Here is a 71,754-nt window from a genome sequence, read left to right on the forward strand (position 1 = left end):
ACTCCTTCCTCCTCTGCCCTCTCACCTCCTAAGGTGCTGACTCCACAGCACACAGCCCTCTGTGCAGCTGTGCACACCCTGGGCCTCTGGAGGCTCTGGTTGTCTGTCACCCTGGCTGTGTCTTAGTTGGTACAGATGTGTGGAGTGGGGTGAGTGTGGGTAGCTAGGAATTGGACCCCATTTTTCCCAGTGGAGGGGGTTTAGAGTATTATTGTTGTTCAGTCTCTCAATTGTGTCCGACTCTTTGCGACCTCCATGGACTGTAGCATACCATGCTTCCCTGTCCTTCACCATCTCCCGGAGCTTGCTCAAATGCATGTCCATTAAGTCAGTGATGCCATCTAACCATTTCATCCCCTGTCACCCCCTTCTCCTCCTGCCTTCAATCTTCCCCATCATCAGGGTCTTTTCTAATGAGTCGGCTTGTTTTTAAGTTAAAAGGAGGTCAATAATTCCCAGTGGGTGGGAGTCTTGAAGCAGCGACTTTGGGTCCCTGGGCCCCATCCGGTGCTCAGCCCCACCTGAGATTGGCTCCAGAATTTTTGCAGGTTCACTAAACACCCACTGCCTAGAGGGCTTCTTAGAGGAAGTTGTGATGACTTCCATCCCAATTACTTTCTGGACATCGAAGTAGGAGCTGGCAGAGAACCCCAGGGTCTTGAAGACACCTGTCTGCAGTGTTGGTGGGGGGCAGTGATGTGGCCCTCCCGCCTCAGTGATCAAAAGTGCAGGTCCTGCCTCTGCAGGGAGAAGAGTGTGGCCCCTGCAGCCTTAAAGGTGATGTTAGCCTGGATTTTTTTTCCCTGATCAGGAAGGCAAAAATTAGTGAATATCCTTATTCACTAAAGGGGAAGTTTCTTTTCATTCTTTTTCCCAGCGGGGTTACTTCAAAGGGTGGAAATTCCTTCTGCCAGAGTGAAAGGAATTGCATCCGTGACTGCTGCACACAGAAGTATGATTCTATGGCTTAGTATGATTCTATCAGTGGCTTTCTCTGCTGCTTCCTGCTTCTCTGAGACTCATGAATAAGATGGTCTGTATGAATGTATAAGTATGTATATCTTATTCCCAGGTGCTTCTGGTTCCCATCAGCCCCCTGCTGTCAATCATAGAGAAAATCTCGTCCCTTCTCCACAATCACAATGTACTTTTTTAACCTCAATATTAAGATAAAGGAAAACAAAACAAAACAATACCTTCTCCCCTCCTCACTAATCAAGAGATCCTAATTAACCCAAATTTATCTAGAGCTCAGAAGAGGCCTACCAGATTTCCCTCCTCACCCACCCGACCCTGGGTGGGGTCCCTGGTGGGGTCCCTCCCACTGTCTTCCCGCCCTCACCTGAGCTAGACCTTAGGGAGTGGACCATCCCTGGAAAACTAGAGTTTGGGCCCCACCCCAGTGCCAAATATCCCATCAGATAACTCTTAAAAGGCTCTTGCCAGCTCCTCGATGTCTTTCTTTAATAGTTTGCGCCAGGGACTCCCCTGGTAGTCCACTGGTTGAGACTCCTGGCTTCCACTGCAGAGAGAGTGGGTTCTATACTTGGTCTGGGAACTAAGGTTCCACCTGCCATTCAGCGCAGGCAAAAACATTTTTTTTTTTTAAAAGTTGTGTGCCTGTGTGCATGTGCAGCATGTTGCCTGGGTATGAGCATGCGTGTCCATGTGCACGCTGGCATTGGCACCAGCAGCCGTTTGTATAACTGTGGTGAGGAAGTCACCCCAAACCTTCTTCCTCTCATGTTCTCAGCCACAAAGCCTCAAAGCCCAGCATAGTAGCTTCACCAGGGCCAGAGGGGCCAGGCAAGAGGAGCTTTGGGGGAGGGGAGGGGAAGGACACCCACTGCTGCCCCTCACTCCTGTACTGGGATGAAGTCATGTGATCTTCACCCAGTGGCAGGTGGGATGAATGGGGCAGGCTCCCAGGAGGTGGTCCCTATCATGGGAAAATCTTAAGAAGGACTAAAAAATTCATATTTAAGGCAAGATGAAAAATTTCAGGATAAAATTGTTCTGTGTCCATTTGAATCTCCTCCCTCCCCTCTAGAGTGCATTGTGCATCTGCAGTATGTGTTAACCAACCTCTCTGCTCAGCCTTAAAGGTGAATTTTCCTTCTTCTGGCCCCAGTCATATAACTCCTTAGAAGATTAACACAACTTATGACCTTATTAATGTCACAGCTGTATTATTTGTATTCTGCCTATTTTACAAGATTATTGTTTCTTGCATTGCCAAATGTGTGACTGAGCCTCTGGTAAAAAATTAATGTTGACTTGAAATGATTGACCTGATGTATAGTCTATAAGATCCTTGATTGTAATAGTGTGACTCTAGATATGGGAAGAAGTGATAGAAAGGAACCATTTCCTGGAGCTGACATTCTTGTAAGACAGATGGTCCAGAGGATTAAGGCTACTGTTACCAGGACTGGGTGAGTAATAGCACTTGAATGACCAGGAATAGACATTCCTAGTGACCTGTGACAAAATGGCCATAAAATGCTTCCTAAATCCTGGTCAAAATTAAGATAAAAAGGGAGAGGACTGTGAAATAAAAAATGTCACCCACTGTTCAGTTCTACAAGAATCAAGTAGCTAGCCACCATAGTCACTGGCCTACAATCCACCCTGGAAGGAATTTAGGTCGAACATCAGTATGAGACACTGTGATCTATAAAGCTGGACCTCAGATAGCAAGAGTTTCTCAAGAGAAATTTTTATGATCCCAGTTTCTTGCATCTTCCCATACCTAGAAAAGCACTCAAACCGTTAACTAAGGGATCTATTCCTCATGAAGAGCAGAAACATTCCACCAAAACTATGTGCTTGGTTGCGTGAACCCCTGAAGTCACATACATACTGGCCTCCTCCCTTACCTCTTCAGAGCAGTTTCATAGCTTCTGGAAAGATTGTCGATCGGGTCATATTCCTCCTTGTTGCTGTTTACTCTCTCAGTTGTATCCAACTTTTTTGACCCCATGAACTGTGGCCTGCCAAGTTCCTCTGTACATGGGATTTTCCAGGCAAGAATACTGAGGTGGGTTGCCATTTCCTTCTCTAGGGGATCTTCCTGACTCTGGGATCGAACCTGCACCTCCTGCATTGGCAGGTGGATTCTTTACCGCTGAGCTCAAATAAAAAACTCCATTTCTTTCTTAGATTGACTAATGATTCATTTTTCATCAAGAAAAGCAAGCATGCATAGACCTCCCCAGGCTTCCCTGATAGCTTAGTGAAATCCCAGAGTAAGAAAGAGAGGCAGATCTGGGATCCACGTCTGGGTTCACAGTCACATGTGGTCCTGCCTCCAGTCCAGTGGTCCCACCATTGTGGTCTGTCCCCTTAGGGATGAACCATGAGGAATATGGAAAGCAGAACCCAAGAAATCTGGTTTCTAGTTCTAGTTCTGCCACCATATAACAGATGAGTCTTGTCCCTGATCTGAGTTTCTGGTGAGCTGATGGGGGTTGAAAATAGGGTGTTTTCCTCACTCACCACTTTCTCTAACCAGAGCAGCCTGGTGAGAATCAAGGGCCGACTCAAGATCTCACTTGAAAATAAGATTGGAAAGATTGGAAACAACTCACATGGTCATGTTGAAGATGCTGGTTAATGAACCAAGGGGTAGACAGAAGAGGGAATACTATACAGCTGGGAAAAATGAGGATGCTCTCAAAATAATGATAAAGAAAAATATCCAATATATCCTAAGTAAAAATAGTAAGATACAGAACAACATATTATATCCTTTTTTTTTTTTTTTTTTGAGCACTTTCTATCACTATCTGTGTCAGGTTGTTTTTTTTTTTAAATTTTATTTTATTTTTAAACTTTACATAATTGTATTAGTTTTGCCAAACATCAAAATGAATCTGCCACAGGTATACATGTGTTCCCCACCCTGAACCCTCCTCCCTCCTCCCTCCCCATACCATCCCTCTGGGTCGTCCCAGTGCACTAGCCAAGAGAGTGGGAGAAATAGAAAATAAATCTGCATGTACTTGCTTTGTATCATGGAGCACAGGAAGGTGCAGTGGAGCAGCCACTACCTGGCACTGATGAGAGGGCAGCTGAGGGGAGAGGGCATGGACCACACGTGGAAGCGAGGTTTCTCAATATGTGGCTTTTTAGAGCATTTTGATTTTGAAACATGTAAGTAAATTATCTTTAAGAAAAGAAAATTTCAGTTTGAAAAATAGACCAAGTGGAGAAGGAAGGTCAGAAGAGGGATGGTTGGCAAATGGTCTGCATGTTCCCTGCAGCCTTGATGGACAGGCTGGGGGAGGAGCTGAGAGATGCCTGCATGGGCCTGTCTCCAAAGGCAGAGGGGAGGGAGGTGCCTTGGGTCCAGGGGTCTGGGGAGGGTGAGCTGTGGCCCTGAAGCCCACCTGTTGGATCCCCAGGGCTTCCCCCAGCCCTTTAGCAGAAACAGTTGATAGAGAAGCCCTGTGGTGCCCTAGCCTCGGGACCTTCTCTTGCTCCTTGCCTGGCCTGGGCTCCCTGTTTCCCGGGACAGCTGCCCTACCCTTGCTCCTCTGGCCTCCTCCAAGCAGGGTTTTCCAGCTGACGCTCCCTCAGACTGTGGTCTGAGCCACATCCAGAACAGAGCCTGTGGCACAGATGTTCCCATTCTCTGGCTCTGACCAGCTTCTTGGAAAAATCACAGAGTCAGCGTTTCTCAGTTCTCCTGTGAGTGGAGAGAAGAGGGACCCCTCTCTCCTGCAGTCTCAGGCGCCTGGCTGTCCACCCTGGTTGGGGGCGGCAGTACTGGCTGCCAATGCATGTGGTCCTTGTCTGTGTGGCTGTCTCCTCTCAAAGGTCCCCGTAGAGAGGCTGGTGGGTGGAAAGAGGACAGTTATGTTCCATTAGCCCTCCCGAGAGTCTCCACACTTTCTCTGACATTTTCTGGCTGGCTTTCCAACAGAAAGTGGTCTGGTTGTTGCAGAACCTCTGGTGGGTTCAGCCAGAGCAGGACACACAAGAGCCAGGAGATGATTCCTGGACCTGAGAAAAGTGGGAAGGGGCTCCGCATTTCCTGAGGATCTACTACCTGCTGAGCTTTGCAGGGAGACAGACCTGTATTCAAATCCAGGCTCTGTCAGGGAGTAACTGACTTTGTTTAAATTACATAATGTACTCTCTGAGCCTTAGTTTCATCATCTATAAAATGGGGATGACAATAATAATCTCCCTAAAAAAGAGGAGAGTGAAAAAGTTGGCTTAAACCTCAACATTAAGAAAACTAAGATCATGGCATCTGGTCCCATCACTTCATGGGAAATAGACGGGGAAACAGTGGAAACAGTGTCAGACTTTATTTTTCTTGGCTCCAAAATCACTGCAGATGGTGATTGCAGCCATGAAATTAAAAGACACTTACTCCTTGGAAGGAAAGTTATGACCAACCTAGATAGCACATTCAACAGCAGAGACATTACTTTGCCAACAAAGGTCCATTTAGTCAAGGCTATGGTTTTTCCAGTAGTCATGTATGGATGTGAGAGTTGGACTGTGAAGAAAGCTGAGCACCGAAGAATTGATGCTTTTGAACTGTGGTGTTGGAGAAGACTCTTGCTAGTCCTTTGGACTGCAAGGAGATCCAAGCAGTCCATTCTAAGGAGATCGGTCATGGGTGTTCTTTGGAAAGAATGATGCTAAAGCTGAAACTCCAGGACTTTGGCCACCTCATGCGAAGAGTTGACTCATTGGAAAAGACTCTGATGCTGGGAGGGATTGGGGGCAGGAGGAGAAGGGGACGATGGAGGATGAGATGGCTGGATGGCATCACTGATTCAATGGACATGAGTTTGAGTGAACTCCGGGAGTTGGTGATGGACAGGGAGGCCTGGAGTGCTGCAATTCATGGGGTCACAAAGAGTCAGACATGACTGAGCGACTGAACTGAACTGAACTGAAGATAAAATGAATAAATATAACAAGTCACCAAATCAGATGGTTAGTATGAAAAAATATTGGTTACTCTTTTCCTTTGGGTATAAATTGCAAGGTGAATGAGTGCCAAGCAGAATTTAAGATCTTAAACCCCCATGACTGGGTTCAAATCCCAGCTCTGCCACTTAAACCTGTGTGATCTTGGCCAGTTGACCTTTCTGTGCCTGTGAAAATGGGGACAGTGAGGACATAGTTCAGGGGCTGCTGGGAAGAACAAATGAATCAGAGCAGAGCTTGATATGCAGTGAGCACGACACGTGTGACCTCTTGTAACTGTTGTGTCCACAGCAGCCCCACTGCAGCACAAGTCCTAGGGGCCCCTTTCTCAGCCGACAGAACCTATGAGCTGTAATCTGAGGTCTTTTCTGGAGCCAGGCTCGGAGGGTGAGGACTCATCGCAGTTGGTCTTTTCAGGGTCTGCATCTAACCAAGGGTGGGGAGGTGGGGTAGGGAGCTCAATTCAAGCCCATGCTCTCACCTCCACTCCAACCAGCGTGTTTCCATAAATCCCCCCAGTGTTTTGTCTGGAGGGAGAGTAAGCTTCCTCAGGCCACAAAGCTCTCCAAAACAATTCATCTGGACAACCAGGCTGCTCATGGGGTGGGGTCCCTCAGGGCTCCTCCCCTCCCTACATTGACCCTAAGAAGCCTTAAGGCCAATGACACGCTGTTAGCATGGCTGCCAAGGGAAATCACTCCCCTGGTCCCAGCTGCAGCCTGTCTGCCCCTCAGGCTCCTGGCTGCCCACTGCTGCCCGCAGCATGCCATCCCTCAGGCCACCAGGTGACCTCAGTGGTCCATGTCCATGCTGAGCTGGGGCCAGCTGCGCACCAGCCCAGACCACTGCCCCCAGTTACACTCTTGTTACTAGTCTAGGACCACCCTTTATGCAAATCCCTTAAAACAAAAAGAGCTTGTTCTTTCTTTTGCTTTGGGCAGAAGGAAGCACTACCGGAATATTCTATTCCTTGAACCTGTCAGAGGCCAACACAGTCCAAGATCCTTCCATCATCTTTTATTCTCTGCCCACCTCCCATAGAACTGTGATACCCCAGCTTTCTCCTCCACCCACCCCAAACTCAGTTTAAGCTTTGTTCTAGTGTAAACCAGACTTGATCAAATACAGGCACATAAACACACCATTTTCTGTATCTTTAAGCAAATAGGGCAGCACAAGCACCCATCCATTGGTAGAAAGTCATAACTTTGTATTGAAACATGACTGACATGTCATGGGTAGATTATTATGGCCCTATTTGGATGGTTGGATCACAGGTGAGTCTTTCTTCAAGCCGCCTTTCACCAGGCCCCCCTCTGTGCCCAGCCCCTCACATCATTGTCTTTGACCCTAACACTAACCTGGAAGGGTTATTATTATCCCTTGTCTACACATCAGGAATCAGAATGTCAGCGGGGCTAGAGTACAGGACCTCCCAGCCCGGGAACCACTGAGCGGGCCTGGCCTCCAGCCTCTGCCAGCCAGGTCCTGCCGTTCCTGAGGCTGCATCTCAGGCCAGGCTCCTGTGGCTTCCAAACAGCAGGGGAGCCTCAGCCTGGTCGCTGTCTTCCAGCCTTTCCTTCCCTTAGAGGACATAGAGGGGATTCTTATTGCAAATCCACGCCTCGTTACATAGACTCCAGTGAGTCCAGGTGCAGTTAGACCAAACCACTAGGCCCTACCAGCTCCCCTGTGGCCTGAGCTCTTCCTCCAGACGGCGGGTCCTGGGTGGGGGTCCATCAGGCAGAATAATTCCAGCCTTCACTGAGGACCCCCGGGGGGCAGAGCTGGGACTGACTGGCAGGGCAGAGTCTGCACCCCTCTCCCTCTGTCCCAGCCCCAAATCTCAGGGAATGGGAATCCTGGCTCCTCTCCTTTCAAGGAAGCCTGATCCTTTGGAAGGAACTTGGGCTGGGAGTCAGAGAGCCTGGGGTCACCTTCCAGACCAGGCTTCACCACTGCTCTGGCTGCACTGAGCCTCAGCTCACAGGTGAGTGAGGGCACCTAGAGGGTCCTGGAGCTTTCCCCTATTCATATGAAAGACCCAGCCCCTCACATCTCCTGCCAAAATGACTCTCAGGCTGATTCCGCCTGCAAGTCAGTCTTAGAGAGAGATGGTCCAAGGGCTCTCCCTGGTGGCCACTCACAGCCAGACAGGCAGCCCCACCCAGCAGTTTCCAAGGTTCATAAAAATCGTAACTGAGGAGGTCAGGACCCTGACCCTGGGAGACAGGGCAGGAGAGAACCCTGAGAATTCAAGCTGCCCGCCCTCTCACGCCTGGCTCCCGGGTGTCAGTGGTGGGAATGGGAACCACCGTCAGTGTAAAACTGAAAAGCACTGGCATTGCTGTCAGATGGGACTAGATTTCAATCCCTTGAGTTCTTAACTTCAGCCCTGTAGCGCGCTGTTTAGGACTCGTCGTGCAGGGCTGTGTCTTCTCTCTGCATGAATAGGCAGCTAAGGTAGATGGTGGGGTGAGGCTGGACCAGTGAGAAGAGCCCCCTGTGGTGCTCAGCCCTTAGGCCAATGGCTCATCCGTGGCTGCACATCTCAATGGCCTGATGTGGGCAGTGCTTCTCAAAGTGTGGTCCCTGGACCACCAGCAAGGCATCAACAGGAAATGTTGGGGAATGCAGATTCCTAGGTTCCCCCTCCAAGACCTGCTGAATCAGAAACTTTGGACAGGGCCCAGCAGCCCCCAGGTGATGCCAACCTGGTGCAGTGAGAGAACTCTGTGCTCACGTACCAGGGGATGCTGTGAAGACACCTTATGCGATTTGAATGTCTTATGCGTCGGAATCACCTCTGGAGGTCAATATACTAACCAGGGCCTGCCACACCCTGACTCCCCCCACCCCAGTGATTCTTGACCTTGTAGCAGAGGGCAGTGGCTCTCCTAGACTAGCCTGTCTTCTACAGAATAGTCATCAGTTATTGGCACTTGGTGGCTGCTCGAGCTATGACAGGCATGGTGCTGTGGGCTCTGTATGGATCATCTCACAAGAACCCTATGAGTTGTTAGAGTCTCTAGCTTCACAAATGGAGAAATTGAGGCACAGAGAGGTTGAGTAACTCAGCCTAGGTTACACAGCTACTAAATGGCAGGATTCCAAACTGGTTATCTCAGACTCCAGAGTCCACCACATTTTTTTCTCCATTTTACAAACGAGAGAAATGAGGTACTGAAGGTCACCAGGGGACACCCATCACTCCTTCTGCACCTTTGCCTGAAAGCTCCCCAGTATATCAAGACGGGCTGAATCGACTTCTGAGCTGGGTGTCGCCCCTAGGAAATAATGCCTCTCTCCTGGGCATAGACACAGCTGGAAAAGGGAGGGGGAGCCAGGGGTATTAATTAAGTCACCAGGACTACTCCTGGACCCACAGGATTCAAGATGTTAAGGAAATTGACACTCACCCCCATCCCAGCTCAATTGTTCATTGCCCTCTCAGTGATGGGCAGTGTCCACTGACACCCAGCTCAGAGAGAAGAAATAAAAAGACAGGAGGATCCGGAGGAGTAGAGAGCATATGTGGTGGTGGTTTAGTTGCTAAGTTGTGTTCTACTTTTGCAACCCCATGGACTGTAGCCTTCCAGGCTCCTCTGTGCATGGGATTCTCCAGGCAAGAATACTGGAGTGGGTTGCCATCTCCTTCTCCAGAGCATCTTCCTGACCCAGGAATCAAATCCCGGTCTCCTGCACTGCAGATAAATTCTTTACCAACTGAGCTACAAGGGAAGTTGAGAGCATATGGAGCCATTTTAATGCTAAAAATGCACTTTTCAAAAGGAAAAGAGTTGCTGTCCTGTGCTACATTCCACCAGGCAGGCAGCCCTCACTGCTCTCGAATTCTCCTGGAGATGTGGTGGAGCTCCAAGGCTGCTCTGGTGTCTTCTACCGAGTTGTCCTGTAGACACAGGACTGAGAGGGGACAGGGGGCTGAATCCAGGCACCATGCAACCCGGGCCTTCCTGCTCACATCCTGAGTCCAGGGCTGCAGTGGGTCAGGGGTGAGTCTCCCAGGCCCCTCAGACCCTGGACTCGGCAGGTGTCTGGAGCAGGCCAGGCTTCACCCATGAGCCCGGAGCCCAGGCAGGGCCAGGCAAGGAATCCAGGTCCTGAGGGCAGGTGTGCCCTCCAGGGGCTCCCATCTGCTGGGTGGGGGCGGGGCGCTGCAGGCTTGGCCTCAGACCCAGAGGGGCTGGAGCAGTTCCCACAGGAGCCCAGGGCCCAGGGAACGGGGACAGAGATGTTTCTAGAGTGCTCCTTGCTCAGCATGTTGAGAACAGGGCTCTTCAGTGAATCCAGGAGCTGATACTTTGTCCTGGGTCCCTGGTGCCACAAGCCCTGCATAGGGACCTCTGGTATTTTGGAGATACACAAACTCAGGTCCATCCCCTGCCTCCTGCACATTCTGGCTTCCCAGACAAGCCCCCCAACTCCTCAGACTGGGGCTTGGGCTCTCCCCTCCCCAGGCCCCCCTCTCCTGCCTCCTTCACTAAGACACACCCACATCCTCCACTCAGATCTGGTGTCCTGTCTGCCCCCACCCTCCATCCCTGCTCAGGATGCCTGCCCTCCCCTCTGTGGACACTCCCCACAGATGTGCTAATAATGGTCAGGTCATGGGCCTCCTCCTCTTCAACCAAAAGCTTCTCAAGGATGAACCGGACCTTGTTTACCTGGATCCTCAGCCTCTGATCCAGAGCAGATAATTCATAAACATCCACTGAACTGGAAGGGCCTACATGTGGCTATAACTCCTAATGTCCAGCCTGCCTCCCTAGGCCCTTCCATCCAAATGAGCTCCCAGCCACCAGCACACACTTGCCCCCACTTGGGGCTTTGAGGGGTCTGCTCATCCAATGACTCTGAGCTCAAGATCCCTCCCTCTCTTTTTGGAATGCTCCTCATTGCATACTGTAACTTTCCTATCTGGGGGGAAATCCCAGAGTCTTCTCTGTGAGTAAATGTTAGTCCCCTGGTTACATCTCATCAATACTTTCCCATTGAGTCCCAAATACTCAATGGTACCCAAGGCTGTGAATGCCTGTCCCTGCCAGATTCTGCACTGCACCCTGTGCCCCTCCCTGTTTCTCTCTCTCTTTCTCTCCCATAAACATTGCTCAGACCCCCTGCATCTGACAGGATCCAGACTGTGTGCTCTTTATAAGAATCTAATGCCTGATTATCTGAAGTGGAGCTGAGGTAGGGATGCTAACACTGGAGAGTGGCTGTCACTGTCTTCCATCACCCCCAGTGGCACTGTCTGTTTGTAAGAAAACAAGCTCAGGGCTCCCACTGCTTCTGCATTATAGTGAGTTGTATAATTATTTCATTATGTATCACAGTGCAATAATTATAGAAATAGAGTACACAATAAATGCAATGTGCTTCAATCATCCCGAAACCACCGCCTTCCCTCCTGTATGTGGAAAAATCATCTTCCACATAACAGGTCACTGGTGCCAAAAAGTTTAGGGGCCGATGCTCCAGAGGACTCTCTTGTCTATCTGGGGACCGCTGGCATTTGGGAGATCCACAAGGGGAGCCCTGCATATGAGCCCAGAACTCTGCTCACCCATACGTGAGGGAAAGGTGGTGTAGGAATCACCTGACTTACTCCTCCAAGGCCACTTTCTGCCCTGAGCTCTGTGGATCCACTGATGTCCTGGGATGGGTTAGGAGGTCTATAGAGCCCTGATAGTGAGTGCAACATTTCCAGGGTTATGTCCATGCATATTTCTGGGATAGTCATATTCTCAAAGAGACTTTTGTGTCAGAAAAGGTTAAAAGTTTCCAAGGGGCTCTCTCATACCTTCCGAAGAAGTAGAGTCTCCTAATATTGCTGAACCAAACCAAGTAAGTGAGGGAGTGTGAATCTGAGAATCTCTCTGTGCTTTCCATCTGGAATAGTGACTTCCCTTGGCTTCAGGAGAAGTTCATTCAGAAAAACCTTGTAGCCTCTCTCGGCATTTAATTTCCCCAGATTGTCTCCTTCTCAAACCATAGCATCAGAGCATCAGAGTGGAGAGACCACTTTAGGATTTCAGTTCAGCTCTCTACCTTATAACCCAGCCTGATCTCGTCACTAACTTTGTTCATAGTAATGCTTCTTAAGGCCCACTTGTCTTCATGATCCAGCATGTCCAGCTCTAGGTGAGTGACCACACCATCGTGTCTATCTGTGTCATTAAGACCTTTTTTCGTATAGTTCTTCTGTGTATTCTTGCCACCTCTTCTTAATCTCTTCAGCTTATGTTAGGTCTTACCATTTCTGTCCTTTATTGTGCCCATCCTTACATGAAATGCTCCCTTGATCTCTCCAATTTTCTTGAAAGAAATCTCTAGTCTTTGCATTCTGTTGTTTTCCTCTGTTTCTTCGCATTGTGCATTTAAGAAGACCTTTTTATTTCTCCTTGTTATTCCCTGGAACTGTGCATTAAGTTTGGTGTATCTTTTCCTTTCTCCTTTGCCCTTTGCTTCTCTTCTTTCCTCAGCTATTTGTAAAGTTTCCTCAGACAACCACTTTGCCTTCTTGCATTTCTTTTCCTTTGGGATGATTTTGGTCACTGCCTCCTGTACAGTGTTACGAACTTCCATCCATAGTTCTTCAGACACTCTATCAGGTCTAATCCTTTGAATCCATTCATCACCTCCACTGTATAATCATAAGGGATTTTATTTAGTTCACCTGAATGGCCTCATGGTTTTCCCTACTTTTCTTCAATCTAAGCCTGAATTTTCCAATAAGGAGCTGATGATTTGAGCCCCAGTCAGCTCCAGGTCTTATTTGCATAGAACTTCTCTGTCTTTAGCTGCAAAGAACATAATCGATCTGATTTCAGTATTGACCATTTGGTGATGTTCATACGTAGAGTCATCTCTTGTGTTGTTGGAAAATGGTGTTTGCTATGACCAGTGTGTTTTCTTGACAAAACTGTTAGCCTTTGCCCTGCTTCATTTTGTACTCCAGGGCCAAAATGCCTTGGCCTCTTGTCCTGGGTGTCTCTCGACTTCCTAGTTTTACATTCCAATCCCCTATGATGAAAAGGGCATCTTCTTTTGGTGTTAGTTTTAGAAGGTGTTGTATGTCTTCACGGAACTGGTCAACTTCAATTTCTTCAGTATCAAGCCCTGGGGTATCATAGTCTTGGATTACTGTGATGTTGAATGGCTTGCCTTGGAAATAAACCAAGATCATTCTGTTGTTTTTGAGATTGCGCCCAAGTACTGCATTTTGGACTCTTCTGTAAATTAGTAAGATAAAGTAAAACATCTTAAGAAGTTTGTTCGATTTTAAATTGTGTCGTCTATTATTAAGTTGTAGAATTTCTGTCTATTTTCTAGATACTAGAGATGAATAACACAATTTTTGTCATATTTTTTTAAAAGTTTCCAGAAATGCTTGCCTACCTCCTACTCTAGAGCATGATGATCACATCGATCCCAGGACCCCTTGCCATGTCCTGTGTCCCCCAGTGTCTGAGACTCACAGGGGAGGATTCACTGATCTAGAGAAGGGGAGTCAGTCCAAATATGCACAGGAGCCAGGAGGGAAAGAAATAAGTAAAGGGGATGGAGAGGACTAAGGCCCCTGGACAGGACCAGCTGCACCTGTTGGGGTTGGTAGAAAAGCAAGATGCTGCGTGCATGACATGGTCTCATGTTTAAAAAACAGGGAAGAAAAAAGATACAGATATGCTCTACAAATATGTGTGTATGTCTGTACACACATGTCTACATATGACGTCAGAGCATGTGAAAGGTGTTGAAGGCTCTAATGACGTTGAGGACATGGATGCTCCCTGGATGGAGGCATGGACCCTCCTGTGAGCAGGCAGGCAGCCTGGCCATGTCCAAGAGGGAAAACTGGGACATGTGAGATCATCATTTGTTGTTGTTCAGTTGCTCAGTCGTGTCCAACTCTTTGTGACCCCATGGACTGCAGCATGCCTGGCTTCCCTGTCCTTCACTATCTCCTGGAGCTTTCTCAAACTCCTATCCATTGAGTTGTGAGTCTTCCCCTTCTCCTCCTGCCTTCCATCTTTCCCAGCATCAGGGTCTTTTCTAATGAGACAACTCTTTGCATCAGGTGGCCAAAGTATTGGAGCTTCAGCTTCAGCATCAGTCCTTCCAATGAATATTCAGAATTGATTTCCTTTAGGATTGACTGGTTTAATCTCCTTGCAGTCCAAGGAACTCTCAAGAGTTTTCTCCAACACCACAGTTCAAAAGCACCAATTCTTCAGCATTCAGCCTGCATTACGGTCCAACTCTCACATCCATACATGACTATGGGAAAAACCGTCAGTTCAGTCACTCAGTCGTGTCCGACTCTTTGCGACCCCATGGACTTCAGCATGCCAGCCTTCCCCGTCCATCACCAACTCCCAGAGCTTGCTCAAATCATGTCCATCAAGTCAGTGATGCCATCCAACCATCTCATCCTCTGTCACCCCCTTCTCCTCCTGCCTTCAATCTTTCCCAGCATCAGGGTCTTTTCCGATGAATCAGTTCTTCATATCAGGTGGCCAAAGTACTGGAGTTTCAGCTTCAGCATCAGTCCTTCCATGGAAAAACCACAGCTTTGACATGGACCTTTGTTGGCAAAATAATGTCTCTTCTTTTTAATACACTGTCTAGATTTGTCGTAGCTTTTCTTCCAAGGAGCAAACGTCTTTTAATTTCATGGCTGCAGTCACCATCTGCAATGATTTTGGAGCCCAAGAAAATAAAATGTCTTTTAATTTAGTTCTTTTAAAGTAGTTCTGCTTTGTGTCAATTATACATGAGAAGAAGAAAATATAGAAAATGCTAAGCAAAGATGAAAGTGAAAGTCAGTATAAAGGGCATAGCAGCTGATTTTATGAGACTTGTAAAGGATCTGGAAAACTGGATTTTCATATGCAATGAAAAAACCGTGCACCTACCAAACACTTGAGGAAGAAATAAACTGCTTCTACACCATCTTTTCCTGAAAACATTGTGAAGGAAAACCAAACAAATCCCTGGGTCACTTCTAGGACACACAGGTTTGCAAGCCATGATCTGGAACATATCAAGCTTCCATGTGCTTATACCCAGAGTGGGGCCAGGGCCATATGGTTCTCTTTGAGGGGGAGGAAAAGGGGAACAGGTAGCTGGCATGCCAGCTATGGTTCCAGTGTGTTCAGGTGCCAGGTCATCTATAAGCCCTTCATACAGCTTCATTCATTAAATTGACATATAGTAGGAATTAAGCCCATTGCACACATGAGAAAACTGAGACTCTGTAAGGTAACTTACCAGTTTCCTCCACACCCCACAGCTTCCCTGTAACTCTGAGTTTCCATCTCACCTCCTCCTTCCTTCTTTTGTCCTGACCTTGACCTTCCTGGCTCACCGTCTTCCAGTCCACACACCTGGCTGCTGGGCAGGCAGGGCTCAGCCACATCCAGGCTGTGCTCTGATAGAGGCACCATGCCCAGGCTCACAGATTAGAGTAGAGGAGGGTCTGCTGGGGAGGCTCAGACAAACCTCCTGCTTTCCAGGTGGGGGCACTGAGGCCTAGAGAGGGCACAGGCCTTATCCAGGGTCACACAGCTAGAAACCCCTTGCCTCTCCTTCTCCAATGCCTCCCTCTGTGCCATTCAGATCAGATCAGATCAGATCAGTCGCTCAGTCATGTCCGACTCTTTGCGACCCCATGAATCGCAGCATGCCAGGCCTCCCTGTCCATGACCAACTCCTGGAGTTCACTCAGACTCACGTCCATTGAATCAGTGATGCCATCCAGCCATATCATCCTCTGTCATCCCCTTCTCCTCCTGCCCCCAATCCCTCCCAGCATCAGGGTCTTTTCCAATGAATCAACTCTTCGCATGAGGTGGCCAAAGTACTGGAGCTTCAGCTTTAGCATCATTCCTTCCAAAGAAATCCCAGGGCTGATCTCCTTTAGAAAGGACTGGTTGGATCTCCTTGCAGTCCAAGGGACTCTCAAGAGGCTTCTCCAAGACCACAGTTCAAAAGCATCAATTCTTCGGTGCTCAGCCTTCTTCACAGTCCAACTCTCACATCCATACATGACCACAGGAAAAACCATAGCCTTGACTAGACGAACCTTTGTTGGCAAAGTAATGTCTCTGCTTTTGAACATGCTATCTAGGTTGGTCATAACTTTCCTTCCAAGGAGTAAGCGTCTTTTAATTTCATGGCTGCAGTCACCATCTGCAGTGATTTTGGAGCCCAGAAAAATAAAGTCTGACACTGTCTCCACTGTTTCCCCATCTATTTCCCATGAAGTGGTGGGACCGGATGCCATGATCTTCATTTTCTGAATGTTGAGGTTTAAGCCAACTTTTTCACTCTCCACTGTCACTTTCATCAAGAGGCTTTTTAGTTCCTCTTCACTTTCTGCCCTAAGGGTGGTGTCATCTGCATATCTGAGGTTATTGATATTTCTCCCGGCAATCTTGATTTCAGCTTGTGTTTCTTCCAGTCTAGCGTTTCTCATGATGTACTCTGCATATAAGTTAAATAAACAGGGTGACAATATACAGCCTTGACCAACTCCTTTTCCTATTTGGAACCAGTCTGTTGTTCCATGTCCAGTTCTAACTGTTGCTTCTTGACCTGCATACAAATTTCTCAAGAGGCAGGTCAGGTGGTCTGGTATTCCCATCTCTTTCAGAATTTTCCACAGTTTATTGTGATCCACACAGTCAAAGGCTTTGGCATAGTCAATAAAGCAGAAATAGATGTTTTTCTGGAACTCTTTTGCTTTTTCCATGATCCAGCGGATGTTGGCAATTTGATCTCTGGTTCCTCTGCCTTTTCTAAAACCGGCTTGAACATCAGGAAGTTCACGGTTCACATATTGCTGAAGCCTGACTTGGAGAATTTTGAGCATTACTTTACTAGCGTGTGAGATGAGTGCAATTGTGTGGTAGTGTGAGCATTCTTTGGCATTGCCTTTCTTTGGGATTGGAATGAAAACTGACCTTTTCCAGTCCTGTGGCCACTGCTGAGTTTTCCAAATTTGCTGGCATATTGAGTGCAGCACTTTTACAGCATCATCTTTCAGGATTTGGAATAGCTTAACTGGAATTCACTAGCTTTGTTCGTAGTGATGCTTTCTAAGGCCCACTTGACTTCACATTCCAGGATGTCTGGCTCTAGGTCAGTGATCACACCATCGTGATTATCTGGGTCGTGAAGATCTTTTTTGTACAGTTCTTCTGTCTATTCTTGCTATCTCTGCTTAATATCTTCTGCTTCTGTTAGGTCCATACCATTTCTGTCCTTTATCGAGCTCATCTTTGCATGAAATGTTCCGTTGGTATCTCTGATCCCCATCAGCATCAGACACAGCATCTTTGTGCATTTCCTATCTTTTCTTCCCAGCTTGGAAGCTGCTCTCCAGTCTCCCAGGCCAGGAAAATCCTTGCTCAGTTAAGAGTACTTCTAGATCTTTCCAGACTCACACCTGGATGGCAGCTTTGGAACTTAAGAGCCCAACATTTTGTTAATTGATTCTGTGGTTCCTCCATGAGGCTCCACCTTGAGTCATGCTGGGTTGTGGTTTCCCTGCCCCAGTGGGGAAAAGTCACATGTGAAGGCAAAATTGAGAGCAGGGATTCAAATAGTTCCTACTTCCTGTGTCATCTTGTCCCTGTGGCCTTGCTCTCACCCCATGGCTCCTCCCTGTTCACCCCTGGAGCTGCCCTCCTCCAGGTGGGGCTGTGTCCCCTCCTCCGGGTGGGGCTGTGTCCCTCAGATGGCAGCTCCTTCTAGTGATGCTGCAGGGAGGAGGGGCCGGGATACGTGTGTCTTCAGGTTGCTGTGGAAGGAGGCTGTGATCCTGAAGATGTGTCCTGGGTCCCAGAGCACCATGATTTGGTCCTGGGCTCCCACCTGCGGGCCTGCTGACATGCTGGGCTGTAGAGGAAAGTGCTCACACACACAGCTTTGGGATTTTTATCTGGGGTTCTCTCTTCCTAGGGTTTCAACCTTAGGGAAGACATTTAAGTCTCCCAGCCTTAGTTTTCTCATCAATAAATGGGGTTAGCAGTGCAATCCACAGTCCATTTTTTTTTTTTAATTCTTGGTGTTAGATAAGCTCCAGAATTCAAGATTTTTCAGCTCCAGACAGATGACATGGTACATCTACTCTACATGACATCATACCCCACTGGGGTCTGAGAGCACATGAGTGTTTCTGAAACTGAACCCTTTGAACATTCACACTAAGGGAAATAAATAGAGATCATAAATTCTCTAATGTCTGTTCAGGTATAATTTTACTACCAAATAATTTTTTTAAAATTAGTTTTCAATGTTGAGAGACTTCAAGGGATGGCTTTGCAGATAAGGACCATCCTACCCTGTGTTTCTGCAGATAATGCCACACAGTTCAGAGAGATCCAAAATGTTGATGGATTGTGGCCAGACCCGACCCAGTTGTGAGGTTTGGGATAAGACAAGTCTCCTGACAAGGCTAAGGCTGATGGATGGGGAGAACCATTCTGGAGCAGCTGTGCTGTTACCCACGTGTCTGAGTCATTGGTTCCAACTCCACAGGTCCTGAACCTCAGCCATCACAGGGCCCTGCGCCTTCTCTAGGCGTCTGACTTAATCCTCCTCCAGAGTTGGATCTTTCAATGATGGGTCATCCATGAAGACAACTGCCACACTGGTGACTGTGACCTGCCAGATTTCACAACACCATGCCCACCAGGGCGACACCCCCAGAAAAGGATGAATGGGGCAAGGTGTGCGGCCTCCTCCATCTGCCGCAGCTCTGCTCCACCTGCGTGGCCTTCTCCCTGCTGGCCGACATGGGCATTTGGAGAGGAGTCATAGGTGACTGGTCCATGTCCATCTGGTGCATCTGTTTCTCTGTGACCCTCATTTTCTCCATTGTTGAGTTCTGTGATCTCCCGTCCTGGTTTCCTTTCTACTGGTACAACTTCCCCGTTACCTGTGCCTGCTATGCCACCCTCGTCTGCCTCTCGGCCTCCATCATCTACTCCATTGCATATGTCCAGTTCCTGCCTTATGGTCCTTACTGGGATCAGGCCATCACCACCACTGCCTTCTCCCGTGTCACATCTGTGTTTATGCTTTGGATGTGGCCTTCACGTGGAACTGGTATGATCTCGATGGTATCATCTGCTATGTGCACACCGTGCCAGGCCTACTGGAGGTGCCGGAGACCTTTGTGGCTGGCGTCATCTTTGCCTTCATCAGTAGCCCCTCCCTGGACATGCACCCTGTTGTACACCACACGCCCCTGGTGTGGTGTGTGGCCGTGTACTCCATCTGCTTCATCCTGGGAGCTGTGGTCCTCCTGTTGAAACTGAGTGAACAGGAATATAGACTGTGCATCCCGTACCCCATTTTCCAGCTTGTGCTCACCTTGTTCTCCATCCTCTTCTACATCAGCACTGTGATCCTCTGGCCTCTCTACCAGTTCAATGAGGATTTCGGGGGGCAGTCCCAGTGGTCCAGAGTTGTGAGCTGCAGTGATGAGCTTGCCTATGACATGTGCCTCTGGGATCGCCTACTGGCTGTGGCCATCCTGACAGCCATCAACCTGCTGATGCACACAGTTGACCTGGGGTACTGGGCCTGCCAGGTTTCCGTAGGGACTGAGGATGTCTCCAGTGCTCCTAATTCTGTCCGGTCCTATCTGGTGTCTTCACTCTGTGGAGACATCCTATGATGTCCTCTGCCTGGCTCCCTCTCTCCCTCCTCACGTCCTTCCCCATTCATCTCACTCTATGCTTCCTTCCCTCCTTCTGCTCTGTCTCCTTCTAGTTTTGTTGCCCACATCCTGTTTTGCCTCTTTCCCTTGTTTCTCTCATCTTTTCTACATTTTCTGTTTTTTTTTTGCCCCTCTTGCATTCATCCTTGGCTTTCTCATCTTCTTTGTCCTGACCACCTCTCCCCATTTTCCTTCTTCTGATCCATCAGGACCTGAGACTCCTTCCTTCTCTGCCCACCGCCCCCTCCCACCTCCTAAGGTTCTGACTCCACAGCACACAGCCCTCTGTGCAGCTGATCACACCCTGAGCCTCTGGAGGGGCCTCATTTCCAAAGCGTGTCTGTACATGCTGGTGGTGTCTTAGTTGGTGGTATTGGGGGTTGGGGGTTGGAAGTGTGGGGGTGGGTAGCTAGGGAATGGACCCCTCTTTATCCATTCCTCCACTGATGAACATTTAGGCTGCTTCCATGTCTTGGCTATTGCAAACAGCGCTGCAATGAACATTGGGGTGCATGTATCTTTTCAGATAATGTTTTTCTCCAGATATATGCCCATGAGTGTGATTGGAGGGTCATATGGTAGCTCTCGGAGAACGCAATGGCACCCCACTCCAGTACTTTTGCCTGGAAAATCCCGTGGATGGAAGAGTCTGGTAGGCTGAAATCCATGGGGTCGCTAGAGTCGGACACGAGTGAGCAACCTCACTTTCACTTTTCACTTTCATGCATTGGAGAAGGAAATGGCAATCCACTCCAGTGTTTTGCCTGGAGAATTCTAGGGACGGGGAAGCCTGGTGTGTTGCTATCTCTGGGGTTGCACAGAGTCGGACATGACTGAAGTGACTTAGCAGCAGCAGCATGGTAGCTCTATTTTTAGTTTTTTAAGGAACCTCCATACTGTTCTCTGAGTTTCCCTGATGGCTCAAACAGTAAAGAATCCACCTGAAATGCAGGAGACCTGGGTTCGATCCCTGGGTTGAGAAGATCCTCTGGAAAAGGAAACAGCTACCCACTCCAGAATTCTTGCCTAGAGAATCTCATGGACAGAGGCACCTGGCAGGCTACAGTCCATGGGGTTGCAAAGAGTCAGACATGGCTGAGCAACTTTCATATACTATTCTCCATAGTGGATGTATCAATTTACATTCCCACGAACTGTGTAGGAGGGCTCCCTTCTCTCCACACCCTCTCCAGCATCTTTTGTTTGTGTGGATTTTTTGATGATAGTCTTTCTGGCTGGTGACAGGTGATATCACATTGTTTTGATTTGCATTTCTCTAATAAACAACAATGTTGAACATCTTTTCATGTAGCTATTGCTATCTGTATGTCTTGGAGAAATGTCTTCTTATGTTTTCTGCCCATTTTTTGAGTGGATTGTTTGTTTTGATGCTGCTAAATGTCACAAGCTTTTTGTAAATTTTGGAGACTAATCCCTTATTGGTCATGTCATTTGCAAATATTTGCTCCCAACCCGAGGATTGTCTTTTCATTTTGTTTATTGTTTTCTTTGCCTGCAAAAGCTTTAAAGTTTAAGTAGGCCCCATTTATTTATTTTTGTTTTTATTTCCATTATTCCTAGAGACAGATCAAAAAAAGATATTGCTGTGATTTATGTCAGGCAAGGCAACCTATATATTCAATGCAATCCCTATCAAATTACCAATGGAATTTTTACCGAAATAGAACAAAAAAATCTCAAAATCTGTATGGAGGCACAAAAGACCCTGGATAGCCAAAGCAATCTTGAGAAAGAAAAGTGGAGCTGGGAGAATCAGGCTCCTTGACTTCAGAGTATACTGTAAAACTACAGTCATCAAAACAGTATGATACTCACACAAAAGTAGAAATTATAAATCTGTGGAACAGAACAGAAAACTGAGAAATAAGCCCATGAATCTATAGACCCAGTGACTGAATTGGGTCTCTTATATCTCCTGCATTGGCAGGCAGGTTCATTACCACTAGCACCATCTGGGAAACCCTATGGCAACCCACTCCAGTACTCTTGCCTGGAAAATCCCATGGACGGAGGAGCCTGGTAGGCAGCAGTCCATGGGGTCGCTAAAAGTCGGACACGACTGAGCAACTTCACTTTCACTTTCATACATTGGAGAAGGAAATGGCAACCCACTCCAGTGTTCTTGCCTGGAGAATCCCAAGGATGGCAGAGCCTGATGGGCTGCCATCTATGGGTCGCACAGAGTCAGACACAACTGAAGCGACTTAGGAGCAGCAGCAGCAGCATGGACAATTAATCTATGACAAAGGAGGAAGACTACCCATTGTTGGAAAGACACTGTTTTCAACAAATGGTGCTGGAAAATCGGGACAGCTACATGTAAAAAATGAAATTAGATCATATTTAAACTGCATACACAAAAATAAGCTCAAAATTGATTAAGGACCTAAATGTGAGACTGGACACTATAAAACTCATAGAGGAAAACATAGGCAGAATACTTTCCAACTAGCTATGTTTTCTGTACTTTGCTTTTTTTTTTTTTTACAAAATTGTTTCCTGCATTAACAAATGTGTGATTGAGCCTCCAATAAAAACAATAATGACCAGGTAACTTGAAATGATTGACTTGATGTATAGCTTGTAAGATCCATGATTGTAATAGTGTGACTCTAGATATAGGAAGAAGGAATAGGATGGAATCATTACCTGGAGCTGACGGACTAGTAAGACAGGTGGTCTAGAGGCTTTTGGCTACTGGTAACAGAAATTGAGTTGGAGAAGGAAATGGCAACCCACTCCAGTGTTCTTGCCTGGAGAATCCCAGAGACGGCGGAGCCTGGTGAGCTACTGTCTATGGGGTTGCACAGAGTCGGACATGACTGTAGCGACTTAGCAGCAGCAGCAGCAGCAACAGAAATTGAGTAATAGCACACTGAGTGACCTATATGAAAAATCCTGTCCCCTCGTGGGAATGAGCATTCCTAGGACCCAGGGATGAATTGGTCAAAAGTGTCTCCCAAGCCTTGCTTGAAATTTAGAAGGGAATGACCATCAGTTCAGTTCCGTTCAGTCGCTCAGTCGTTTCTGACTCCTTGCGACCCCATGAATTGCAGCACGCCAGGCTTCCCTGTCCATCACCAACTCCCGGAGTTCACTGAGACTCATGTCCATCGAGTCAGTGATGCCATCCAGCCATCTCATCCTCTGTCGTCCCCTTCTCCTCCTGCCCCCAATCCCTCCCAGCATCACAGTCTTTTCCAATGAGTCAACTCTTCGCATGAGGTGGCCAAAGTACTGGAGCTTCAGCTTTAGCATCATTCCTTCCAAAGAAATCCCAGGGCTGATCTCCTTTAGAATGGACTGGTTGGATCTCCTTGCAGTCCAAGGGACTCTCAGGAGTCTTCTCCAACACCACAGTTCAAAACCATCAATTCTTCAGCGCTCAGCTTTCTTCACAGTCCAACTCTCACATCCATACTGGAAATACCATAGCCTTGACTAGACTGACCTTTGTTGGCAAAGTAGTGTCTCTGCTTTTGAATATGCTATCTAGGTTGGTCATAATTTTTCTTCCAAGGAGTAAGAGTCTTTTAATTTCATGGCTGCAGTCACCATCTGCAGTGATTTTGGAGCCCAGAAAAATAAAGTCTGCCACTGTTTCCACTGTTTCCCCATCTATTTCCCATGAAGTGGTGGGACCAGATGCCATGATCTTCATTTTCTGAATGTTGAGTTTTAAGCCAACTTTTTCACTCTCCTCTTTCACCTTCATCAAGAGGCTTTTGAGTTCCTCTTCACTTTCTGCCATAAGGGTGGTGTCATCTGCATATCTGAGGTTATTGATATTTCTCCCAGCAATCTTGATTCCAGCTTGTGCTTCTTCCAGCCCAGTGTTTCTCATGATGTACTCTGCATATAAGTTAAATAAACAGGGTGACAATATACAGCCTTGATGTACTCCTTTTCCTATTTGGAACCAGGCTGTTGTTCCATGTCCAGTTCTAACTGTTGTTTCCTGACCTGCATATAAATTTCTCAAGAGGCAGGTCAGGTGGTCTGGTATTCCCATCTCTTTCAGAATTTTCCACAGTTTATTGTGAACCACACAGTCAAAGGCTTTGGCATAGTCAATAAAGCAGAAATAGATGTTTTTCTGGAACTCTCTTGCTTTTTCCATGATCCAGCGGATGTTGGCAATTTGATCTCTGGTTCCTCTGCCTTTTCTAAAACTGGCTTGAGCATCAGGAAGTTCACGGTTCATGTATTGTTGAAGCCTGGCTTGGAGAATTTTGAGCATTACTTTACTAGTGTGTGAGATAAGTGCAATTGTGCATAGGAATGGCCATAGGATTGTGTAATAAAGAATGTTCAAACCATCCAGTTCTAGAAGAATCAAGTCATTAGCTACTGCCATCACTGACCTAGAATCCACCCTGGAAGGAATTCACGGCAAGGACCACGATAAGGCAATTTGTGCTCTGGGAAGACTGGCAGAACCAACCCTCAGATACTTAGACATTTCCAGTAGAAATTTTTACAAACCCAATTTCTTACATCTTGCCATACTATAAAAGCACTAAAACCATTAACTATGGCTTCTGGTCTTTTTGAAGATCAATAACTTTGTCAAGAAGTGTGCTTGGTTGCATGTACCCCTTCCCTGAATCACATACATAGTGGCCCCCATTTACCTCTTTGGAACAGTTCTCACAGCTTCCTGAAAGAATGTCTTGCTGGTTATAATTCTTATATTGGCTTGAATAAAATTTTTCATTTCTTTCTTAATTGATTTTCAATATTTTTCATAGATATGAGCAAGTGTGCATTTATAAATATTTCCATAAGTTAAGTGAAGGAAATTCATATTCTTCTATTTTCATGAATTAAATTGAACATAACTCTGTGACCTCACTTCCCAGGAGGATGGAGATGCCTCTGTGCTTTAGTGAAAGATCTGTTGTCCAGGTAGGCTCACCTGAGGGACTCACTGTCCAAGTCCTGTGGTTCAGGAGGGTGGCTGCTCCATCCCTTCTGTTGGGGAGTTAAGGGTCATTTGTCAAAATTCCAAGGCTGGTCAAGTCCCTTCACTGTGGAGCTCAAAAGAGAGTAGAAAGGTCCTCTGCTTAGTTGAAACTTCTTATCATAGAAGTGGTGCAGCTGGGCCCCAGGGAGTGGCAGGATGGGTCCAGAGTCACCCTGCGTGTGGCAGAGTCAGAGTCAGGACCCAGGTGTCCTCCTTCCCAGGCCGGCTGTCTGTCTACAGCCCCATGCTGCTTGTTATAAGTGTAGCAGCAGCATCCTCCAGGCTGGGATTCTGCCCCATCCTCCCTCGTTCTGTACAAACCTGGCCCAGCCCCCTGAGGAGGGCACTGACTGCTGCTGAGTCAGTTTCCTCATCTGCTAGATGGGGGAGGGGTGCCAGAGACCCCTCGTCCTTCCCAGCCCCACTCTTCCTGGGACCCCTGGACTTGCCAGTCTTGGAGACTCAGACGTGGAGATGAAAGCCAGCTCTCTTCCTTCTGTCCACCCTCTCTGCTTGTTTTCTCTTGGCTGCTGGGTCCTGTTTATTGATCACATTCTTCCTGATTACACAGATCCTCCTTTCCCATGACCTCTGCTTGGTGGGGAACATGTTTCTCTTTCATAACAAGAGTTTCCTCAGTCACTTCCCAGGGGTCTGACCCTCCAGTGATTCTTGTCAAAAACACAAACTGCTCCCAGGTGCCCCCACAGTCTGAGGTGTCCCAGATTCCCTTGTTCTTGCACATGCTTGACTTTCCACTTCTTCAGAGTCCATCTCAGCAGCTGTTTGTAGGAAAACATTGCTTTTGTGGGATTTCTAGGTGGTTCAATAGTAAAGAATCTACTTGCCAATGCAGGAGACAAAGGAGACACTGGCTTGATCCCTGGGTCAGGAAGATCCCCTGGAGAAGGAAATGGCAACCCACTCTAGTATTCTTTTCTGGGAAATCCCATGGACAGAGGAGCCTGGCAGGCTACAGTCCATGGGGTCACAAAAGGTCAGACATGACTGAGTGACTGAGCATGCATGCATGCATTACTGTTCTATTGAAACAAGGCCTGATACATTATTGTTATGTTATTATGGCCCTATTATAAAGAAGAATGCAAAACTCTGCATTCAGTTTCAAATAAAACATGAGAACGGTAAACACTAAAATCTAGAACCAATATGTATGTGTATTCTCAGTGCTAAGAAGAGGGTTTGACACATGACAGATGTTTTCCAGTCCCAAGTCCTGAGGACTTGAGACCCTCAGATGATGGAGAGGAGGAAGAGGAGAAGGAGGGAGGAGAGTCTGAGCAGCAGGAGGACCATCACTCCAGAGAAGGTTTCCTGAAGCAGGTGAATTGTGTTGAAAGACCTGGTGATGAGAGGGTAAATATATCTTGAGTTGCCCACATGCTGCTCAGTGGTGAACTGGTGAGAACATTTTCCATGGAGAGGTGGGAACAGAAGGCAGAGAGGGGGTTAGAGCAAATGAGAGGAGGGAAGATGCAGAGGGGGGTTAGATCATGTTCAGGATACTTGTGGAGAGAGTGCCAAGGACAAAAGCTGGTCAGGGGTAGGACCAAGGGTTTGCTTTTGCTTTGTTTTAAACTGCAAGATGCTACAACATGATTTGCACATGACATGTGCCATATATATGGATTGAATTCCATTTCCTCATGCCAGAAATCAAAACCCTTTTTATTGGCAGAATCTGACCAGTAACTGAATATTTTTGGTTCATGGCCTTGCCCCTGGACCTGAGTGTAAAGAAAGGGGAAACTAGAGTTCAAATGATTTTCCACCAGACTTTCAAACTCATTGGTAACTTTTCTTCCTAATGCCAAATTCTGTAGACTCAGTGTTTGTTTCCCTACAAAATTCATATGTTGAAGCCTAAATCACCAATATGTTAGTTTTGGAGGTGGGGCTTCTAGGAGGTAATTAGGTCATGAGCTGGGGCCTGTGTGAATGGGATTAGTGCCTTTATGAGAAGAAACAGGACAGATGATCTCTCTCTCCATCATATGAGGTCATAGCCTCATACAGTGGGAAGACTGCAAACCAGGAAGAGAGCCCTTACCAGATTTCACCTCTCCAGGAACTTTGATCTTGAACTTCCTAGTCTCCAGAACTCTGAGAAGTAAATGTCTGTTGTTTAAGCCGCCCAGTCTATGGAGTTCTGTTACAGCAGCTCAACTGGAAAACACTGGGTCCTGGCAATATATCAGGAAGTACAGTTTGTTGAGTTGGAGTGTTTCTTCCAATCAAAGCTTATGGGGCAGACATAATAGATCTGGGAAGAAAATTGTCATCTTCCTGAAGGACCCAGAAACATCTGGTCCTCAAGTATTTCCAGGCCCAGTGCCCTCCCCAGCCCTCACAGCTGTTATTTCCCTCCTCCTCCATCAAAGCCATGGTGCATCTTTGCTCAAGGCTGCGTTTCACTGGCCCCCCTCTCTGCCTGGCCCTTCATACCATTGTCTCTGACTCTTACACTGACCCTGGGAAAGTTATTACTATCCCAGTCTACACATCAGAAACCAGAACCTCAGCAAAGTGAGAGCTCAGGACCTCCCAGTCCGGGAACCACTGAGCAGGTCCTGGCCTTCAGCCTCTGCCAGCCAGGTCCTGCCCTTCCTTCAGCTGCACCTCGGGTCAGGCTCCTGGGGCTTCCAAACAGCAGGGGAGCCTCAGCTGTGATCACTGTTTTCCAGACTTTTCCTTCCTTTAGAGGACAGGTGCTAACTCACAAAAAGATAATTTTTATTAGAATCCACCCCTCCTTCTGTAGACTCCAGTGAGTCCTGGGTGCAGTTAGGCTGAACCACCAGCCTTGCCAGCTACCCCTTGGCCGGAGCTCTTCCTCCAGACAGAGGGTGCTGGATGGGGGTCCATCAAGCAGAATGCTTCCAGCCCCCTCTGAGGCCCTCGGGGGCAGAGCTAGGATTGGCTGGCAGGATGGAGTCGGCACCCCTCTCTCTCTGTCCTAGCCCTAAACTCTGAGAGATGGGAGGACAATGAAGAGGTGAGGATGCCCTTGAGCAAGGGTCAAGTTCAGGACCCTAAACAAGGTCCCCACCAGTGTCCCCAGGGCTCCACCACCTGGTAACAGAAACCAGCGATTCTACCAGGTGACACAGCACATCCCCTGAACTCAGGATGCTGGGCCAGGCTAGCATTTGCCCTTTTCTCCCATTTCTCAGCAAACCCACTCAAACTCTCTCATCCCCCAGCAAGAAAAGCATGTGTTCTTTCCATATAGAGGAGAAATTGTGCTCCAAGTGAGTAAGTTTCTTGGCTGCGGAGCCTGGCCCAGACAGCAGCACACTGGGCAGGAAGTGGGCGGCGTTTGTATCACTCCTGGGACCAGACTGGCTGGATCCTCACCTTCAGAGACAGTGATGCTGTCCTGATGGGGCTGGGCGCTGGGGAGCAAGGTGGTGGGATGTGTGCCTGGAGACAGCAGATGAGGGTGGAGAATCTTGTCCCTGAATAGAAGGTCTTTCTCCATCGGGTGGGGCTGGGGGCGGAGGAAGGAGGGGAGGAAGGGTGGCTACAGAGTGTTAGAGGGGCGGGCATCCTTCCCAATCCCCTTACTCCTCCAGCTAACAGGTCTGAGTCACAGGTGCCCCAAGGGAGCTCAGCAAGGCATGGCCACTGTAGACAGTCTTTTTAGACCACCCCCCAGATTTCGCTTGGTTCCTCCGGGGTTAGGTAGCACTAAGGGATCACATCCCTGTCTTCTAGTTCATTTTGCCAGAGCCTCAGGAACATACTGGAGAGGGCAATGGCACCCCACTACAGTACTCTTGCCTGGCAAATCCCATGGATGGAGGAGCCTGGTAGGCTGCAGTGCATGGGGTTGCTGGGAGTCGGACACGACTGAGCGACTTCACTTTCACTTTTCACTTTCATGCATTGGAGAAGGAAATGGGAACCCACTCCAGTGTTCTTGCCTGGAGAATCCCAGGGATGGGGGAGTCCTGGTGGGCTGCTGTCTCTGGGGTCGCACAGAGTTGGACATGACTGAAGTGACTTAGCAGCAGGAACGTACAGGTCTTTCCAAAACCAGCTCTGGGCTGGAGGACACGCTGGATGCCCCTGGCTCAGCTGAGTTCTGGTTTTCTTCCCACCTTTTCCTCATTTGTTAAGAATCCACTGTGAGTGGGTTTGGGGGACATGGGCAGAGAAGGGACAAGGAGGCCAGGGTGTTGGGGTGGCTGGTGGGGCAGAGGTGAAATGCAATCCAGATAAAGGCAAAACATTGAATAAATTGGGGACATTTAACCTGGAAAGTCAAAGATCCAGGGTTGAGACATGAGAATGAGCTAAAGATGGGTGACAGGTCACCATGTGGAAGTGACACTGGATTTGTACTAGGTGGAAGCTTCAGTGGGGAAAGTCCTGTGTGTATAAACCAGGGACCCAACCCTCCGAGCAGTGCTTTCCAGAAAATGACTCCCCTGTCCTTGGGCACATCCAGGCCAGGGTCCATGGGCCAGGTGAAAGGAGTCAGGTGGCAAGTGGGAGGTGGGCTAGGGCTCAGGGCTTAACCTGGTGACCTGAGTCCAGACACAGCCCTGAACATGCTTCCACGGGCCAGCGTTTCTTCACAGACACCATCAGCTGGGCTGAGAGGCACCTGCCCAGTGCAGCCTGCATTCTCAGTCCTGACAAGCATCAGACCACGGTCACTGGCTTGTTCCTGGACCAACCACTTAGGCATTTAGAGTTGTGAGCCCTGGAGCAGAGGCCCTGACCACACTCATCACCCTTCCCTTCTCTAGGTTCACTGGCAGGCCCACCTGGTCATCATTATTTTTATTGGAGCCTGAATCTCACAAATTACATTTGTTAATATAAGAAAAAACAGTATTGTCAAAAAAGCAGAGTACAAGTAAAATAGCTTGTGAAATTAATAAGCTCATAAGTAAATAGTGTTATCTTCTAAGGAGTCACATGGCTGGGGCCAGAAGAAGAAAAATTCATCTTTATGGTGGAGCAGGTATTTCTCTTCTTGGGAAGGTCAGGTTAACACATACTGCAGATGCTCACTGCACTCTAGAGGGGAGGGAGGAGGCCCAAAAGGGCAGAGAAAAAAAATTATGTTGAAATGTTTCCTGTCTTGCTTTGAAATACAATTTTTATTTCATTCCTTCTTAAAATTTGCCTGCCATGTGCACCACCTCCTGGGAGCCCTCCCCACCAACCACACCTTCCCCTGGGTGAAGATCACACGGTTCATCCCATTACAGGAGTGAGGGGCAGCGGGGGGCACGGGGAGGGGGTCATTCCCTGCCCCTCCCCCACAGCTCTGCTAGCCTGGCCCCTCTGGCCCTGGTGACACCAGAATGCTGGGCTCTGAGGCTTTGTGGCTGAGAGCAGGAGAGGAAGAAGGCTTGTGGGGGCTTCCTGGCCTCCAGTTACTGTAAAGGGCTGCTGGTCTGAATTCATCCATGAAGAGGGTTGGGGAGGCACATACACACACACGCACTGAGCCTACATCCAGGCACCTTTAAAGGAAGCATCCTGGCACTGGCAGAGGTTTTTAATAGCTAAGGATTTGGGGCTTTGGAGTGGGGCCAAACTGCTAGTTTGCTCTAATGGGCTGAAGCCCTAGTCTCACTCTGAGGGGGCGTGGGGAGTCGCTGGGTACGGTTCACAGAGGGGGTCTTTTGGGTGAGCATGGAAGTCCAAGTTGACTAGGGTACTTCTGAACTCTAGGCACATCGAGGGCAGTCAGGACCTTTCGATTTTGTTTTCCTTTGTCTTTGTCCTTTATATTAGGTTGGGGAAAAAAAGAACATTATGATGTAGACCAAGAGACAAGGCTTCTCTCTATGATTGCCAGCAAAGGCTGATAGGAACCAGAAGCTCCAGGGAATTTAACACACACACAGACACACATATATTTTATATATGTACACACACACACACATTATAAAATACATTATGTAGATCACATTATGCCTGGGGCCCAGAGCACAAGGAAGCAACAGTAGAAAGCAACTGACCCACACAAACACATGTGTGCACCACACACTCAAGCACTTCAGTTTCTTTAACTACAAAAGCAGCAATTCTCCACCACCTCAACACACCTGCCCAACATTTTTGAAAAGAAATGTCCCTTTAAGAACAAGGCCACCCAGTAAATTCTGAACCCCTGACTAGAAAAGTAAAAAAAAAAAAAAAAATCGAGGGAACAACAGCATTGAGGCTGCAGTGTCCATGGTCTTCTCCCTGCAGGGGCAGGGCCTGCTGCTTTGATCACTGGGGCAGGAGGGCCACATCACTGCCCCTCACCAAGACTGCAGACAGGTGTCTGCAAGTCCCTGGGGTTCTTCATCAATCCTTTTTTTGATTCCTCAGAGAGGGCATTCATTCCTTGCTTTCTCTAAGAGTCCCTCTGGGTGATGGGTGTTTAGTGACCCTGAAAAAATTCAACCAATCTCTTGGAAGGATGAAAATCAGATGGCACGTAAGGATCCAGGGTCTCTACGATTTCTGCCACTGAAAATTGTTGACCTCCAGAGATTTTTTTCTTTTAAGTAAAAGGGAGATGCACCATTCATCCACTGTGAGAATAGGGGTCTAATACCTAACTAACTACCTCAATCACAAATCCACACACACCAACTAAGGCACCCCCAGGGGGACAGACACTCTTTGGCAATGAGGCCCCTCTGGAGGCCCAGCGTGTGATCAGCTGCACAGAGGGCTGTGTGCTGTGGAGTCAGCACCTCAGGAGGTGGGAGGGGTGGTGGGCAGAGATGGAAGGGGTCTCAGGTCCTGATGGATCAGAAGAAGGAAGATGGGGAGAGGTGGTCAGGACACAGGAGATGAGAAAACCAAGGATGACCAGAAAAGGGCCAAAAAGTAGAAAATGAAGGAAAGATGAGAGCAGCAAGAGAAAAAGTCAAAACAACGTGTGGGCAACCAAAGAAAGCAGGAAGAAGACGGAGAAGGGGAGAAGGAAACAGAAAAGAGAGTGAGATGAAGGGGAAGGATGTGAGGAGGGAGAGAGGGAGCCAAGAAGAGGACATCAGAACTCTGTAAAGATACCTCCTGTGAGCAGAGGGGATCAGGAGACCCTGGGCAGAGCCTTAGTCTCCACAGAAACCTGGCGGGCCCAGTACCCCAGTTCAGTCACATAAACCAGCAGGTTGGTGGCTGTCAGGATGGCCACAGCCAGGCACTGGTCCCAGGCGCACATGTCGTAGGCAAGCTCATCCCTGCAGTCCTCATCACTAGACCGCTGAGGATGCCTGCCAAACTCCTTGTTGAACTGGTAGAGCAGCCAGAGGACCAGAGCACTGATATAGAGGAGGACGGAGAGCAGGCTGAGCACAAGCTGGAAGAGGGGGAAGGGCCCGGGCAGCCTGTATTCCCATTCACCCAGGTTCAGCAGGATGGCCAGGGCTGCTGGGATGAAGCAGATGGAGTACACGGCCACACACCACTCCAGGGCCGGCTGGTGCAGGTACAGGGAGGTGTTGCTGATGAAGGCGAAGATGATGCCGGCCATGAAGGTCTCCAGCACCTTCAGCAGGCCTGGCACGGTGAGCACATAGCAGGAGGTCTTGTAGATCTTGCAGCGCTCCCACATTTTGACTACTTCCATGGCATAAAACACAGACGCGATGCAGGAGAACACAGTAGCAGCGATGGCCTGGTCTCGGTAAGGACCATAAGGCAGGAACTGGACGTAGGTGAGGGAGTAGATGATGGAGGCCGAGAGACAGAGGAGGGCAGCGTAGCAGGCGTAGGTGTTAGATAAGTACCAGAAGAAAGGAAACTCGGATGGGAACCTACGTAACTCAACTGTGAGGATAATGAGGGTCACGGCACAACAGAAGCACCAGATGGACATAAACCAGTTACCTACATATCCCCTGTGAATGCCCATGTTGGCCACCAGAGAGAAGGACATGCAGATGGAAAAAAGCTGTGGCAGGCGGAGGAACCGGCACGTGGTGTCCAAGTCGGCCAGGTATAGAGCTGTTCCTGAGTTGGACATGGTGCCGTGATGGTCAGGCAGGTCACAGTCACTGGGGTGGCAGGATCTTCCTGAGTAACCACTGTAAAAAGATCCAGTTCTGGAAGCTGATTAAGATTCAGCTAGAAAGGCTCAGGGACCTGTGACGGCAGAGGCTCAGGGTCTGTGGAGTTAGAACAAATGGCCCAGTTGCTTGGGTAACAGCACAGCTGCTCCTGAATGGTTCTCCCCACCCATCACTGTTGGCCTTGTCAGGATACTTGTCTTATCCCAAACCTCAGAGCTGGGTTGAGTCTGGCCTCAAACCATGAACATTGTGGATCTCTGACTGTGTGCCATTATCTATGGCGGCACAGAGAAGGATGGTCCTTATCTGCAATCCAAACCCTTTGAGTCTCTCAAAATTGAAAACAAATTTTTGAAAAGTTGTTCGGTAACAAAATTTGACCTGAACAGACAAGAGATAATTCATGATATCTATTTAATTCACTTAGTATGAAATTTCAAATGTTCAGTTGCAGAAACACTAATGTCTGAATATAGGGTGTGTTCACACCCCAGTGGGGTGTGATGTCATGTAGAGTAGATGGACTATATAACCTGTCTGGAGCAGATCTGACTCCGAGGGTTTCAGAAAAGGAACTGTGGATTTTACTGCTAACCCCATTTTACAGATGAGAAAACGAAGGCTGTAGAATCAAGTTCCTTCCCTAGGTGGCATGACTAGGAAGTGGGAACCCAGATAAAAATGCCAAAACTGTGGGTGTGAACACTTTGCTCTAAAGCCCAGCATGTGAGCAGGGCCTGTGGGTGGGAGCCCAGGACCAAAGCCTGAGGCTCCGGGACCCAGGACACACCTTCAGGGCCACAGCCTCCTTCCACAGCATCTGAAGACACACCCGGGACAATCTGAGGTATCCTGGCCTCTCCCTGCAGCATCACTAGAAGGAGCTGCCGTCTGAGGGGACACAGCTCCACCCAGAGGAGGGCAGCTTCAGAGGTGAGCAGAGAGGAGCCACGGGTGAGAGCAAGGCCATGGGGACAAGATGACATGGGAGTAGGGACTGTTCTGAATCCGCTCCCCCCATTTTTCCTTCACATGTGACTCTTCCCCCCTGGGGAGGAGAGACTCCCTACCCAGCGTGACTCCAAAGTGGAACATCATTGAGGAACCGCAGAATAAATTAACATAATTTGAGGCTCTGAAGCTCCAAAGCTGCCATCTAGGTAGGAGTCTGGAAAGATCTAGGAGTAGTCCTACCTGTGAGGAGTTTCTCGGCCTGGCAGACTGGTTAGCAGCTGCCAAGCTGGGAAGAAGGGATTGGAAATGAACAAGGATGCTGTGTCTGAGGCTGATATGGTCTTTTAGGGCATCCCAGGAAGGCAGTGGGGATGGACAGATGTTTGGCCCCCTTTTAAGGGCAGGAGCTTAAAGAGGAGGCCCCTGCAGTACCCCTGGGAGGTGACAGCCCTGAGGATGCTCCCGGGACTGGGGTGGGGGGTGGAGGGGCAGAGTGGAGATGACTGGGGGGATCCCAGGGTCCTAGTGGCCCCGAGGCAGCCCAGTAGGGGTTTTCTGACCCAGAAGGGATGCAGGCATGGAGCCAACCCCCCCCCCCCCAGGAGGAGGGGCCTGGACTGGAACTGAGATAGGAGAACAGGGGCCTGAAGGGGTTTCAGGGCTGTGACAGGGACACGTGGCCAGAGTGGCAGGGACCCTGGAGGCCACGGAATTGCCCAGGTCACCTGCCCAAGAAGTCCCGCCAGCCAGGGCTGCAGTCCTGCTCACACAGGGGCTCCTCCAGGGTCCAGTGTGGGGGGAGTGAGGCCCCTCCCAGCCCGCCCCCTCCTCAGGGACCGCTGCCCTGTTTCCAAGGGACTATTTGCTGAGAGGCCCCCAGGGCTGACGGGCCAGCACCCTGAGCCCCAGCCAGCTTCCTGCCATCAGGGGCCTTGTTACTTTTGCTGATAATAAACCCTGGGACAAGCTGAGGCTGGAAAGAGAAACACAGAGCAAACCTGAGAACCTCCCTGGATTCACAAAGCTCCTTGAGACCCAATTGCCAGCGGAGCCCTGGAGCCTGCTGGCCTCCCAGCGGGCACTGCCAGTGATGGGGGCGGGACACTGGCTGAGAGACAGGCTGGGGTGTCACTCTGACTGTTCCTGAATTAGTTCCCAATTTACTGTTAAAATGACCCTGCGATTTACACCTAAGGCTAAATAATAACTTTGGGTCCATTTAACACCACAGAAGCAGACCTTGGGGAAAGAGAGGCATGGGGGTTCCTTCTGTGTGACCCAGGGTATGGCCTGTGCCCTCTCAGGGCCTCAGTTCCTCCACTCTATCTGTGAGCACAGACATGGTACCACTCTCCATAGCATGTGCTACATCAGAGCACAGTCTAGATGTGGCTGAGCCCTGTCTTCCCAGCAGCCAGGCATGTGGACTGGAAGACAGTGAGCCAGGAAGGTCATGGCTGAGACAGAGGAAGGAGGAGGATGTGCCAGAAGGGCAGAGAAGGAGGAGGGGAGATGGAGACTCAGAATGACAAGGAGGCTGTGGGGCCTCGAGGAGACACTTTAGAACTGGATGATCCTGGGCAAGTTATTCATCAGAGCTTCAGTTTCCTAATTTGCACAATGGGCTTAATACCTGATTTGTGTCAATTAGATGAATAAAAGCATGTGAAAGGCTCCTCAGAGGGTCTGAAACAAAACACAGTCATGCCAACTACCTGTTCAATGCCACCCCCACCCCCCACAAAGGACTCAGAAGGCCCTGGCTCCACTCTGGACACAAGTGCATGCAAGCTTGATTTGCTCCAGATCAGGGGCTACAAACCTGTGTGTCTTGAAGGTGGCCCAGAGATGTGTTTGGTTTCTCTTTAGGGAGTTTTCATGAAAAGAATGTATAAAATGTGTACTATTTCTTCCCTAAGTGTTTGGTAGCTACAGTGTTTTTATTTCACATGAAAACCCACATTTCCAGCTCCTTTTGAAGCCTCAAGTTTCTGTTTGTGGCCTCCAAGAGTCTGTTTACCCAGTCCTGTAGAAGTTCTGTAATCAAATCCCACTGGCCTCCAAAGTCAGATTTGCTGGGGGTTCTCAGTCCCTCTGCCAGATCCCCAGGTTGGGAAGTCTGTTGTGGGTCCTAGAACTTTCTTAATGGTTTGAGAATTTCTTTGGTATAATTTTTCTACAGTTTGTGGATCATCTGCTTGGCAGCTCTATGGTGGGATTAATGGCGACCTCCTCCAAGAGGGCTTATGCCACACACTACATGACCCAGGTCTGTTGCAGCCAGAGCCCCTATCCCCACAGCAGGCTACTGCTGACCCATGCCTCCATAGGAGATACTCAAACAATCAGAGGCAGGTCTGGTTCAGTCTCTGTGGGGCCTCTGGGTCCTGGTGCACACAAGGTTTTGTTTGAGCCCTCTGAGCATCTCTGGTGGGTATGGGGTTTGATTCTAAGCATTATTTTGCCCTTCCTACTGTCTTGTTGGGGTTTCTCCCTTGCCCTTAGATGTGGAGTATCTTTTTTTGGTGGGATCCAACATTCTCCTGTTGATGGTTGTTTAGCAGCGAGTTGCAATTTTTGAGAAAATGAGCACAAGTTTTTCTACTCCACCATCTTGTATTAGTCTAAAGAATAGCAAGGAGAGATAAGAAAGCCTTCCTCGGTGATCATTGCAAAGAAATACAGGAAAATAATAGAATGGGAATGACTAGAGATATCTTCAAGAAAATTAGAGATACCAAGGGAATATTTCATGCAAAGATGGGCACAATAAAGGACAGAAATGGTATGAACCTAACAGAAGCAGAAGATATTAAGAAATGGTGGAAAGAATACACAGAAAAGCTATAAAAAAAAAAAATCTTTGTGACCCAGATAGCCACAATGGCGTGATCACTGACCTAGAGCCAGACATCCTGGAATGTGAAGTCAAGTGGGCCTTAGAAAGCATCACTACAAATAAAGCTAGTGGGGGTGATGGAATTGCAGATGAGCTATATCAAGTCCTAAAAAATGATTCTGTTAAAGTGCTGCACTCAATATGCTAGCAAATTTGGAAAACTCAGTAGTGGCCAAAATGACTGAAAAAGGTCAGTTTTCATTCCAATGCCAAAGAATCTTCAAACTACCGCACGATTGCACTCATCTCACAGGCTAGTAAAGTAATGCTCAAAATTGTCCAAGCCAGGTTTCAGCAATATGTGACCGAGAACTTCCAGATGTTCAAGCCAAATTTTGAAAAGGCAGAGGAACCAGAGATCAGATTGCCAACATCTGTTGGATCATTGAAAAAGCAAGAGAGTTCCAGAAAAACATCTACTTCTGCTTCATTGACTATGCCAAAGCCTTTGACTGTGTGGATCACAACAAACTGGGAAATTCTGAAAGAGATGGGAATACCAGACCACCTTACCTGCCTCTTGAGAAATCTGTATGCAGGTCAAGAAGCAACAGTTAGAACTGGACATTGAACAATGAACTGGTTCCAAATTGGGAAAGGACTTCATCAAGGCTGTATATTGTCACCCTGCTTATTTAACTTATATGAAGAATATATCATGTGAAATGCCAGGCTGGATAAAGCTGGAATCAAGATTGCCAGGAGAAATATCAATAACCTCAGATATGCACCCTTATGTTGTGGTGTGAAAGTGAAGAAAACCAACAGAAAGTGAAGAGGAACTAAAGAGACTCTTGATGAAAGTGTAAGAGGAAGGTGAAAAGGCTGGCTTAAAACTCAACATAACATTCAAAAAACGAAGATCATGGCATCTGGTCCCATCACTTCATGGCAAATAGATTGGGAAAATATAGAAACAGGGAAAAATTTTATTTTCTTGGGCTCAAAAATCACTGCAGATGGTGATTGCAGCCATGAAATTAAAAGACGCTTGCTCCTTGGAAGAAAAGCTATGACCAACCTAGACAGCATATTAAAAAAGCAGAGACATTACTTTGTCAACAAAGGTCCATCTAGTCAAAGCTATGGTTTTTCCAGTAGTCATGTATGGACGTGAGAGTTGGACCATAAAGAAAGCTGACTGACAAAGAATGAATGCTTTTGAACTGCAACAAGTTAGCACAAGTTGCTGCTCAGTTGCTTCAGTCATGTCCGACTCTGTGCAACCCCAGAGATGGCAGCCCACCAGGCTCCCCCGTACCCGGGATTCTCCAGGCAAGAACGCTGGAGTGGGTTGCCATTTCCTTCTCCAATGCATGAAAGTGAAAAGTGAAAGTGAAGTCACTCAGTCGTGTCAGACTCTAGCGACCCCATGGACTGCAGCCTACCAGGCTCCTCCGTCCATGGGATTTTCTAGGCAAAAGTACTGGAGTGGGGTGCCATTGCCTTCTCCACAAGTTAGGCGGCTTAAAATAACAGAGATTTATTCTTCTCACAATCCTGGAGGCCCGAAGTCTGAAATTAAGGTGTCAGCAAGGCTGTGATGTCTGTGATGCTCCAATTGGGTCCATTCTTGCCTCCTTCAGCTTCTGGAGGCCCCTTAGCTTGTGGCCACTTAATTCTATCTCTGGCTCCACCTTCATGTGCTCATCTTCGCTCAACTCTGTGTGTGCGGCCCTCTCTGTCCTTTCTCTTATAAAGACACCTGTCACTGGCCTGTGGGCCAACACTCCATCCAGGATGATTCATCCCTAAGCCCTTAACTAAATATGTCTTTAAAGACCATACTTCTAAATAGCATCACATTCTGAGGTAGACATGAATTTGGGGGATATTCTACAGCCATTAAGGATTTCTCTCATATCTTCCTGTCCTTATTTCATGGTGTCTTTTTCTAATGTGTTTATCGCATTAAGTGTATTTATTTGCTTTATCTTTTAGATTGGTGTTTGTTCACTGAACTTCTTGTGACTCACAGTGGGTCGATCCCTCATGTACCTTGTCATTTATCTGTGAGCCCCGTTTTACAGGACCCCCTTTTCCTGGGAGGATCCTGCTGCCTGGGTTGGGAGCTTCACCCAGAATAACTGCATTTGTTGCTGCTCAGGACCCTCCAGGCCAATCTCCTGCTGGGCACCAATTGTGTTAATTTCCAGGTTGGAGTTGTTGGACCTCAGAAATCATGCATATATGGGCTCAACACACAAGAGTAAAGACTTGACATTTTTATTTCTCCCGTGGAGGTAGATATCAGCCTTGACTTTTCATCTTGCTGAAGGGTAGGTTTTCCTTGTCTACCCTTGCTCCTAGACTGCAGGCCACGTGGTCCTGGCTTTAGGGAAGTGTCTCAGCTCCAACTCTTTACCTTGTGCCACTCCAAAGTCTCATTCCTGACCCAAGTGGGCATATAGACCAGCCTCCAGTTGGCCAGGCTCAATTCTTCATTTCTCTTTCTCTCAAACATTCAATCAGTAGTCACATCAGCTCTGCCACTGAAGATTCAGAGACCCTTGAGTAACGCATCTAATCGTACAACTCCTTCCTCTCATCTGTGCCTTGCTAATTCTAACTTGTCCTTGATCCCAAATCACCTCCTCTAGGAAGACTTCCTGGATCCCACCAGCTCCATCTCTCATTGCTCCCAGACTGATACTTCTCAACCTTGGTCCTCTGGGAAGTAGAGATTGTGGACAGGTCCTTACATTGTCCTGCATCTTATTTGATTATATCACAAGTGAGGTGGGGAGTAACAGAGGTGTTGGATGGCCTGAACACTGTAGAAATACGTTGGATTTTAGCTGTGAGTGAAGATGCCTCACTGACATTTTCTGCGGTTTGGCCACTCGATCAGATGCCCACACTGAAAGTGTGCCTCTAGTTGTTAGGGGGAAAATGAAATGGAGGTCAGTGAAGAAGCAACGCAGAGTATAGTGGTCATGTGAAGCAACTGGAACATGCGTGAGTAACTGTGGGCATGTAAAAGCTACACTCAAGGGTCTGACAGTTTCTTATACAATTAAACATAAACTACCCCATGATCCGCCAATTTCACACTTAAGTATTTTCTCAACAGAAATGAAAGTTGACTCTATAAGACTTGTATGAGAATGTTGACCACAGTTTTCCCATAATAATCTCACACTGGAAGCAAACAATACGTCAATTAACTGGGGGATGAACAAACAGTAATCTATTCAAGGGAGGTTTGCCTGGTGGCTCACCAGGAAAAAATCCACCTGCAATGCAGAAGATGCTTGCAGAAGGTACAGGTTTGATTCCTGGTCTGGAAAGATCCTCTGGACAGGGGAATGGCAATTCACTCCAGTATTCTTGCCTGGGAAACCCCATGGACAGAGGAGCCTGGTGGGCTACAGTCATGGGGGTTGCCAAAGAGTCGGACACAACCAAACAACAAAACAAAGACATTCAAAACTAGATATCACCCATGATACAAACGAATGAACCATATAGCCACATAAACATGGATGCATCTCAAACACTAGATGCCGAGTGAAAGAAGCCAGGCACAAAAGAGTATCCACTGCAGATGCTGAAGTAGGTTCAAGTAATCTATGAGGGCATGCTGCATGGTGTGCTGCACTCCATGGGGTCGCAAAGAGCTGGACGCGACTGAACTGAACCGAACTGAATCTATGAGAGGAAAAAGTCAGAAGCAGTTCCCTCTTGGGTGGGGGACATGGATATACTTAGAAGGGTATGAGGAAACCCTCTGAGGTGTTTTCATTGCTTTTATTTTAACTGTTTGCAACACATAGCTGTTTGCTTTTGCCAAAACTCATTGAATGGCGCCCTTAAGATTTGTGCCTGTCATTGTATATAAAATTTACCCAAAGGAATAAAAGAACCATAAACAAATGCTGAACCCCAGTTAATGCTAGCAATGCTGAAGTACTCAGGGCTGGTGAAGCACATTTGAAGCTTACTTTAGTACATTTTTAAAAAGATGTATTAATGGATGGAAAGAGAAATGGATAAGTAGACAGATACGTGATAGAGTAAGTACATATATTTATTGAAGAACTAGATAATGAATGTATGGGTATTCACTGTTCTTTCAAATTTGAAAATTTTCATTCCCCATATTAATCCCAAGAACACACATTTTGAACAAAAAATCTAATATATTTGTTTTGGATTGATGACAATGTTAGTCACAGGAGACAAATGTGAGTAAATGGCTTCTGTGTTTTGCTTCACCAATATCCATTGTATGGAAAGCAGTCTCATAGGACTATAATAGGGTTAGGATAACTTCATCAAGCTCAGGATTTATTTTTTAGCTACTTTCCAAAGCAAGGTAAATGCTGACCTTTCTAAAAAAATATCTTTAGTGTTTTTTTAGTAGACAGTATCAATACTCTGTAACACTATAATTTCCTATTACTGTTAGTTTATTATAATTAAACTTTAATTGAAAGAAATAGATTCTGAACCCATGAATTTTTTGTGCATGGATTTTCTTTTGAGTGAAAATAAAATTTAAGATGTCCTCTCATTCCGTAAAGTGTTTGATAACATTTTACAAATATGCAGTATCAAGACATGCATATGCCACCTTTTGATAATGTTTTAAATGATGGAACACTTTATAACAATCTGTAGAAATTCTGTTTTTCAAAATTTCCAACTTTAGTTTTTGCCCTTTCATCTTACCTGATATTAAAGAGCATAGTGGGAGGAGGAGCGAAGATGGCGGAGGAGTAGGATGGGGAGAACACTTTCTCCCCCACAAATTCATCAAAAGAGCATTTAAACGTCGAGTAAATTCCACAAAACAACTTCTGAATGCCAGCAGAGGACATCAGGCACCCAGAAAAGCAACCCAACTCTTGGAAAGGAGGTAGGAAAAAATATAAAAGACAAAAAAAGAGACAAAAGAGGGAGGGATGGAGTTCTGTCCCGGGAAGGGAGTCTTAAAAAGAGAGAAGTTTTCAAACACCAGGAAACCTTCTCACTGCCGAATCTGTGCCGAGCTTTGGAAGCACAGAGGGCAACATAACAGGGAGAAAAAAATAAATAAACAATTAAAAATCACAGATTGCGAGCCCTACGGTAACTCCCCCAGCGGAGAAGCAGCGCAGACGCCTGCACACGCCATTAGCAAGCGGGGGCTGGGCAGGGAAGCGCCGCACAGGCTGCGTCGCTTAGAGTAAGAATCTGGCCCGAATGTCCTGAGCGCTATCTGAGAGAAATAATTTGGGCTAGCAAACCAGACTGTGGGATAACTACCATGCGAAAAGCCAGCCCTAACCTAAGACACCGCCAGGCCCGCGCACGGAACAAACGACTGAACAGAGATAGCCGGCTGCAGACCTTCCCCCTCTGGTGACAGGCAGCCAGAGCCAGAAGGGGGCAATCGCAGCCCCAGAGAGACACTATCTATAAAACTGTAAGCAGGCTTCTTTGCTAACTAAAACTTCTTGGCGGTCTGGACGGTCAACATCTGCCTGAGAAGGTGCGCCGGTTTTACACCCAGATAACCGAGTGGCGGGGAGGCGATAATTCGCAGCATTGGCGCTCGCCAAACACCTCATCACCTGAGCTGCTCGGACCTGGGAAGAGCACAAAACGCAGGCCCAACCGAGTGTGCGCCTCTGAGGACTACCCGAGTGCCTGAACCTGAGCGGCTTGGACCTGGGAGCTCAGCCCAGGGCCGGCCTCTGATTGTTCCCGGCGGAACAACCTAGATCCCGAGCAGTGTGGGCAGGGAGGCTACACGCGCCGTGAGCGGGGGCAGACCCAGTGTGGCTGAGGCACTGCGAGCGCACGCCAGTGTTATCTGTTTGCAGCATCCCTCCCTACCTCCCCACAGAGCGACTGAACAAGTGAGCCTAAAAAAAAAAAAAGTGTCCTCCACCATCCCCTTTGTGTCAGGGCGGAAACCAGACACTGAAGAGACCAGCAAACAGAAGAAGCTATAACAGAGGGAAACGCCTTGGAAGCTACAGGCCATAGATTAAAACCCTGTGGTTACTACGGACTACATAGGAAGGGGCCTATAGAGTTTGAGAAATATAAGTCGGACCAAGGAACTAGCCAAAAATGAACTGAACCCACAATACTCACAACAAAACCAGAGAAAGACCTAGATATATTTTTACTATTTTTACTATCAATCTTTCTTTTTTTTTAATTAAAAAAATTTTTTTGAGTCCTCTATTGTCCTTTAATTTTCACTTTTATAACCTATTACTTTCCAAAAAAAAAAAAAAACCCTATTTTTTTTTTCTTCTTCAGCAAACTTCATATATATATTTTATAATTTTTTGACCGTGTTTTGTTTTTTTTCTTCTTTTTCTTCTTTTCTTTAGCATTGTATTTTTGAAATTCCAAACTCTACTCTAGATTTTTAATTTTAGCCTTTTGGTATATGTTATCAATTTTGTACCTATAGTTTTTTTTATAATTTCTGTGACTTCTTTTTTCCCCTCTGTTTCTTTCTCTTCTTCTTTTACATAACATCGTATATCTGCAATTCCAAACTCTACTCAAGATTTTTAATTTATGCTTTTTGGTATTTGATATCAATTTTGTACCTGTATTTTCTTTATAATTTTTGTGACATTGTTTTTTTGTTGGTTTGTTTGTTTTCTCTCATTATTTTTCTTCTTCTTTTTTTTAACATTGTATTTTTGAAATTCCAAACTCTACTCTAGAGTTTTGATTTTTGCTTTTTGGTATTAGTTATCAATTTTGTACCTGTAGTTTCTTTAGAATTTTCACGACCTTGTTTGTTTTTCTTTGTTAGTTTTTTCTCTCTTTCCTTTCCTTCTTCTTTTCTTTAACATCGTATTTTTTAAATTCCAAACTCTACTCTAGATTTTTAATTTTTGCTTTTATGTATTTGTTACCAATTTTGTACCTTTAAGAACCCAATCTTCAGGACCCATTTTTCACTAGGGAGCTAGATTACTGGCTTGACTGCTCTCTCTCCCTTTGGACTCTCCGTTTTCTCCACCAGGTAGCCTGTATCTCCTCCCTAACCCCTCTCTACTCTACCCAACTCTGTGAATTTCTGTGTGTTCCAGACGGTGGAGAACACTTAGGGAACAGATTACTGGCTGGATCTGTCTCCCTCCTTTTCATTTCCCCCTTGTATCCTTCTGGCCACCTCTGTCTCCTTCCTCCTTCTTCTCTTCTCTGTATAACTCCATGAACATCTCTGAGCGGTCCAGTTGTGGAGTGCATATAAGGAAGTGACTACTGGCTAGCCCACTCTCTCCACTACTGATTCCACCTCATCTCATTTGGGTCACCTCTAACTCCCTCCTCCCTCTTCTCTCCTCCATGTAACGCTGTGAACCTCTCTGAGTGACCCTCACAGTAGAGAAACTTTTCATCTTTAACGTAGATGTTTTATCAATGGTGCTGTATAGAAGGAGAAGTTTTGAAACTACTGTAAAAATAAGACTGATAACTGGAAGTAGGAGGCTTAAGTCCAAACCCTGACTCCAGGGAGCTCCTGACTCCAAGGAATATTAATTGACAGGAGCTCATCAAATGTCTCCATACCGACACTGAAACCAAGCACCACACAAGGGCCAACAAGTTCCAGGGCAAGACATACCAAGCAAATTCTCCAGCAACAAAGGAACACAGCCCTGAGCTTCAAGATACTGGCTGCCCAAAGTCACCCCAAAACCATATACATCTCATAACTCATTACTGGACATTTCATTACACTCCAGAGAGAAGAAATACAGCTCCATCCACCAGAACATCGACACAAGCTTCCCTAACCAGGAAACCTTGACAAGCCACCTGTACAAACCCACACACAGCGAGGAAATGCCACAATAAAGAGAACTCCACAAACTGCCAGAATACAGAAAGGACACCCCAAACTCAGCAATTTAAACAAGATGAAGAGACAGAGGAATACCCAGCAGATAAAGGAACAGGATAAATGCCCACCAAACCAAACAAAAGAGGAAGAGATAGGGAATCTACCTGATAAAGAATTCCGAATAATGATAGTGAAATTGATCCAAAATCTTGAAATTAAAATGGAATCACAGATAAATAGCCTGGAGGCAAGGATTGAGAAGATGCAAGAAAGGTTTAACAAGGACTTAGAAGAAATAAAAAAGAGTCAATATATAATGAATAATGCAATAAGTGAAATTAAAAACACTCTGGAGGCAACAAATAGTAGAATAACAGAGGCAGAAGATAGGATTAGTGAATTAGAAGATAGAATGGTAGAAATAAATGAATCAGAGGGGATAAAAGAAAAACGAATTAAAAGAAATGAGGACAATCTCGGAGACCTCCAGGACAATATTAAACGCTACAACATTCGAATCATAGAGGTCCCAGAAGAAGAAGACAAAAAGAAAGATCATGAGAAAATACTTGAGGAGATAATAGTTGAAAACTTCCCTAAAATGGGGAAGGAAATAATCACCCAAGTCCAAGAAACCCAGAGAGTCCCAAACAGGATAAACCCAAGGCGAAACACCCCAAGACACATATTAATCAAATTAACAAAGATCAAACACAAAGAACAAATATTAAAAGCAGCAAGGGAAAAACAACAAATAACACACAAGGGAATACCCATAAGGATAACAGCTGATCTTTCAATAGAAACTCTTCAAGCCAGGAGGGAATGGCAAAACATACTTAAAATGATGAAAGAAAATAACCTACAGTCCAGATTATTGTACCCAGCAAGGATCTCATTCAAGTATGAAGGAGAAATCAAAAGCTTTTCAGACAAGCAAAAGCTGAGAGAATTCTGCACCACCAAACCAGCTCTCCAACAAATACTAAAGGATATTCTCTAGACAGGAAACACAAAAACAGTGTATAAATTCAAACCCAAAACAATAAAGTAAATGGCAATGGGATCATACTTATCAGTAACTACCTTAAACGTAAATGGGTTGAATGCCCCAACCAAAAGACAAAGACTGGCTGAATGGATACAAAAACAAGACCCCTACATATGTTGTCTACAAGAGACCCACCTCAAAACAGGGGACACATACAGACTGAAAGTGAAGGGCTGGAAAAAGATTTTCCATGCAAATAGGGACCAAAAGAAAGCAGGAGTAGCAATACTCATATCAGATAAAATAGACTTTAAAACAAAGGCTGTGAAAAGAGACAAAGAAGGTCACTACATAATGATCAAAGGATCAATCCAAGAAGAAGATATAACAATTATAAATATATATGCACCCAACACGGGAACACCACAGTATGTAAGACAAATGCTAACAAGTATGAAAGGAGAAATTAACAATAACACAATAATAGTGGGAGACTTTAATACCCCACCCACACCTATGGATAGATCAACTAAACAGAAAATTAACAAGGAAACACAAACTTTAAACGATACAATAGACCAGTTAGACCTAATTGATATCTATAGGACATTTCATCCCAAAACAATGAATTTCACCTTTTTCTCAAGCACACATGGAACCTTCTCCAGGATAGATCACATCCTGGGCCATAAAGCTAGCCTTGGTAAATTCAAAAAAATAGAAATAATTCCAAGCATCTTTTCTGACCACAATGCAGTAAGATTAGATCTCAATTACAGGAGAAAAACTATTAAAAATTCCAACATATGGAGGCTGAACAACACGCTGCTGAATAACCAACAAACCACAGAAGAAATCAAAAAAGAAATCAAAGTTTGCATAGAAACGAATGAAAATGAAAACACAACAACCCAAAACCTGTGGGACACGGTAAAAACAGTCCTAAGGGGAAAGTTCATAGCAATACAGGCACACCTCAAGAAACAAGAAAAAAGTCAAATAAATAACCTAACTCTACACCTAAAGCAACTAGAAAAGGAAGAAATGAAGAACCCCAGGGTTAGTAGAAGGAAAGAAATCTTAAAACTTAGAGCAGAAATAAATGCAAAAGAAACAAAAGAGATCATAGCAAAAATCAACAAAACCAAAAGCTGGTTTTTTGAAAGGATAAATAAAATTGACAAACCATTAGCCAGACTCATCAAGAAACAAAGGGAGAAAAATCAAATCAATAAAATTAGAAATGAAAATGGAGAGATCACAACAGACAACACAGAAATACAAAGGATCATAAGAGAGTACTATCAACAATTATATGCCAATAAAATGGACAACGTGGAAGAAATGGACAAATTCTTACAAAAGTACAACTTTCCAAAACTCGACCAGGAAGAAATAGAAAATCTTAACAGACCCATCACAAGCACGGAAATTGAAACTGTAATCAAAAATCTTCCAGCAAACAAAAGCCCGGGTCCAGATGGCTTCACAGCTGAATTCTACCAAAAATTTAGAGAAGAGCTAACACCTATCCTGCTCAAACTCTTCCAGAAAATTGCAGAGGAAGGTAAACTTCCAAACTCATTCTATGAGGCCACCATCACCCTAATACCAAAACCTGACAAAGATCCCACAAAAAAAGAAAACTACAGGCCAATATCACTGATGAACATAGATGCAAAAATCCTTAACAAAATTCTAGCAATCAGAATCCAACAACACATTAAAAAGATCATACACCAGGACCAAGTGGGCTTTATCCCAGGGATGCAAGGATTCTTCAATATCCGCAAATCAATCAATGTAATACACCACATTAACAAATTGAAAAACAAAAACCATATGATTATCTCAATAGATGCAGAGAAAGCCTTTGACAAAATTCAACATCCATTTATGATAAAAACTCTCCAGAAAGCAGGAATAGAAGGAACATACCTCAACATAATAAAAGCTATATATGACAAGCCCATAGCAAACATTATCCTCAATGGTGAAAAATTGAAAGCATTTCCTCTAAAGTCAGGAACAAGACAAGGGTGCCCACTTTCACCATTACTATTCAACATAGTTTTGGAAGTTTTGGCCACAGCAATCAGAGCAGAAAAAGAAATAAAAGGAATCCAAATTGGAAAAGAAGAAGTAAAACTCTCACTGTTTGCAGATGACATGATCCTCTACATAGAAAACCCTAAAGACTCCACCAGAAAATTACTAGAACTAATCAATGACTATAGTAAAATTGCAGGATATAAAATCAACACCCAGAAATCCCTTGCATTCCTATACACTAATAATGAGAAAACAGAGAAATTAAGGAAACAATTCCATTCACCATTGCAACAGAAAGAATAAAATACTTAGGAATATATCTACCTAAAGAAACTAAAGACCTATATATAGAAAACTATAAAACACTGGTGAAAGAAATCAAAGAGGACACTAACAGATGGAGAAATATACCATGTTCATGGATTGGAAGAATCAATATAGTGAAAATGAGTATACTACCCAAAGCAATCTATAGATTCAATGCAATCCCTATCAAGCTACCAACAGTATTCTTCACAGAGCTAGAACAAATAATTTCACAATTTGTATGGAAATACAAAAAACCTCGAATAGCCAAAGCTATCTTGAGAAAGAAGAATGGAACTGGAGGAATCAACCTGCCTGACTTCAGGCTACAGTTATGACTACAAAGCCACAGTTATCAAGACAGTATGGTACTGGCACAAAGACAGAAATATAGATCAATGGAACAAAATAGAAAGCCCAGAGATAAATCCACGCACATATGGACACCTTATCTTTGACAAAGGAGGCAAGAATATACAATGGATTAAAGACAATCTCTTTAACAAGTGGTGCTGGGAAATCTGGTCAACCACTTGTAAAAGAATGAAACTAGAACACTTTCTAACACCATACACAAAAATAAACTCAAAATGGATTAAAGATCTAAATGTAAGACCAGAAACTATAAAACTCCTAGAGGAGAACATAGGCAAAACACTCTCTGACATACATCACAGCAGGATCCTCTATGACCCACCTCCCAGAATATTGGAAATAAAAGCAAAAATAAACAAATGGGACCTAATTAACCTTAAAAGCTTCTGCACATCAAAGGAAACTATTAGCAAGGTGAAAAGACAGCCTTCAGAATGGGAGAAGATAATAGCAAATGAAGCAACTGACAAACAACTAATCTCGAGAATATACAAGCAACTCCTACAGCTCAACTCCAGAAAAATAAATGACCCAATCAAAAAATGGGCCAAAGAACTAAATAGACATTTCTCCAAAGAAGACATACAGATGGCTAACAAACACATGAAAAGATGCTCAACATCACTCATTATCAGAGAAATGCAAATCAAAACCACTATGAGGTACCATTTCACACCAGTCAGAATGGCTGCTATCCAAAAGTCTACAAGTAATAAATGCTGGAGAGGGTGTGGAGAAAAGGGAACCCTCTTACACTGTTGGTGGGAACGCAAACTAGTACAGCCACTATGGAGAACAGTGTGGAGATTCCTTAAAAAACTGGAAATAGAACTGCCTTATGATCCAGCAATCCCACTGCTGGGCATACACACTGAGGAAACCAGAAGGGAAAGAGACACGTGTACCCTAATGTTCATCGCAGCACTGTTTATAATAGCCAGGACATGGAAGCAACCTAGATGTCCATCAGCAGATGAATGGATAAGAAAGCTGTGGTACATATACACAATGGAGTATTACTCAGCCATTAAAAAGAATACATTTGAATCAGTTCTAATGAGTTGATTGAAACTGGAGCCTATTATACAGAGTGAAGTAAGCCAGAAAGAAAAACACCAATACAGTATACTAACACATATATATGGAATTTAGAAAGATGGTAACAATAACCCTGTGTACGAGATAGCAAAAGAGACACTGATGTATAGAACAGTCTTATGGACTCTGTGGGAGAGGGAGAGGGTGGGAAGATTTGGGAGAATGGCATTGAAACATGTAAAATATCATGTATGAAACGAGTTGCCAGTCCAGGTTCAATGCATGATACTGGATGCTTGGGGCTGGTGCACTGGGACGACCCAGAGGGATGGAATGGGGAGGGAGGAGGGAGGAGGGTTCAGGATGGGGAGCACGGGTATACCTGTGGCGGATTCATTTTGAGATTTGGCAAAACTAATACAATTATGTAAAGTTTAAAAATAAAATAAAATTAAAAAAAAAAATAAAGAGCATAGTGATATGAAAACATCCTGAGTGTACATCAGTGGGTGAATAGAATAACATGTGGAATACTATTCAGCCCTAAAGAAGAAAAGAGATTCTGACATTAGCAGCAGCTGAGATAAACCTGGAGGACGTTACACTAAGTGGAAAGGGAGACACAGAAAAGCTAGCGAAATCTCACTTATGTGTGGAATCTAAAAAAGTCAGATTAACAGAGGCAGAATGTAAATGTAATGGTTACCAGGGACAAGGAGGTGGGGAAATGGGGAGAAGTTGTCAAAGGATATGAAGTTGAAGTTCAATCCAGGGATACTCTGATGCTGTGGTTTAGGAAGGAAACAAGCTGGGGAAATTAAATGCTCAGAAAGACTATCAAATATTTCTGAACATGCTTCTACTGATCACAATGGAGGTCACTGCTCCAGACAGACAGCCCAGAGAAAACCTCAGATCCATGCTTCCTCACTTAGTCTGTTTGGTGCACAATATTGGGAAACTTTACTCCTTTGGAAGATATAAGAAAGCCCCTTGGAAACTTTTCAGCTTTTCCAGCACACAACTCCCTTTGAGAATATGACTATCCCAGAAATATGCATGCATATACCCTGGAAATACTATTTTCACTTACAGGGCTATATAGACATCCTAAAATCCATCTCAGGACATCAGTGGACTCATGGGCCTCAGGGTAAGAAGCGGCCTTACCTTACTTAAGTCAGGTGATTCCTGCACTATGGGTCCCTGGTTCATACCCAGGCCTCCTCCATTGGTGCCCCCCTCAAGTGCCAGAGGTCCCCAGATAGACAAGAGAGTCCTCTGGAGGCAGCCCAAGGAGTCTGAGTCCTGACAATGATGCCCACACTCATCTTCATGATCCCCTTTTCTTTCTATGATTCAGGAGTTCTGGGACTCCCATCACAGAACCCTCAGAAGGTGACTTTTTTTTTTTAATTTGCTTATTTTAATTAGAGGTTAAAGTGCTGCTGTATTCTGTGCTATTTGGATCAAACTCTTTTCAGAAAGTTGATTGTGGTCTAGAGTTTGCATCCTGAGGGGCTTCTGAACTAGGGCTCTGACAGGGGAGGGGTACTTCTCACAGGAGAAGCCAGGGGCAGAGAGGACTGAGCAATATTTATGGAAGAGAGAGAGTAGAGTCTAGCAGGGACAGGCATTCACAGTCTTGGGTACCACAAGACTCTCACTCTTTGAACCCCCCTCATTGCATATCTATCTCTTTCTTATCTGGGAGGAATTCCCAGAGGCTTCTCTGTAAGTGAATGTTAGTCCCCTGTTTACATCTCAACAATGGCTTCCTACTGAGTCCCAAATGCTTAATGTGGTGCCCCTAAGGCTGTGAATGCCTGTCCCTGCCAGAGTCTACTCTCTTGTTTGTGTGTCTGTCTCTGTCTCTCTCCATCATAAACATTGCTCAGACCACCCACCCTGGCTTCTCCTGCTTACTGTGAGAAGTGCACCTCCCCCAGCACAGCCCTGGTTCAGGAGTCCCTCATTTCCTCAGGATGCTCACACACTCCAGACCATGGTCCACTCTCTGAAAAGGGTTTAATCCAAATATTGGAAAATACAACAGCAATGCACCCTTGCAGAGCTTAAATTGTCACCTTTGAGAGGGTCATACAATGGGGTTCCCAGAACTCCCTTGCCATATCCTGTGTCCCCAGTGTTTGAGACTTGCAGGGGAGGGTCCACTGATCTAGAGAAAGGAGATTAGTGCAAACACCCACAGGAGCCAAGAGGGAAGGAAATAAGTAAAGGAGATGGAGAGGACTAGGGCAGGGGTGGTGGAAAAGCAAGATGCTGAGTTCATGACACAGTCTCATGTTTATAAAACAGAAAAAAGATACAGATACACCCTACAAACACATGTGCATGTATGTACACACATGTCTACATATGATATCAGAGCATGTAAAATGTGCTGAAGGCTGTACATGAGGTTGAGGACAGGGATGTTCCCTGGATGGAGGGGTGGATGCTCCTGTGAGCAGGCAGGAAGCCTGGCCATGCTGAAGAGGGGAAACCCAGCACATGTTGAGATAATTATAGTCCTGCTTTATGTCAACTGTACGTGAGAAGAAGAAAATATAGGAAACTACACAAAGATGTAAACAGAAAGGAATATGGAGGGCATAGCCGCTGCTCATCTCCAGTCACTCCCCCACCAAGAGAACACAAGCCAGTGACACCAGATCTCCTGAGCTTTCTAAAGGAGCTGGAAATCTGGAGTTTCATGTGAAATTAAAGCACTGCAGCTTCCAAACCCTTAGGGAAGAAACAATACCTATTCCACACCATTTCTTCCAGAAAACACAGTGAGGGAAAACTAAACACGTCAGGGGACCACCTTCAATACAAACCAGTTTGTAAGCCCTGATGTAGAGCAAATCAAGCTTGTGTCTACTCATGTCCAGAGTGAGGGCAGGGCCTTCTGCGTCCTCTGTGAGGGGAAGGAGGGGGAACAGGTAGCTGGCATGACTGTGTTTTGTTTCAGACCCTCTGAGGAGCCTTTCACATGCTTTTATTCATTTAATTGACACAAACCAGGTATTAAGCCCATTGCACAGACGAGGAAACTGAAGCTCTGATGAATAACTTGCCCAGGATCATCCAGCTCTAAAGTGTCTCCTCCAGGCCCCACAGCCTCCTTGTCACTCTGAGTGTTCATCTCATCTCCTCCTTCTCTGCCCTTCTGGCACCTCCTCCTCCTTCCTCTGTCCCGGCCATGACCTTCTTGGCTCCCTGTCTTCCAGTCCACAACCTGGCGCTGGGCAGGCAGGGCTCAACCACACCAGGCTGTGCTCTGACGGGGACACCATGTCCAGGCTCACAGATAGAGTGGAGGAGGGGCTGCTGCGAGACTCAGGCAAAGCTGCTGCTTTCTAGGTGGGGAACTGAGGCCCAGAGAAGGTACATGCCTTACCCAGGGTCACATAGCAGGAACCACCATGACTCTCCTTCCCCAAGCTCTGCTTCTGTGGTGTTAAATGGATCCAAACTTATTATTTAGCCTTAGGTGTAAATAGCAGGGTCATTTTAACAGTAAATTGAGAACAAATTCAGGGACAGTCAGAGTGACACCCCAGCCTCTCTCACGGCCCACTGGGAGGCCTGCAGGCTCCAGGGCTCCATTGGCAATTGGGGCTCAAGGACCTTTGTGAGTCTGGGAAGATTCTCGGGCTTTGCTTTGTGTTTCTCTTTCCAGCCTCAGCTTGTCCCAGGGTTTATTATCAGCAAAGGCAACAGGGCCCTGATGGCAGGAAGCTGGCTGGGGCTCAGGGTGCTGGCCCTTCAGCCCTGGGGGCCTCTCAGCAAATAGTCCCTTGGAAACAGGGCAGCTGTCCCTGAGGAGGGAGCGGGCTGGGAGGGGCCTCACTCTCCCACACACTGGACCCTGGAGGAGCCCCTGTGTGAGCAGGACTGCAGCTCTGGCTGGCGGGACTGCCTTGGGCAGGTGACCTGGGCAATTCCATGGTCTCCAGGGTCCCTGCCACTCTGGCCATGTGTCCCTGTCACAGCCTGAAACCCCTTTAGGCCCCTGTTCTCCTGTCTCAGTTCCAGTCCAGGCCCCTCCTCCATGGGAAGGTTGGCTCCATGCCTGCATCCCTTCTAAGTCAGAAGACCCCTATTGGGCTGCCTCAGGGCCACTGGGACCCTTGAATCTCCCCCAGTCATCTCCACTCTGCCATTCCCACCCCCGCCCCAGTCCTGGGTGCATCTTCAGGGCTGGCCCCTCCCAGGGGTCCTGCAGGGGCCTCCTCTTTCAACTCCTGCCCTTAAAAGGGGGCCGATCATTCGTCCATCCCCACCCCCTCCCTGGGATGCCCTGAAAGGCTCCCCATCAGCATCAGTCACAGCATCCTTGTTCATTTCCAATCCCTTCTTTCCAGCTTGGAAGCTGCTAACCAGTCTCCCAGGCCAGGAAAATCCTGCTCAGGTAGGACTACTCTTAGATCTTTCCAGACTCCAGCTGGATGGCAGATTTGGAGCTTAAGAGCCAAACATTATGTCAATTTACTCTGTGATTCCTCCAACACACTTCACCTTGGAGTCATGCTGGCAGAGGGGATTCACAACAGTCCCTACTTACAATGTCATCTTGTCCCCAAGGCCTTGCTCTCACCCCATGGATCCTCCCTGTTCACCTCTGAAGCCACCCTCCTCCGAGTGGGGCTGTTTCCCCTCAGATGGCAGCTCCTTCTATTGATGACTGCAGGGAGGATAGGCCGGGACACTGTGTCTTCAGGTTGCTGTGGAAGGAGGCCGTGGCCCTGAAGGGCTGTTCTGAGTCCCAGAGCCCCGAGCTTTGGTCCTGGGCTCCCACCCACAGGCCCTGCTGACATGTGGGCTGTACAGCCAAGTGCTCAAAGCCACAGCTTTGGCATTGTTACCTGAGTTCCCACTCCTATCCATGGAAATTCGTGGTAGACATTTGGTTCCCTGAGCCTTATTTTCTCTTTTGTCAAATGGTAAGCAGTACAATGTACAATTGCTGTTCTGAAAACTTGGGGGTCAAATCTTCTCCAGAATTCAGAATTTTTCTGCTTCAGACAGGTGACATGGTGCATCTACTGTATATGACATCACACCTCTCTGGGGTCTGAAAGCACCTTGTGATCAAGCATAGTAGCATTTATGCAACTGACCTTTTGAAGTTTAACAGTAAGTGAAATAAATAAAGATCATAACTTGTCTCATGTTCATTCAGGTCAAATGTTCTTACAAAACAAATTTTTAAAACTCTTTTGCATATTTCACAGCTTTGAAGGTTAGGATTACAGATAAGGACCATCCTACCCCGTGTCTCTGACAGTAATGGCAAAAAGTTCAAAGAGATAAGTAATGTCCATGGTTTGATGCCAGACCCAACCCAGCTGTGAGCTTTGGGATAAGACAAGTCTTGTGACAAGATCAAGGGTGATGGGTGGGGAGAACTATTCTGGAGCAGCTGTGCTCCAAGTGTCTGGGCCGTTGGTTTCAACTCCGCAGATCCTGAGCCTCAGCTGACACTGAACCTTGAACTTTTTCTACTTGTCTGACTCAATCCACCTCCTGAGCTCCTTCAAGAAGACCACAGCCATCCTGATGTCAGTGATCCACATGACTGCGTGATCGTCCTCAGGCCTGGGCTCTGTGACCATCATGGGCTACTTCTTCCGCCTGCTGCAGCTGCTCTCCACTTGTGCGGCCTTATCCCTGGTGGCCAGTGAGAGAGCCTGGAGAGCGGATGTAAGCAACTGGTCCATGTTCATCTGGTGCTTTTGCTTCGCCGTGAACCACTTTATCGTCCTAGTTGAGGTATGTGAACTCCAGGAGCAATTTTCTTTGTCCTGGGACAACTTTCTCATCACCTACACCTGCTTCTCTGCCCTCGCCTGCCTCTCAGCCTCCATCATGTACCCCATCATCCATCTTCAGCTGTTGAGTTATGGCACCCAGTGGAACCATGCTATTGCCGCCACTGCATTCTCCTGTATTGCTTCAGTGGCTTACACCATGGAAACAGTCTGGACCTGTGTCAACACTAGTGAGTCCTGCTCCTTTATCGGCCTGCTCAAAAAGCTAGAGATCATTGTGGCCTGTTGCATCCTTGCCTTCATCAGCAACACCTTCCTGTACATGCACCAGCAGGCCCTGGTGTGGTGTGTGGCCGTGTACTCCATCTGCTTCATCCTGGGGGTCATATCCTTATTGCGGCATCGGTGTGACTGTGACGAGAGTCTGCCCTCCTCCCATTTTGTGTTTGGGCAGACCGTGCTCGCCGTCCTCCTCTATGCCACTGCTGCTGTCCTCTGGCCTCTCTATCAGTTCAACGAGCAGTTTGGCGGGAATCCCCAGAGGTCCAGAGATGCAAGCTGCAATGCTGGGTATAGCTTGTGCATCTGGGACCAACAACTGGTTGTGGCCACCCTGACAGCCATCAACCTGCTGATTTACGTGGTTGACCTGGTGATCTCGGCCTTCCGGATCTGAGGCTCTTCCCAGAGGCTCCTGATTCCCTCTTCTCACTGGAGGTTTCTTTACCAAGCTCTGACATTCTCTGACGTCTCCTTCCTGGCTCCCTCTCTCCATCCTCACATCCTGCCCCACTCATCTCTCTCTCTTTTCTGTTTCCTTCCCTCCTTCTGCTCTGTTTTGTCTCCTTCCTGTTTTGGGTGGTTGCCCACACCCTGTTTTGCCTCTTTCTCATTTTTTTCTACATTTTCTACTCTTTGTCCCTTTTTGGGTCATTCTTAGTTTTCTAATCTCCTGTGTCCTGACCACCTCTCCCCATTTTTCTTCTTCTGATCCATCAGGACCTGAGACTCCTTCCTTCTCTGCCCACTCCCTCTCCCGCCTCCTAAGGTGTTGACTCCATAGCACACAGCCCTCTGTGCAGCTGTTCACACCCTGGGCCTCCGGAGGTCCTCATTGCCAAAGCGTGTCTGTCCCCTTGGCGGTGCCTTAGTTGGTGTGTGTATGTGTGTTTGGTAAGGAGGAGGGGGGTTGTAGCTAGGTATTGGGCCACCTTTCTCCCTGTGTAAGGTGGTATACAGTGTCTCTTCCCTTTAAGGTAAAAAAAAAAAAAAAAAAAAAAAACTCAGGAGGTCAATAATTTCCAGTGAGTTGCAAGCTTAAAGCAGAGACCTTGGACCCAGAGGCCCTACATGATGCTCTGCCCTACCTCAGATTGGTTCCAGAATATTGTGGACTCATTAAATACCTGCTGCCTAGAGCTCATTTTATAGCTAGTGAAGGGTAGATGACTTCCAGTCCAACTATTCTCTGGGGAATCAAAAACTGAACTGGCAAAGAGCTGCGGTTTCTTGAAGACAACACTCCAAAGTATTTCAGAGGTGCAGAGATGTGACCCACCATCCTCAGTGCTAAAAACAGCAGGTCCTGCCTCTGCAGGGAGAACACGGACGCTGCCAGCCTTGAAGTTGATGTTAGACTAGGTACAGTTTCTGTTCTTTTTTTTTATCACAAAGGTAAAAATTACTGTGTGACCTTATTCTTAAGGGGGAAGTGCCTTTCAACCCTTTTTGGATTAGCAGGTGGGTTGGTTGAGTGGGTATCGTTGCTTTAATAGTTAAAGTGTTAATGCTTGCTTTCCTTGACTGTGTGTTGCACACACAAGTTTCTGTGTGCCAGTTGCTTTCTACTGCTATTTCTGCTTCTCTAGGACTCATATATAATGTGATCTATATGCGTGCTCGCTCAGTCACTTCAGTCGTGTCTGAGTCTTGGCTACCCCACGGACTGTAGCCTGCCAGGCTCCTCTGTCCATGGGATTCTCCAGGCTAGAATACTGGAGCAGGTTGCCATGACCTCCTCCAGGGGAACTTCCCAACCCAGGGATTAAACCCACATCTGTTATGTCTCCTGCATTGGCAGGTGGGTTCCTTACCACTAGTGCCACCTAAATGTGTAAAAAATTTAAAAATTCCCTGGAGCTTCTGATTCCCATCACTTCCTGTTCTGAATCATAGAGAGAAGCCTTCTCCTGCATCTGCAATGTACTTTTTAAAACCTTAGTAGAAAGATAGAAAAACCCCACAAAATTAACATAATCTAATTGACTCAAATTTGTTTAGAGTTCAGAAGCAACTAAGTAGATTTCCATTCTCACCCAAACAACCCTCTCTGCAAGCCTGTCTCACTGTCTCCCAATTTCTACATTGGCCAGAGCCTAGGAGCTTGGCCCAGCCATGGAAAAGTAGCTTATGGGTCCTACCCCATTGCCCAGTACCCTGTCCCCTAGCTTTTAAAGGGCCCCTGTCAGAACCTGAATGCCTTTCCGTAAAGCCGTGTGCCTGTGTGCATGCTCTGTGTGTGTTCCAGGTCACAGGTGCACTGACACCAGCAGCCCTTTATAGTAACTGGTGGCTAAAGTCTCCTGTCTTCAGACACAGAGTCTCAGAGCCCAGCATCCTGGCGTCACCAGGGCCAGAGGAGCCAGGCAAGCAGAGCTGCGGGGGAGGGGAGGGGAGGAACCCCCACGGCTGCCCCTCACTCCTGTACTGGGAGGAAGCATGAGCTCTTCATGCAGTGGAAGGTGGGGTGGTGTGGGAGGGCTCCCAGGAGGTGCTTTCCATGATCAGAAAATCATAAAAAGTGATGAAATGAAACTCAAATTTGAAGGCAAGACAAGAAAAATTTCAACATAAAAATTTTTTTCTGCCCTATTGGCCCTCCTCCTCCTCTAGTGTCCATTGTACATCTGCATTGTGTTAAACAGCCCTCCTCAAAGGAGGGTTTGGCCAAAAAGATCAATTTTTCTTCTAGTGCCAGCCATGCAACTCCTTAGAAGATAACACTGCTTACCTACTCATGATTTGATTAATGTCACTACTTATTATTAATTTATTCTGCTTATTTTAAAAGATTGTTATTTCTTGCATTAATGAATGTGTGATTTAGACTGTGGTTAAAAAAAAATAGTAATGATGATGACCAAATACTTGAAATGACTGGCCTGATACATAGTCTATAAGATCTATATGATTATAATAGCGTAACTCTGGCTATGGGAAGAAGCAAAGGAGGGAACCATTTCCTGGAGCTGACAGACTAGTAAGACAGCTGGCCCAGAGGATTAAGGCTACTGTTACCAGGACTAGGTGAGTAATTGCACACCGAGTGGTCAGTCAGCAAAATCCTTTCCTAACCTGGGAATGAGCATTTCTAGACTCCTGGAACAATTGGTCAAAAATGCTTTCCAAACCTTGCTGGAAATTAAGAGGGAATTGGAAGGGATTGTGTAATAAAGAATGTTGCCCACCACCCAGTTCTACAAGCATTAAGTCATTAGACACTCCAGTCACTGATCTACAATCCACCCTGAAAGGAATTCAGGGTGAAGATCATGATGCGGCCCTTTGTGCTCTGGGAAAACTGGTAGAACCAGCCCTCAGATACTTATGTATTTTTAGGAGAATTTTTTTATAAACATGGTACCTTGCATCTTCCCATACTTAGAAAAGCACCGAAACTATTAACCATGGTATCTGGTCCTTTTGAAAAGCAGTAACTTTGTCAAGATGTGAGCTTGGTGGCGTGTATCCCTTCACCAAAGTCACATACACACTGCCCTCAACCCCTAACCACTTTGGAACAGTTTTCACAGCTTTCTGAAATTGTCTCCCTGGTTATAATTCTTATGTTGGCTTGAATAAAATTTTCCATTTCTTTCTTGACTATTGATCAATTTTTTTCATCCATATAAGCAAGTATGCATTTATCTCCATAAGTTCGGTGCAGGGAATCTCCGAGTCCTACATTTTCCTGAATCAAATTGAACACAACCTTGGGACCTCACTTCCCAGGAGGCTGGAGATGCCTCTGTGCTTTAGTGAAAGACCTGTACAGGGTGGGCTCACATGAGGGGCTCACCGTCCAAGCCTGTGGTTCATGACGGCGGCTGATGCATCCCTCCTATTGGAGGGTTAAGGGTCATTTGTCACAATTCCAAGGTTGGTCCAGTCCCCTCACTGTGGAGCTCAAAAGAGGTCCTCTGCTTAGTCCCACCCTCTCGCCATAGAGGAGGAGCATCTGGACCGCAGGGAGGGGCAGGACTTGTCCAGAGTCGCCCGTGTGTGGCAGAGTCAGGACCCAGGTGTCCTGTCCCCAGGCCGGCTGTCCGTTCACGGCCCCAGGCTGCTTGTGACAAGTGTGGCGGCAGCATCCTCCAGGCTGGGATTCTGCCCCGTCCACCCTCGTTCTGCACAAACCTGCCCCGTCCCCCCGAGAAGGGCACTCACTGCTGCTGAGTCTGTTTCCTCATCTGCTAGATGGGGGAGGGGTGCCAGAGACCCCTGGTCCCTCCCAGCCCCTCTTCCCGGGGCCCCTGGACTTGCCAGTCCTGGAGACTCAGATGTGGAGATGGAAGCCGGCTCCCTCCCCTCTGTCCACCCTCTCTGCTTGTTTCCTCTTGGCTGCTGGGTCCTGTTTATTGGTCACATCCTCCCTGATTACACAGACCTTCCTTCCCATGACCTCTGCTTGGTGGGGAACATGTTTCTCTCTTGTAACATGAGTTTCCTCAGTCACTTCCCAGGGGTCCAACTCTCCAGTGATTTTTGTCAAAAACCCAAACTGCTTCCAGGTGCCCCCACAGTTTGAGGTGTCCCAGACTTCCTTGTTCCTGCACATTCTTACTTTCCACTTCTTTGGAGTCCAGTTCAGCAGCCATTTGTAAGAAGCCATTACTTTCCAGCCTTCCCTAATGGTTCAGTGGTAAAGAATCTGCCTGCCAATGCAAAAGACACGGTGGTTCGATCCCTGATCCCTGAAGATCACACATGCCTTGAAGCAACTAAGCCTGTGCACCAGAACTGCTGAGCCTGTGCTCTAGAGCCCAGGAGTCAAAACTACTGAAGTCTGAGTTCCCTACAGCTGGTGCTCTGAAACAGAAGTCGTCACAAGGGAGAAGCCCAGGCAAGGCAACTAGAGAAAAGCCTCACAGCAACGAAGACGCTGCACAGCCATAAATAAATAAGTAAATAAAATTATTAAAAAAAAATCACCTGACTTACTCCTCCAAGGCCAGCTTCCTACTCTAAGCCCCATGAGTCCACTGATGTCCTGGAATGGGGTCTAAGAGGTCTACCAAAGCCTTGTAAATGAATGCAAGATTTCCAATGTAGGTACATTTGTCTTTCTAGGATAGTCCTGTTTTCAAGGGGATTTATGTGCAGAAAAGGTAAGAGTTCCCAAGGGACTCTCATAACTTCCAAAGAAGTAGGATCTCCTAAAATTGCTGAATCAAACAGTGTAAGTGAGGGAGTATGGATTTGAGAATCTCTCTGGGTTGTCTGTCTGGAGCACTGACCTCCCTTGGCCTCAGGAGAAGCATGTTCAGAAACATTTGGTAGCTTTTCTGAACATTTAATGTCCGCAGATCATCTCCTTCCCAAACTACAACATCAGAGCATCCCTGGGTGGCGGGACCATTTTAGAACTTTAGTTCAGTTCTCTACCTTGTACCCTAACTCTGGGCTCATCCATCATTTCCCAGAGAGAGCTCTGTACAGTGCTCCTCAGAGTGTGGTTTGTGGATTAGTGCTGATTGCAAATTGTTCCTTGTTCACAATGAGATGAAGTACAGAAAGTGAGAGGGAGTATTTAGAAACTTTTAGAATCCCAGGGATGGGGGAGCCTGGTGGGCTGCTGTCTATGGGGTTGCACAAAGTTGGACATGACTGAAGTGACTTAGCAGCAGCAGCAGCAGCAGCAGCAGCAGAGCAACTTGACATTGTACAAAGATCCAGGAGTATGATCAGAGTCAGCAAATTGGAGGGTAAGTTTACTGTAGCAGTGGCAGGACAGGCATGACCCAGATGAAGGAGGCTAGGCCAGAGAATCAACGCTCTGCTTCCTTAATCAAGAATGTTTTGCCAAAAGCAAAAATAAAGTTAGTAAAACTAAACAGTAGGCTTACTGAAGATGTAAAAAGTGTGAATTACACAAAAACTAATATGTTAAATGATTGTCTTTTATTTTGTGATAATACGGGAGCTAATTGTCAACAACTATTGTTTCATACAGGGCTTCCCTGATAGCTCAGTTGGTAAAGAATTCACCCGCAATGCAGGAGACCTGGGTTCGATCCCCAGGTTGGGAAGATCCCCTGGAGATGGAAAGGCTACCCACTCCAGTGTTCTGGCCTAGAGAATTCCATGGACTGTGTAGTCCATGGGGGTCACAAAGAGTCAGACACAACAGAGCGACTTTCACTTTCACACTTTCATTGTTTTATACAAAGTAAAAATGTAATTGAGGGGATGCTCCTATAAAAGTAGTCAAACTATGGAAGAAACTCCTGCAGTTTCTGCAAGATAATTTGATTCCAACTTTTTAAACATGCCAACTGACAATTAGATTAGCTTATCTATCCTATAACTTTAGGACTTTAATGATTTATAACTTGCATTTGGCATAACTAATACAATTTTGTAAAGTTTAAAAATAAAATAAAATAAAATAAAAAAAAAAAGATACTATGCTTTTTATTAGATTTTTTTCACGTTGTGTCATTTTTATTAAATTCACTATTCTATGAACACATGTCAGATTAATCTTTCTCAACCAGTCCATTCTGAAGGAGATCAGCCCTGGGATTTCTTTGGAAGGAATGATGCTAAAGCTGAAACTCCAGGACTTTGGCCACCTCATGCGAAGAGTTGACTCATTGGAAAAGACTGTGATGCTGGGAGGGATTGGGGGCAGGAGGAGAAGGGGACGACAGAGGATGAGATGGCTGGATGGCATCACTGACTCGATGGACGTGAGTCTGAGTGAACTCCAGGAGTTGGTGATGGACAGGGAGGCCTGGTGTGCTGCGATACATGGGGTCGCGAAGAGTCGGACACGACTGAGCAACTGAACTGAACTGAACTGAACTGAAATTTATTTATTTATTTTAAACAGTTACAAGATGTCAGTTTGTTTATTTATTATGTTTTTATTTGGCCCCTCCACACAGTATGTGAAGTGAAAGTGAAAGTTGCTTAGTCGTGTCAGACTCTTTGTGACACCATGGACTACACAGTCCCTGGAATTCTCCAGGTCAGAATACTGGAGTGGGAAGCCTTTCCCTTCTCCAGTAGGAAGCCTTTCCCTTCTCCAGGGGATCTTCCCAACCCAGGGATGGAACCCAGGTCTCCGGCATTGCAGGTGGATTCTTTACCAGCTGAGCAACAAGTATGCGGGATCTTAATTCCCCAACCAGGGGTGGAACTTGTGCCCCCTGCATTGGAAGTGCAGAGTCTTAACCATTGGACCGATCATCAGGGAGTCCTGTGAAACTTTATTTTAAAAACTAAATCATTACCCTTCTCAAAAATCTCAGACATTTTTTGAAAGAACAATTAAGAACCTACCTCTACAACTTGGCACTGTGTTTCTTGCCTTATTGTTCACAGTTTTTTGTTTTTTTTTTTTTAATGATAATTGTATATGTTTAAGGTGTGTTAATGATATCTCATTGGGGTTATAATTTGCATTTCTCTCACTATTAAGTTGTCTGAGTACTTTTTCATGTGTTTACCTACCATTCCCATGGACTTCCCTGGTAGTTCAAATGGTAAGGAATCCACCTGCAATGGGTTTGATCTCTGGGTTGGAAAGATCCCCTGGAGGAGGGAATGGCTACAGACTGCAGTATTCTTGCCTGGAGAATCCCATGGACAGCAAATAGTGAAACTTAAGCACAGTGTTAAGTGATAGGGTCAGAACTTGAACTCATGACTATTTGATTATACAGCTCATGGCTTCCTGGTTCTTCCATGCACTCTGCCCAGAGAGATGAATTTCTCAGACCAGACGCTGACATCTAACATAAGAAAGAGAAGCCACAGAACTTGTCACTCAGTCTGGGGCTCGTCCTTCAGGATTTGTGTGTAAAGAATCCCATGAACCAATCTCATGGAGCCTGGTGGGCTACAGTCTATGGAGTTGCATAGAGTCTGACACAGTTGAGCACCTAACACTATTCCCATATCTGTCTTTGCAAAATATTTTGGCCTATTTTTTGCAATCAAACTGTGCCATTTGAATTAAATGATCTATTTCTTATATTAACTTTCACTTTTCCAACTATTGATTTACACAATTTATACACTTTTCCAAAACAGCACGAGTACTGATTAGGTGGATTCACTGCATCTAAATCATTTATCTCTTATATGAATTTCATTTTTGTAAAATAGTAGCCATTCTCATAGACTCATAATGCTTTGAAGCAAGACTTAGAGGGTAAAATACCAAATTAAAAATTTTAGAGTTCCATGGTATCTAAAGAAATTATTAAAAATTATCACGTTTAAATCAGTAAGATAACTAAAACATCTTAGGAAGTTTAGTCGATATTCAACTGGGTTGTCTATTATTAAGTTGTATAACTTATTTCTACATTCCAGTTACTAGAGATAAAAAATATAATCTTTGTCATAGTTTTAACATGTTTCCAGAAAAACTTGCTGACCTTCTGCCCTAGAGAAGGGAGATCACATGGATCCCAGGATCCCTTGTCATGTCCTGTGATCCCAGTGTCTGAGGCTCACAGGAGGCTCACTGATCACCACAGAGATCATCACAGAGAAGGGTGTTCAGTCCAAATGCCCACAGGAGCCAGGAGGGAAGGAAATGAGTAAAGGAGATGCAAAGGACTAGGGTCCCTGGAGAGGACCAGCTGCGCCTGTTGGGGGTGGTGGAAAAGCAAGATGCTGTGTGATGATACGGTCTCAAGTTTATAAAATCGAAAATATCTATACATGTGCCCTACACACATGTACATATGTGAAATGTGTTGAAGGCTGTACATGAGGTTGAGAACATGGATGCTCCCTGGATGGAGGGGTGGACACTCCTGTGAGCAGGCAGAAAGCCTGGCCACACCAAAAAGGAGAAACTGGGCACATGTGAGATGATCATAATCCTACTTTGTCAATTATACATGAGAAGAAGAAAAATATAGAAAACGAAACAAAGATGAGAATCAAGAAGAATATAGAGTAAAGGGCATAGCAGCTGATCTTATGAGCTAGAAGAGCTAAAAGAGCTAGAAATTTGGATTTTCATGTGAGATGAAAACACTGTGCATCTACCAAACACTTGAGGAAGAAATACAGCTGATTCTACACATCTCTTCCTGAAAGCACTGTGAAGGAAAAACCAAACACACAGGCAGATTACATCCAGGACGTACAAGTTTGCAGCCCCTGGTCTGGAGCAAATCAAGCTTGCGTGTGCTTATGTCCAAAGTGGAGCCAGGGACTTCTGGGTTCTCTTTCGGGGGAGGGAAACAGGTAGGTTGTATGGATCCAGGGTGCCAGGTGCCAGGCCCTCTGAGGAGCCCTTCACATAGTTTCATTCATTAATTGATATATAGGGGCTTCCCTGGTGGCTTAGAGGGTAAAGCATCTGCCTGCAATGGGGGAGACCCAGGTTCCACCCCTGGGTTGGGAAGATCCCTTGGAGAGGGAAATGGCAACCCACTCCATTACTCTTGCCTGGAAAATCCCATGGACGGAGGAGCCTGGTAGGCTACAGTCCATGGGATCACAAAGAGTTAGACACGACTTTGTATAGTTTGTATAGTAGGTATTCAGCCCATTGCACACATGTGAAAACGGAGGCTCTGTAAAGTAACTTGCCAGTTTCCTCCACGCCCCACAGACTCCTTGTCACTCTGAGTGTCCATCTCCCCTCCTTCTTCTCTGTCCTTCCGGCACCTCTTCCTTCCTTCATCTGTCCAGGCCATGACCTTCCTGGCTCACTGTCTTCCAGTCCACTCGCTTGGCTGCTGGGCAGACAGGGTTCAGCCACATCCAGGCTGGGCTCTGAAAGGGGCGCCATGCCACACTCACAGATTAGAGTGGAGGAGGGGCTGCTGGGAGACCCAGGTAAAGCTGCTGATTTCCAGGTGGGGGAACTGAAGCCAGAGAGGGCACATGCCTTATCCCACACGTCAGGAACCCCCATGCCTCTCCTTCAAGCTCTCCCTCTGTGTGATTCAGTTCAGTTCAGTTCAGTCACTCAGTCATGTCCGACTCTTTGCAACCCCAAGAATCGCAGCATGCCAGGCCTCCATGTCCATCACCAACTCCCAGAGTTCACTCAAACTCATGTCCATTGAGTCGGTGATGTCATCCAGCCATCTCATCCTCTGTCATCCCCTTCTCCTCCTGCCCCCAATCCCTCCCAGCATCAGGGTCTTTTTCAATTAGTCAACTCTTCACATGAGGTGGCCAAAGTGTTGGAGTTTCAGCTTTAGCATCGGTCCTTCCAAAGAACACCCAGGACTGATCTCCTTTAGAATGGACTGGTTGGATCTCCTTGCAGTCCAAGGGACTCTCAAGAGTCTTCTCCAACACCACAGTTCAAAAGCATCAATTCTTCAGCGCTCAGCCTTCTTCACAGTCCAACTCTCACATCCATACATGACCAGTGGAAAAAACCATAGCCTTGACTAGATGGACCTTTGTTGACAAAGTAATGTCTCTGCTTTTGAATATGCTATCTAGGTTGCTCATAACTTTCCTTCCAAGGAGTAAGCGTCTTTTAATTTCATGGCTGCAATCATCATCTGCAGTGATTTTGGAGCCCCCCAAAATAAAGTCTGACACTGTTTCCACTGTTTCCGCATCTATTTCCCATGAAGTGATGGGACCAGATGCCATGATCTTCGTTTTCTGAATGTTGAGCTTTAAGCCAACTTTTTCACTCTCCTCTTTCACTTTCATCAAGAGGGTTTTGAGTTCCTCTTCACTTTCTGCCATAAGGGTGGTGTCATCTGCATATGTGAGGTTATTGATATTTCTCCTGACAATCTTGATTCCAGCTTGTGCTTCTTCCAGCCCAGTGTTTCTCATGATGTACTCTGCATATAAGTTAAATAAGCAGGGTAACAGTATACAGCCAGTATACAGACGTACTCCTTTTCCTATTTGGAACCAGTCTATTGTTCCATGCCCAGTTCTAACTGTTGCTTCCTGACCTGCATACAGGTTTCTCAAGAGGCAGGTCAGGTGATCCAGTATTCCCATCTCTTGAAGAATTTTCCACAGTTTATTGTGATCCACACAGTCAAAGGCTTTGGCATAGTCAATAAAGCAGAAAATAGATGTTTTTCTGGAACTCTTATGCTTTTTCGATGATCCAGCGGATGTTGGCAATTCTATCTCTGGTTCCTCTGTGCGATTAAATGAATCTAAATGCTCCCCATCAGCATCAGATAGAGCATCCTTGTTCATTTCCAATCCCTTCTTCCCAGCTTCGAAGCTGCTAGCCAGTCTCCCAGGCTAGGAAAATCCTCACTCAGGTAGGAGTACTCCTAGATCTTTCCATCCTGCACCTGGATGGCAGCTTTGGAGATTAGAAGCCAAAAATTATGCTAATTTATTTTTTTATTTTTTAAATTATGAAAATATGATAACACATTTACAGGAGCCTTGCAAAATACAGAACAAAGTTATATATGTGTGTGTAATATAGGTATGTATGTAATATCCACTATATATTTCAATTACTTTTTAAGTAGATAAATTACAATTTTTAGAGTTTTAATAGCAAACTCCCAAAAATTAATAGAATGAAAATGCAGAAAAGTATAGTAGACCTGAAAAGCACTATGAACCATTCAACATAATTAAGATTTATACAATTTTCACACAACAGTTCAGTTCAGTTCAGTTTAGTCCCTCAGTCATGTCCGACTCTTTGCAACCCCAAGAATCGCAGCACGCCAGGCCTCCCTGTCCATCACCAACTCCCAGAGTTCACTCAGACTCACGTCCATCAAGTCAGTGATGCCATCCAGCCATCTCGTCTTCTGTCATCCGCTCTCCTCCTGCCCCCAATCCCTCCCAGCATCAGAGTCTTTTCCAATGAGTCAACTCTTCACATGAGGTGGCCAAAGTACTGGAGTTTCAGCTTCAGCATCATTGCCTCCAGAGAAATCCAAGGGCTGATCTCCTTCAGAATGGACTGGTTGGATCTCCTTGCAGTCCAAGGGACTCTCAGGAGTCTTCTCCAACACCACAGTTCAAAAGCATCAATTCTTCGGCGCTCAGCCTTCTTCACAGTCCAACTCTCAGATCCATACATGACCACAGGAAAAACCATAGCCTTGACTAGATGGACCTTTGTTGGCAAAGTACAGCAGGATACAAATTCTATTCAAGTTCCCATAGACAATAAACCAGGAGACCCTGGAACATATCCAGGGATATAAAACAAGTGCAAAAATTTCGTGCTCTAAATGTGTTCTGTGGTTCCTCCAGGACACTCCTCCTTGGAGTCATGCTGGGTGGGGATCTCCTTTCACAGTCACATGTGAAGGCAAAACTGGGTGGAGGGGATTCACAGCAGTCCATACTTCCCACGTCATCTTGTCCCCGTGGCCTTGCTCTCACCCCAGGGCTCCTCCCTGTTCACCCCTGAGGCTGCCCTCCTCCGGGTGGGGCTGTGTCCCCTCAGATGGCAGCTCCTTCTAGTGATGCTGCAGGGAGGACAGGCCGGGACACTGTGTCTTAGTTTGCTGTGGAAGGAGGCCGTGGCCCTGAAGGCATGTCCTGGGTCCCAGAGCCCTGAGGCTTGGTCCTGGGCTCCCGCCCACGGGCCCTGCTGACACGTGGGCTGTAGAGTGAAGTGTTCACACACACAGCTTGGCATTTTTATCTGGGTTCCCACTTCCTAGCCTTTCAACCTTAAGGACGGCACTTAAGCTCCCTGTTGAGGCAGTCTAAGTGCAGATTGGAAAAGAATTTCTGGACACAGAGCATTTCAGAAGGAAGTGAGTTTATTAAAAAGAAAGAGCAGAGATAACAAATTGGGCACTGCAAGCACAGCGGGCTGACCTGACAGACCAGGGAGAGTTGACAGTTTTCGACAGTAGCCAGTTTTTATAGCCTCAAGACAAGAAAATTCCTGCTGAAAGTTGGTGTTAGGCGACTGGTTAGGGCGCTATAGGGTGACTACCAGGGTGGGCTTTTTTTTGCCTCATTTGGGGCCAGAAAGCCTGCTGGTGATGATCTGGGGGTCTTTTGGCCATGGTGACAAAGGGGCTCAGTCAGCTTCTGAGGCGACCTGGGTTCTCGTCTACGCTCCTATGGCCTTGGTACAAGGTCTTGCACCTGTGGCCTTGGGGCAGGACTCAGCATCCCCCAGCCTTAGTTTTCTCATATGCAAAATGGGTTAGCAGTACAATCCACAGTCTGTTTTTTGAAACTCTTGGGGTCAGATAAGGACCAGAACTCATAATTTTTCAGCTTCAGACTGGTGACATGGTGTATCTACTCCATATGACATAACAACACCCCTCTGGGGTCTGAAAGCACCTTGTAAACAAACATATTAGTATATCCTCAACTGAACTTTTGAACATTCACACTAAGTAAAAAGTCTGTTCAGGTCAAATTTTGTTACCAAATAATTTTTTAAAATCTTGCTTTCAATTTTGAGAGACTTGAAGGGTTAGCATTGCAGATCACAACCGCCCTACCCTGTGCCTCTGTAGATAACGACACACAGTCAGAGCAATCCAAAATATTCATAGTTTGAGGCCAGATTCAACCCAGCTATGAGTTTTAGGATAAGACAAGTCTCCTGACAAGGCCAAGGGTGGTGGGTGGAGACAACCATTCTGGAGCTGCTGTGTTGTACCTGACCGTCTGAGTCACTGATTCTAACTCCACAGATCCTGAGCCTCAGCCATCACAGGGCCCTGAGCCTTTTCCAGGCATGTGACTTATTCCCCCTCCAGAGCTGGGTCTTTCTTTGGTGGGTTTTCAGTGACCACTGCTATAACAGCGACTCTGATCTGCCTGACCATCACAGCGCCATGTCCACCAGGTGGACATCCCCAGACCTGGACGGCTGGGCCCAGGCGTGCTGCCTCCCCAGCCTGCCACAGCTCTCTCCACCTGTGTGGTCTTCTTACTGGTGGTCAACATGGGCGTTGAGAACAGGGACATAGGTAACTGTCCATGTTCAGTTGGTGCTTCTATTTCACTGTGACCCTCATCATCTCCATCGTAGAGCTATGTAGGCTCCCATCCAGCTTTCCTTTCTTCTGGTACAACCTCCCTGGCACCTGCTATGCCTGCTATGCCTCCCGCATCTGCCTCTCAGCCTCCATCATCTACTCCATTTCACTCATCCAGTTCCTGCCTATGGTCCTTACTGGGACCAGACCATCACCACCACTGCATTCTCCAGCTTTGTATGTGTGTTTTATGTCATGGATGTGGCCTTCATGTAGAACAGCTACAAGCTGGATGATATCACCTGCTGTGTGCACACCATGCCAGGCCTGCTGAAGGTGCTGGAGACCTTTGTGGCCTGTGTTGTCTTCATCTTCATCAGCAACACCTCCCTGTACCTGCACCAGCCAGCCCTGGAGTGGTGTGTGGCCGTGTACTCCATCTGCTTCATCCTGGGAGCCATGGGCCTCCTGCTGAAGCTGGCTGAATGGGAATACCGGTTGCCCATCCTGTACCTCATTTTCCAGCTTGTTGTACTCACTCTGTGTTACATTCTCCTCTACTTTAGTGCTCTGATCCTCTGGAAGCTCTACCAGTTCAATGAGGAGTTCGGGGGCCAGCCCCAGCAGTCCAGGGTTGTGAACTGCAGCAATGAGCTCACCTACACCATTTGCAGCTTGGACCGGGGACTGGCTGTGGTCATCCTGACATTCATCAACCTGTTGGTTTATGTGGCCGAATTGGTGTACTGGGTCCACCAGGTTTCTGTAGGGTCTGAGGATGTCTCCAGTGCTCCAGATTCTGTTTGGTCCCATCCGGTGTCTTTACAGAGATCTGTCGTCTCCTGATGTCCTCTTCCTGGCTCCCTCTCACCCTCCTCACATCCTTCCCCATTCATCTCACTCTCTTTTCTGTTTCCTTCCCTCTTTCTGCTCTGTCTTCTTCCTGTTTGTATGGTTGCCAGTATCCTGTTTTGCATCTTTCTCTTGCTGCTCTCATCTTTTCTACATTTTTTGCTTTTTGCTTTTTTTTCTGATCATCATTGGATTTCTCATTTCCTGTGTCTTGGTCACCTCTCCCCATCTTCCTTCTTCCTATCCATCAGGACCTGAGACTCCTTCCTTCTCTGCCCACCACCCCCTCCCACCTCTTAAAGTGCTGACTCCACAGCACACAGCCCTCTGTGCAGCTGTTCACACCCTGGGCCTCTGGAGGGGCCTCATTGCCAAAGCATGCCTGTCCCCTGGTATATGTGTGATGAGTTTGGGGGTGGGGGTGGGTAGCTAGGCATTGGGCCCTCTTTTTCCCAGGGGAGGGAGTATACACTGTGCCTCCCCATTAAGTTAAAAAAAAAATCTCTGGAGGTCAGTAATTTCCAGTGGGTGGGAGTCTTGAAGCAGAGACCCTGATCCCTAGGCCCCAGCTGGTGTTCAACCCTGCCTGACGTTGGCTCCAAAAATTTTCCAGGCTTACTTAAAATCCACTGCCTGCAGAGGCCATCTTAAAGGAAGCAAAGGTTGAATGCCTCCCCATCCAAGCTACTCTTGGGGAATCAAAGTAGGAGCTGGTAAAGACTCCTAGAGTCTTGAAGACACCAGTCTGCAGTGTTGATGGGGGCAGTGGTGTGGCCCTCCTGCCTCAGTAATCTAAATAGCAGGTCCTGTCTCTGCAGGGAGAAGATCATGGCCATTGCAGCCTTAAATGTGATGTTAGCCTGCCTGGGATTTTTTTCTTTTCTTTTCCTGGTCATGAGGACAAAATTGACTGAATGGACCTGTTATTAAAGGTGAAGTTTCTTTTCTATTTTTCTGGGGAAGGTGGGTTGACTGAGTGGCGATTTCAGCTGCTGTAGTCAAACAAATTGCAGTACTTGAGTGTGTGGTGCAGACACACATGTGTTTCTGCATGTCAGTGGCTTTTTGCCACTGCTTTCTGCTTCTCTGAGAATCAGGCATAAAGTGACCTGTATAAATGTAGAAAAAAATATGTATGGTTTCTTTTAACTACCTAGAGTTTCTGATCCCCATCAGTCCTTGCTTGTCAACCATAGAGAGAAATCTTGTCCTTTCTTCCACATCCACAATGTTCTTTTTTAAAAACCTCAATATAAAGATAAAATAAAATGAAAACAAAACCATCAAAGTCCACAGGTCCTAACTGCCCAAATTTGACTAGAAGTCAGAAGCCGCCTAGGTCTTAAAGGGGCCCTGCCAGCCCCTAGATGCCTCTCTTTAAAGGTGTGTGCATACTGACTGTGTGTGGTTGTCTATGTCAACGGGCAGGCATGCATTAAGACCAGCAGCCCTTTAAATAACTGGTGGCTGTGAAGTCACCCCAAGCCTTCTTCCTCTCTTACTCTAAGATACAAAGCCTCAGAGCCCAGCATCCTTTATGTCACCAGGGCCAGAGGAGCCAGGCAAGCAGAGCTGTGGGGGAGGGGCAGGGGAAGGACTGCTCTCCCCTCCCACCCCCGCCAACCCCCGCGGCTGCCACTCACTCCTGTACTGCGAGGAAGCCATTTGATCTTCCCCCAGTGGTAGGTGGGGTGAATGGGAAGGGCTCCCAGGAGGTGATCCCCATCCTGGGGAAATCTTAAGGACTGAAAAAGTTCATATTATAAAACAAGGCAAGACAAAT

The 71,754-nt window shown here is 46.5% G+C and overlaps 3 protein-coding genes and 1 pseudogene across 3 annotated transcripts in view; 3 read left to right on the plus strand and 1 right to left on the minus strand.

The window, feature by feature from the left end:
* LOC112580864 (myeloid-associated differentiation marker) overlaps window positions 1–2,283 on the plus strand; it is a 4,352-nt gene extending 2,069 nt beyond the window's left edge. Inside the window, exon 2 of the mRNA XM_044932998.2 lies at window positions 1–2,283. This exon is cut by the window's left edge and continues 1,267 nt beyond it. The gene's annotated coding sequence lies outside the window, so the exon portion shown is untranslated.
* Window positions 2,284–18,456: 16,173 nt separating this feature from the next.
* Window positions 18,457–19,712, plus strand: LOC102410304 (annotated as a pseudogene).
* Window positions 19,713–31,677: 11,965 nt separating this feature from the next.
* LOC102403986 (myeloid-associated differentiation marker-like) lies at window positions 31,678–32,700 on the minus strand. Its single transcript, XM_044932999.2, has one exon. It carries the CDS (start codon window positions 32,698–32,700, stop codon window positions 31,765–31,767), a length of 936 nt encoding a protein of 311 aa, XP_044788934.2. The 3' UTR covers window positions 31,678–31,764.
* Window positions 32,701–54,793: 22,093 nt separating this feature from the next.
* Window positions 54,794–55,624, plus strand: LOC102407074 (myeloid-associated differentiation marker-like). The gene has a single exon (XM_045163766.1). It carries the CDS (start codon window positions 54,794–54,796, stop codon window positions 55,622–55,624), a length of 831 nt encoding a protein of 276 aa, XP_045019701.1.
* The last annotated feature ends 16,130 nt before the right edge of the window (window positions 55,625–71,754 follow it).

Source organism: Bubalus bubalis, chromosome 20 (assembly GCF_019923935.1).
Source record: "Bubalus bubalis isolate 160015118507 breed Murrah chromosome 20, NDDB_SH_1, whole genome shotgun sequence".
In the NCBI taxonomy this organism is placed as follows: domain Eukaryota; kingdom Metazoa; phylum Chordata; class Mammalia; order Artiodactyla; family Bovidae; genus Bubalus; species Bubalus bubalis.

Coding starts and splice junctions, on each gene's coding strand:
- LOC102403986 (XM_044932999.2), bottom strand. CDS start 32,700: ATGTCCAACTCAGGAACAGCTCTATACCTGGCCGACTTGGACACCACG.
- LOC102407074 (XM_045163766.1), top strand. CDS start 54,794: ATGGGCTACTTCTTCCGCCTGCTGCAGCTGCTCTCCACTTGTGCGGCC.